At 39.3% G+C, this 72,089-nt stretch overlaps 2 protein-coding genes across 2 annotated transcripts in view; both read right to left on the reverse strand.

Annotated features, from left to right (window-relative positions):
• Nucleotides 1-5,275: 5,275 nt before the first annotated feature.
• nkx1.2la (NK1 transcription factor related 2-like,a) lies at nt 5,276-33,346 on the reverse strand. Its single transcript, XM_058059272.1, has 3 exons — nt 33,301-33,346; nt 9,347-9,549; nt 5,276-5,871 (listed from the first exon to the last, which is right to left on the reverse strand). Exons 2-3 carry the CDS (start codon nt 9,546-9,548, stop codon nt 5,276-5,278), a joined length of 798 nt encoding a protein of 265 aa, XP_057915255.1. The 5' UTR covers nt 9,549; nt 33,301-33,346.
• Nucleotides 33,347-56,445: 23,099 nt separating this feature from the next.
• Nucleotides 56,446-72,089, reverse strand: part of LOC131107968 (protein FAM53B-like) — a 39,879-nt gene continuing 24,235 nt past the window's right edge. The window contains exons 4-5 of the mRNA XM_058058510.1: nt 69,910-70,763; nt 56,446-58,303 (exon numbers count right to left, since the gene is read on the reverse strand). Of these exons, the coding sequence (XP_057914493.1) occupies nt 57,968-58,303; nt 69,910-70,763 (1,190 nt within the window). The 3' untranslated portion in view covers nt 56,446-57,967. The remainder of the gene's footprint in view (nt 58,304-69,909; nt 70,764-72,089) is intronic.

Consider the following 72,089-nt stretch of genomic DNA (forward strand, 5'->3'; position numbering starts at 1 on the left):
AAGGTCTTTGTCTTTCCACAGTATGGCCAACATGTTCTCATTCCCAACAGTGGATCCATTGTCTCCTTCCCCCTTCTGTACGTCATTGATGTCTTCCTCTTACGGCATACTCAAAAGAATAAAAAAAAAACTTTTATTTGACTGGCACAATATTCAGCGGCAAAACAATATAAAAAAAAAGACTCCTAATTGAGCGAGAGCGGGTGCTGACATGATTTAGTCCGACATGGGGGGAAAACGCTTGGATGGCTCCCAAAAACGCTTCTGCTGAAGACGGCTCTGGAAATGGCACGTCTGCGTTTGAAGGATGTCTTGGTTGGATCTCCATTAAGCTCGTCTTTTTGCCTCGCAAATCTTTGAACAAACATACACACACATATACACACACATATACACACACATGTGAGGACATAATCGCTGGCACGGGAAGGAACAGGGAAGCTGATGAAAGCAGATTTTTCCGATGGGAAAGGCTCCGTGGTTTGGGAAGACGGTGTAATGTGACTTTGTCGAAAGGAGTACTTGGAAGGGTCGGGGGGGGGGGGGGATTTAGACATTTTGGAGTACTTCCTCTTGTCCCATTTTGGCATTAGACTTTTTTTTGGCTGCTAACCATCAAAACCTGACATGATAAAGGAATGTTTTGATGACATTATATTATGCAATTAGCTAATTAGCTATAGTCTTCTTTAAAAAAAAATACACAGCACAGAGTTGTGTTAATTACAGTGTCTGCAATTCTCACAAAGACACACACACACTCACACAAACACACACTACCTACAGTGCAGTAATTAGAGGACATTATCCCAGCAGTGAACGGTGAATGGCAGGTTAATGAACTCTGTTGGATCGCAAAAGAAGAAGCAACTGTCTCTCCGCTTATCGACTCTTTGCCTGAGACAGAATGATGTCTCTGTTTTTTTTTTCATCAGCAGCAAGGCGGGCGTGTAAGATACTACTGATGGTTACCCAGGCAACAAGAGGCCCAGGATATTCACCCTCGGTTAATGCAAGTGTAGGGTGCATCGGTTGTTAAAGTGTTTGAATGATGCATGCTGGATAGACTAAAATGGGCATAATGGTCTTAATCTATAGTCAGTGGCGTCATTAGGCCTATTTTAGGGAAAATGAAATGTTCTTAAGATCCCCTAAATAATTTGATATTTTTTATTGATTTTTTTTTTTTTTTTACAAAAAAATATCCCTGACAAATCTCTGACAAAATCTCATTTTAAGGGGATTTTAGGGGGATTGTTAAGTCCCCCTAAATAATTTGATATTTTTTATAGATTTTTTAATATTTTTTTTTTTTTACAAAAAAATCTCTGACAAAATCTTTGGCAATTTTGGGGGTCTCTTAAACTCCCCTAAATAATTTGCTATTTTTTTGTTTTTTTTTTTTACAAAAAAATCTCTGACAAATCTCTGACAAAATCTCTGACATTTTGGGGGGTCTCTTAAACTCCCCTAAATAATTTGATTTTTTTAATTGATTTTTTTTTTACAAAAGAAATCTCTGACAAACTCTCTGACAAACTCTCTGACAAACTCTCTGACAAAATCTCTGACAAAATCTCTGACAAAATCGCTGACAAAATCGCTGACATTTTGGGGGGTTTCTTGAACTCCCCTAAATAATTTGATTTTTTAAATTGATTTTTTTACAAAAGAAATCTCTGACAAAATCTCTGACAAAATCTCTGACAAAATCTCTGACAAAATCTCTGACAAAATCTCTGACAAAATTTTAGGGGGATCTTAAGCACCCCCTAAATAATTTGATATTTTTTATAGATTTTTTTATTTAAAAAAAATCTATTTTTTTATAAAAAAAAATCTCTGACAAAATCTCTGACAAAATCTCTGACATTTTCAGAGATCCGTCATTCTCTTAAGCCCCCCTAAATAATTTGATATAATAATTTTTTATTGATTTATTTTTAATTATTGATTTTTTTTACAAAAAAAATCTCTGACAAATTTCATATAAAAGAGTAAAAGCAGGCTAATAAGTAAGCCAATAAGCAGGCTAATACTAGCCTGTAATAATCAGCAGAAGAATAATGATGATAGTAATAATAATAAGCTAATTAATAATATAATATTAATTATTATATCATTGATCACTGTCCACTGGACAGAATGTCTAAAAGTGGGAAAGTTATATCCCGGTTCTTGTTCATTATTTGGATATTTTGATTTTTTTGGATTTTTTTTAATGTCTACTACATTCATTCATATCCTGTGCATCTCCAGGGGGCTAAGCCCCCCACCCCGTCCTTAGAACCTATAGTGTCGCCCCTGGCAGTGACCTGCAGCCAAAATGCGAATCAAAGATTCTCTATATGACAGGAGCATGACGTATGACATGACTGCTCTGCTCTTATTAAATATAAACTTCAAAAAACAATATCACCAAAGCTTTTTCCAAGTTGTGAATCGGGCTGGTCTGGTCTGACAAGTCTAACTAACTAAGTCTAGCACGGCAAAACCGGTCCAGGCTCGGAGTCAATTTCCTCCTGTCATGGCTTTGACAATCCGAGACCTTGACAATTATTCTTCAATTTTAGATGGCGTTTACTCACTGCTGTCAAAACCGGAGGATGTCCAGTCGCTCCGTGTGTTGTGCTTACGGGCTGTGGGTGGGGGTTATCATTAATAATTGGCGACATGAATTATGTATGCTTGTAAGAGCGCACCGCGGGATTGGACGTCGCTGCCTTATTTCAAGGTTTGGTGGTTATGGCTATTATGCAAAGTCTATTATCATTAATATCTGGCGGGAGGAGTGATTACTTTCATTATAGAGCATGTGCTTGAGCTTGAGCAATTATGCATGTACTCTTAATTTCTTATGCTAGCAACATATTTTGGACAGTTTTTGTTCCCGCACGCGTGACGTGACTGACCTCACAAATGCTCTTCGGGATTATCGGACACTTTCCAGAAAAGTTTGTATAGCTTCCATACTTTGCCTTCATGTTGCATGATATTGCTCCACCACATCCGCTGCTATAGTGAGAAAATTCCATCTATAGCCTCTGTTTACTGAGCTTTTGCAGTCAAAAGGAGGAGGAGGGGGGGCCCAAATTCAGGACTTCCTGGCAGCTGCAAGTTTGTGTGTGGCATCTTCAGCATTTCAGTCCACAGGGAACTGAATCCTTTTTCCGCTGAGGGTCGCAGGTCAGGTAAGAAGGATCGGTGGGATGTGGATAGATGGAGAGGCAATGGGAACACAAATGACACTGATAATGTACCGTGACTGTACACTGGAGGGGGTGGGGTTGGGGGAGGGGGGGGGGGGGTCACGAAACACGAGACCGGGTCTACATGACTGAGACGAGACGAGAGTTTAACAAAAAAATATATATAAATTCTACAAAATTACACTCGTCTGTACTCTGTGTGTATGCTAGCAGCCCCGCCTCCACCCACAAATCTTGTCAGACTTAATAAAAGCACTTTTAAACTGTTTAAATACCAACATCAATGTTTGATTTTGGACAATACACTTCCAATACTTATTGTACAACCTCTAAGACTTATTTTCTATTGTTAAATACATTATCATACAGGACTTTTAAGGTTAAAAAACACTAAAATGCTACTATAGGCACGGGTGACACTGGGTTCTGAGGACTGTGGGGGGGCTGAGCCCCCTGGAAATGCACAGGATATGATTTATTTTTTAAAAATCCAAAAAAACAATAACGAAGAACTCCAGTCGTTTTTTTGTAAAAAAAAAAAAAAAAAAAAAATCAAAATTTTTTTTAATCAAAAAAAAATCTAATTATTTAAGAGTCCCACTAAAATGTCAGAGATTTGTCAGCGATTTGTCAGAGATTTTTTTTGTAAAAAAAATCAATGAAATTGTTTTTTAATCCAAAAAAAAATCAAATTATTTAAGAGTCCCCCTAAAATGTCAGAGATTTTGTCAGCGATTTGTCAGAGATTTTTTTGTAAAAAAAAAGAAAGAATTTTTTTTATCCAAAAAAAAGAATCTAATTATTTAAGAGTCCCACTAAAATGTCAGAGATTTGTCAGCGATTTGTCAGAGATTTTTTTTGTAAAAAAAAATCAATGAAATTTTTTTTAATCCAAAAAAAATATCAAATTATTTAAGAGTCCCCCTAAAATGTCAGAGATTTTGTCAGCGATTTGTCAGAGATTTTTTTTGTAAAAAAAAAAATTCAATACATTTTTTTAAAATCCTAAAATAAATAAAAAATTATTTAAGAGTCCCCCTAAAATGTCAGAGATTTTGTCAGCGGTTTGTCAAAGATTTTTTTGTTTAAAAAAAAAATTCAAATTATTTAGGGGGGCTTAAGAATATTTTAGGGGGGACTCAACCCCCCTAAAATAGGCCTAATGACACCACAGGTCACTGCTTTTGTCATATAGAAGATCTTTGACTCGGGTTTTCTTGGCTGGACTTTCCTGAAAACATCAGAGCACGCCTGTTGTCAAGTATAAACGATCTTTGACTTGCATTTCTGCAATAGAAGATCTTTGACTACATGTGTTACTTTACAAAAATAGCAAAGTGGCACTTCATGCTTTTATTTTTCACTGTGTAGACCTCACTGGAAAATCTTTGGACACCTTTGTTATAGAGGATCTTTGACAAGGTCACTTTTGCAGTCAGATTTCCGTCATATTTTAGATCTTTGTGATATCTTTGTGATATTAGATTTTGAAGATATTGTTATGATGACAGTTACCAAATGGCTATTCTAATACTATAATGTCATAACTATAATTGATTATAATAAGGTCATATGGAGGTTTAGCTTTGTAAAAATATGCCCCAGAACTATTAAGCTGACTTGTTCTGGTTTAGATCCTTATCCGAATATGGAGAAATAGCGAACTCTTGTGGTTGCAGTATGTCATTAAAAAAATAGGCATCATTATCCATTCTGCATTTGACACAAAACTGTAACTTTTTCTTTTTTTTTTTTTAATTAAATAACACTGATATTATTTCTTCATATAAATGAACACCAATGTGAGCTTGCACGAGCAAAAGCCGACCGGTCGCCGCAGTTTTTTTTTTTTTTTTTTACAAATGTAAACATGTGTTGCATATACAGTGTTTCAACAAACAATGACGGACAATTGTAGTGCATCATTTTTTTTTTTACACAGCCACTAGGAAGAGTCATTTGATAGTTTGATCGTATCCATGGCAACAGATAATAACATAAAGTAAACATTTGGCATCAATGCAGCACTTTGAATAGTCAATCTATGTAGTTCTTTTATGTTTCCTTCATAGGTGGGAATTAAAATAAGTAGGCTGGACAAATCCACTGGACATAAAGGGATGCAGGAGCCCCCCAGTGGTGGAAAGTGGTACAGCACCAGCTGTGTGGAAAATCACGTTCCCTGAACTGAGATTTGGGAAAGACTGATGGAAGCCGGCCTGCCCCGAACCGCATGTGCTCTGCCCGGGATTGATCAGTGAGCCGGATGCCGGGGGCAACGTGCTGTCCGCCCCGGGGTTCTGTTTTTTCCACTTGGTCCGCCTGTTCTGGAACCAGATCTTGACCTGCGTTTCGGTCAGACTCAACGACAAGGCCAGGTTGAGCCTCTCGCACACCGAGAGGTACCGGGTGGCACGGAATTTGTTCTCCAGCGCTACTAGCTGTTCGTAGGTGAAGGCGGTTCGGGCGCGGCGGGGTTTGGTGCCGTTGGGGTCTTGACGCCGTCTTTTGTGCGGCGTGGCGTCCTGCGGGGTGACCGTGGACTCCTCTGTTGAGTGGTCCGGCTCACCGGCGACACGGTGGTGGGTGTCAGTCAGGAGGGGGTCAACGATGACTGGGTGGTGATTGGCGGGTGGAGACTGGTCGTCGTCTGTGTCCTCCCCTGGGGGAACAGGAACCCAACATGAGTTTTGGCGTTTTGCATTGCAGATGTCATTTTGTCCGTAGACAAAGAATCTGTGGGCCATAAATGGACCTGGGGCCACATGATGGACACCCGTGACATGGAGAATTAGGCTCAAGGTTCTGTAGGGTGTGGATTTGCTTCCAGCTGGGATAGGCTCCAGTAAACACATAAATAGAACATTGATGGAAGAACATTTATGAAGATTATTTAAAAATTAGAAATATGTGCAAAATTAAAAAATAGTTTTTTCATTCTCGGGACTAGAACTTTTTTCCGACTCATTTTTTCCTTTCATATTTCACCTTTATGCTTCTAAAGTATTTTTTTCTCATATATATTGTGATTTTTTAATGAAAGATTGCCATTTTGTTTATTAATACTGTAATGTTATTCTCAAATATTCAGACAGTTCCCGGAAAAATTACTGCTCTTATATTATTATTCTATTAATTTTATTATTATTAATTATTATTTCTATTTATTAATTTTATTATTCATTAATTCTATTTTTTTTATTTTTATTTTTTAAACAGCCGTAGGACACAAATAATCAAATAATAGTCCGTACTTTGGACACCCCTACACTAGAAACTACAAAAATCTAAATAAATGTAAATTAAGTTTGTACAAAAGTGGGTCACAGAAAAAAAGTTGAATGACCCGATGTTCATGAAAGCACCATGTGTTCTTGTCTATTTGGTTTCAAGTCTCATGTCCATGATGAAGACGTCTGGTTATTTACGCCAATTTATGCTGAGAGTTTTTTTTGACAGTCCCACACTGGATGGATGGAGCTTAGTTTGGAATTGTCATCCTGTCCTGTCTACACCGCCGTCTCATGGTAAAGTATGTTGTATATGTCCAGCAGTGGCGTCATTAGGCTTAGCCCCTCTAAAATGTTTTTAAGCACCCCTAAATAATTTGATATTTTTGATTGATTTTTTAAAAAATGTATTGAATTGGGGGTTTTTTTTACAAAAAAAATCTCTGACAAAATCTCTGACACTTTAGGGGAGCTCTTAAGCCTCCCTAAATAATTTGATATTTTTTTATTGATTGTTTTTTTTATTGCTCTGGCAAATCTCTGACAAAATCTCTGACATTTTATGATATTTTTTTATTGATTGTTTTTTATTTTTTATTGATTTTTTTTTTAATCTCTGACAAATCTCTGACAAAATATCTGACATTTCAGGAGGACTCCTAAGCCCTCCTAAATAATTTTATATTTTTATTGATTTATTTTTATTTTTTATTGATTTTTTTGACAAAAAAAATCTCTGACAAATCTCTGACATTTTAGGGGGGCTCTTAAGACCCCTTAAATAATTTGATATTTTGGGGGGATTTTTTAAAAAATGTATTGATTTTTTTTTTTACAAGAAAAATCTCTGACAAATTTCATATAACAGGGCAAAAGCAAGCTAATAAGCAAGCCAATAAGCAGGCTAATACTAACCTACTACTACTATTGGTAGTAGTAGTAGGTTAGGTTAGTATGTAGGTAGGTTAGTAATAATCAAAAGAAAAATAATGATGATAGGAATAATAATAGACTAATGAATAACATCATAATGATTATTATATCATTGATGACTGTCCACTGGACAGAATGGTTGCAGAGCTTGAGTAGCGGTTTTGCGTTTTTTGTGTGTACTTGTGTACATTTAATGGTGGCCTAAAACTATTGACTATCTCTACTAAATCTGTACAAAAGTAGGAAACTTATATCCCGGTTCTTGTTCGTTGTTTGTTTTTTGGATTTTTTGGGGGATTTTTTTTTTTTTCTACTACATTCATTCATATCCTGTGCATCTCTAGTGATGTCCAGTATGAATGGATGATTGCACAATTTCACTTGTACTTCTCTATAAGTGACGAGTAAAAGTCATTGTGATCTGTTTATCTACAGCAGGGGTGTCTAAAGTGCGGCCCATAGGCCATTTTGCCTTAAGATCGCATATGATATAATAGCATATGTTGACCTACACACAAAATGTACCCAAGTGGAAAAAGTTGGGCCCCCCAACCCCTGATCTACAGTGGGTATCCATGTGTCTATTGTGACGGTTCTGAATGGACACCAAAACGTTCCAATCATGTTTGTGTTCTTTGAGGATTTGCTCTTTTAAATCCGCTTCAGTGATCTTTTCTTACTTATCCTGATAGCCGTAGTGGACTTTTAGTAGCAAAAACTCTCGAGGTCTTGCTAGCATCTTACGGCGGTGGCTGCAGAAAGCCCAGATTCGGGTGCCTTCGGTAGGGGCTTGCTCGCTAATCCTTCAATAATTTATAAACCAGATAGCGACTCAAATGTCATGTTGCGGAAAGAAATCCCACCTAAATCCAACTGCGCCGTCTCAGGCCGTGACGTGCTAATGGATTTCATATTTGCCCGCGGGTCGATAAATGTCATCTATTTAAGAAGTGGGGGGGGGTTGTGGGAGTTTTAATCGAACGATATTTAAGGATCAGACATGGCTGGGGTGTGAGGTTTGTACCTGCAAGGTGCTGCGGGGAGATATGCAGGATGCGGTAATGGGATATCGATCAAAGCGTCCTCAATGGGACGATTTAAACAATTATCTGGGCCTGCCTGCCCCAATGCCAATCACACGCCGGGGCTCTGGGATACAAGCCTTTGTGGCTTCCCCTGAATGGGAACGCAGCCGTGGAAATTAGGGGAAGGTCATACAAAGATGAATCTGATAAAAAGTAAAAAAAAAAAAAAAAAAACCTTTCACTGGATGCTCACTCACTTCCTGGGTAAAGTCTTAACTTGCTATGTTTCCTATTATTTTTTTAATATATTTCTTTTTATAAAATATTTTAATACAATATAATAATATATATTATTTTTTATATATTTTTTTAATAAAATATTTTAATATAATATAATAATATATATATTTTTATATATTTTTAAATAAAATATTTTAATATAATATGATAATATATATATAATTATAATATATAATTTCACTGGATGCTCACTCATTTCCTGGGTAAAGTCTTAACTTGCTATGTTTCTTATTATTTTTTTAATATATTTTTTATAAAATATTTTAATATAATATAATAATATATATTATTTTTATATATTTTTTAATAAAATATTTTAATATAATATAATAATATATATTATTTTTTATATTTTTTTAAATACTATATTTTAAGATAATATATATTATTTTTTTAATATATTTTTTAAATAGTTTTTCCATGTGATATATTTTTGTCCCTGTTTTTTATCAGGATTACCCAAACTTTGAAGGCCCTTTTAATTATTTTTTGTATGCATTTATGTATTTTTTTATATATTTTTTTAATTTCTCAGGTAAATTACGCATGCATTGAAATGCTACAATTCAATGTTTACTTTGCAAATGCATCCAAAATACGCACATTGTGTACAATGTACATAGCGCACGGTGCGTTCTGGGTTCTTTACCTGCTGCTGTGACGTCTCCTTCCGTGTCGCTGTGCGTCTCCCAACTCGTCACCTCCGCGCCCGGGACTCCAAACTTGACAACTTCGCTTCCTTTCTTGTTGCCGCTGTTGAATTTATTCGGATCCAGGATGTCGACGATGGAGAAGGAGATCTTGTGAGTGGACGTCATCATTGTCACTCCACGGTGCTTTGAATCCAGCATGCTTATTAAAAAAAAACAAAAAAAGGAAAGAAAACAAAAGTAAATGTCGTGCGTAATTACGCGCGCGGAGCGAGTCCTGGCAACCGGATCCGAGGTGATGAGTGTGTTTCGTCTGTCTAGTCCTGCAGCGTGGTGTGTTGGCGCTCTTTAAAGCGTCCGAGTCCCCCCCACCAAAGACCCCCCCCCCCCACCCCCACCCCACCATGCACGTGACACAAACACTATTAGTGTTTCACACGACCTCCTAATGGGCCCCGAGTATTGGTCGATAATCACCCATATCATTAAATTCAATAACGCGCGACCTGAAAGTAAATTGGCCACAGATGGCGCTTGGGATGGGATGGAGCCCCATCACCAAATTGAAGAATCTTTTTGGAGACCTTCATTAAGAAGCTTTATTGTATTTTCACCCCTGGAAAGAGTGCTATCAATTACCGGTGGATACACCTGCACTAATATTCACATTTTGCAAATAATATAAAATATTATAAAAATGATCAGTTTTGTCAAGCCTTTGATTAACAAGAACACTGCCCAGGGGCGTTACTAGGTTCTGAGGACAGGGGGGCTTTGCCCCCCCGGAGATGCACAGGATATGAATGAATGTAGTAGACATTAGGAAATCCAAACCGGGATATGATATGATATGATATGATATGATATGATATGATATGATATTACATTACATTACATTACATTACTATTAAATTATATTACATTACATTATATCATATCATATCATATCATATCATATCATATCATATCATATCATATCATATTATATTATATATCATATATTTTCCCACTTTTGTACAGATTTAGTAGAGATACTCTATTGTTTTAATCATCAATTAATAAATTAATAATAGTGGAAAATGAATGGAAAATGAACGCAAACCGAGGCAACATTGTGGTGTTAACCAAAAAACATGCTAACTAGGGCGGATGCTAACCAACTGGAAAATGAACGCAAACCGAGGCAACATTGCGGTGTTGACCAAAAAACATGCTAACCAAGGCGGATGCTAACCAACTGCAAAATGAACGCAAACCGAGGCAACATTGTGATGTTAAACAAGAAACATGCTAACCAACTGGAAAATGAACGCAAACCGAGGCGACATTGTCGTGTTAACCAAGAAACATGCGAACCAGGGCGGATAGAAACATGCTAACCAAGGCGAACGCTAACCAACTGTAAAATGAACGCAAACCGAGGCAACATTACGGTGTTAACCAAGAAACATGCTAACCAGTGCGGATGCTAACCAACTGCAAAATGAATGCAAACCAAGGCAACATTGCGGTCTTAACCAAGAAACATGCTAACCAGAGCAGATGCTAACCAACTGGAAAATGAATGCTAACCGAGGCAACATTGTTTTGTTAACCAGGAAACATGCTAACCAGTGCGGATGCTAACCAACTGCAAAATGAACGCAAACCAAGGCAACATTGCGGTCTTAACCAAGAAACATGCTAACCAGGGTGGATAGAAACATGCCAACCAGGGCGGATGCTAACCAACTGGAAAATGAATGCAAACCAAGGCGACATTGTCGTGTTAACCAAGAAACATACTAACCAGTGCGGATGCTAACCAACTGCAAAATGAACGCAAACCGAGGCAACATTGCGGTGTTAACCAAGAAACATGCTAACCAGGGCGGATGCTAACCAAGGTCCCACTACGTTATACATTGTGTATAATGTAATTTGTCCAAATTGTATTGCTAATATATTAAAAACACTAACTTTAACACTCAACGTCTGCTCTTAGTGACCAATATCAAAGCTGCATTCATAAAGTTTGCAATATTCAGGTATGTTGTTGTGATATGCATATGCAAATATGACATTTAGGAGTAGTTATGCGCCAATATTGTGTTTTTGCAGGGGTATTAAAATGTGTATATTAGAGTAAAAGTCTTTAAAATGTCAGCTTTAGCTCGTCTGTTGAAGAATACTATGAAGTGTTTTTTCACCAACTTACTTTTCAGGCATTCACAGCCAAATTGCAGGCACACAATGAACAGCGCTGATTGTTTTCTCGCCTAAGCTGATAGATATATAAATATATAAATATATATATAAATATATATATATATATATTCACAATCAATGGGCTCCTGAGTCTCTGCCATTAGTATTCAATATAAAGTGACACAGGGGTTGTTTAAAACCCTGATGCCTGATGACGGTTAAATGGTGAAACCAGCGCAGGATCAATATTCCCAGCAGGTGTCCGATGCAGATAAAAAACAGAAAAAAAACCTGATGGCGAAAAAAAAAAAAAACGTCATTTGGGATAGCGGGAGGCCAAAACCAATTACCGCAACGGCAAAGCTTTCTTGAGCTTATGAATGATGTCAATTATTGGAGTTTGTTGCTCCATGATATAGTCGTTGGTATTGTCTTTATTCTTTGGTGGAGTGTTTTCTTCTTCTTCTTTGGTTTTTGCAATGTTATTTTTCATATTTAATAAAGTGTTTAATTACTTTGATTGCAAAAATAATGTCTATTTAGAATTCTTCAAGTGATATTTTTGGAGTCGTTTTTATTGCTGTATTCCTGCTGTCTTTCTCCATCCTTGGAATGCGTTCATTCTGGGGCAGCGGACCTCTTTGCCCCAAGTAGCTTAGGAAAAAACAATGTGAATATGACTTCAAAGTGTTTTATTTTATTTTATTTTTTTGGGGGGGGGGGTACACAAATTTTGCCTAGCAACAAGTAGAGACGTCATGAATGCAGACGGTTCGGTATTGTTTACATACAGTTAATAGCAAAGTAAGATTCCTTATTTAATGTTTTTTTTATGTTATAGCATAGAAAATGGGCTGCACGGTGGTCTAGTGGTTAGCGTGCAGACCTCACAGCTAGGAGACCCGAGTTCAATCCCATCTGTGTGGAGTTTGCATGTTCTCCCTGTGCTCCGGGGATTCCGGTTTCCTGCCACATTCCAAAAACATGCTAGTTGCTAATTGGTGACTCCAAATTGTCCATAGGTATGAATGAGAGTGTGAATGGTTGTTTGTCTATATGTGCCCTGTGATTGGCTGGCCACCAGTCCAGGGTGTACCCCCGCCTGTCGCCCCGAAGACAGCTGGGATAGGCTGAATGGTAAAAATCATTGTAGCTTATATCACATGACCTTAACAATGCATGAAGTCATGACGTTCTCCTCCCTTTCTGTGTGGAAGTGGTAATTTCATTCATTCATTTTCTACCGCTTATCCTCACAAGGGTCCCAGGGGTGCTGGAGCCTATTCCAGCTGTCTTCGGGTGAGAGAGGCGGGGTACACCCTGGACTGGTCACCAACCAATCACAGTTTATGTTGTAGCATCGTTGTTTGGCTAAATATATACAGTATGGCTAAATTTGTCGCAGGGGGTGCTGGAGCCTATCCCAGCTGTCTTTGGGCAAGACAGGCGGGGTACACCCTGGACTGGTGGCCAGCCAATCACAGGGCACATATAGACAAACAACCATTCACACTCTCATTCATACCTATGGACAATTTGGAGTCGCCAATTAACCTAGCATGTTTTTGGAATGTGGGAGGAAACCGGAGTACCCGGAGAAAACCCACGCATGCACGGGGAGAACATGCAAACTCCACACAGAGATGGCCAATGGCGGAATCGAACTCGGGTCTCATTAAGATGATGAAGATTCTTAATATTTTGACACTTTCTTTCTTTATTTCTTTCATTTTCTACCGCTTAAAAGTTTGTTTCTACCTTTTTCCATTCCTGAGTAATCAGCAGTGGAACATAGATAAGTTTCAGGAAAATATCAGTTCCCAACTAAGAAAGAGCATTACTTTCATTTTGACACAATTTTTTTTTTTTTGCTTTTGTGACAACTCCAATATATAAGCAACTATACCACAACAAAAACAACACAAACAAGCATTGTGGAATTGAACCCTGGTCTCCTAGCTGTGGGGTCTGCGCGCCAACCACCACATTCATACCTATGGACAATTTGCAGTCGCTAATTAACCTAGCATGTTTTTGGAATGTGGGAGGAAACCGGAGTACCCGGAGAAAACCCACGCATGCACGGGGAGAACATGCAAACTCCACACAGAGATGGCCGAGGGTGGAATTGAACCCTCAAGAAATGTATTTCTTGAGTGTTATGAACTCCTGTTTCCATGCCGAATATCATTCCATTCCAGTTGGTTGTTTGTGTGGTTTAGGGCATTACCAGTGAAAGATAAACGGGAACATGAATGGTTTTGTGTGTCATGACTTTTTTTTTGCCCCGCATTAGCATACCGTTAGCGTCGGCGTGTGTGAGGTCCACATTGTTGTCTGTACTTCTATCGGCACGATGTTGACACACTGTTTGGGGTCTCATTCTTCCCCTTTGCTGTTTCCTGTGTTAGTTATACGCTACGAGGTGATTGCTGCTCTACATGGAGCTCTCTCAGCGCTAGCCGGTCATAACCCGGCGGACTGGCATGCTTTGGCTCTGTTACATAGTCAAACATTTGTTAAAGCCGCCCCAACGGGGGACCTGCTTGTCCGCATTTGCATGTGTATGCCACTCGCACAGGCACCACTCCGGGCCGTCCATATGAATGGAACCCGCCGCACGCTGGAGGTTTACAACTTCCTAAAAGCCAATAGCCAGACATCTGTTTGTGTGCGCCGACGGGACAAAGAATCAACCCCCGAGGACAAAGACGCCCTCGGGTTGTCTCCAGAGCAGCTGAGCGGGCCGAGTATGTCTGATGTTTAAAGTGCTACAATTGAAGTAAAATTATTTTTATTTTATTTTATTTTATTTTATTTTATTTTATTTTATTTTATTTTATTTTATTTTATTTTATTTTATTTTATTTTATTTTATTTCTTTAGTTAATTTTAGTTAATTTTAGTTAATTTTAGTTAATTTTAGTTAATTTTAGTTTATTTTAGTTTATTTTTAGCTTGGTTTAGTTTGAGGTCTGATGTTTAAAGTGCTCCTGAAATTACTGGAAGTAATTGATGTGTTTTTATTGCAAATGTTGATACGAAATCAGTCAAGAAGCCTCATAAAAAGCCTTAAGAAACATGATTATTTGGTAGGTGGCACAGACTGCTAAACACAAGACTACGCTAAAGTCTTGTCTTTCAGCTCCAAAGTTTTGTGCTACTTTATATAAATAGATTTTTTTTTTAAACTAGTCCAATTGTTTTTTTTTCTCGGTTTTACATGGTTTAATTTCATTTGAACATGCATCAGATTGCAATTGAATGCATCACATAATCAGTTCCCAGTTCCACATGTCCAAAAGGAGTAGGAAGAAGCAAAGCTTATTAAATCCTACCCCTCCATCTTGGTACTTTTACAATCAGTAACTGTTACATTTGTTCACTTCCTGCTTTCCTAATATAATTTAAAACATTTTTTAAATTTGTTGTAATTTATTTTATTATTTATTTATTATTATATATTTCTTATTTTATATTATATATATTTAGTAATTTATTTATTAATGTATTTTTATTTTATTTTATTATTGTATTTATTTAAAAAAAATATTTTGTGATATATACAAGGTATATATATAAGGTGATATGAGCATCCAATGACATAATGGGTACCATAGTAACTGTCAATATAGTGACATATATATATATAGCACATCATGACTGGTCAGTTCCCAGTTCCACATGTCCAAAAGGAGTAGGAAGAAGCAAAGCTTATTAAATCCCACCCCTCCATCTTGGTACTTTTACAATCAGTAACTGTTACATTTGTTCACTTCCTGCATTCCTAATATAGTTAAAAAGATTTTTGGTCACATACCAAAGTACGAGGTGATATAACCATACAACAGGGGTGGGCAAACTACGGCCCGGGGGCCACACCACTACGGCCCACCAAGCCCGGTGCGGGACATGAAGAAAGGTCGAGTAGGGGGCCTCACGTCGCACACGGCGGGGGAGCCGCAGAGACACACTTCCATCCTGGGACAATAAAGTCATCACTTGGCAGGGAGTTCTGCCCCCAAGTCTGCTAAACATCAGATAATTTGTCTAAACGGCCGAGGAGGCATGATGATGAGCTCGGCCGTGTCCATTGTTTTTGTCCTCCATGTCTCCTGAGCTTTGCTGTAAAGTGGAGGCCAAAACAAAGGAGCAGCAAGTGTCTGGTAAGCCCTGAAGGAGTTCCGTTTGAACCCTCAATGTCAGATTCCTTCAAAGTTTGTAGCCGCTGAAGGACCTTTATGTTCAATGTTGTGGTCCACGTTGTCTTGGAATCTCTTTCATGTCCGTTTTTTATTGGCACAGCCAGTGAAACCAGTTTAAAAAGACCTGAAAATCGAACCTTCATCGTTCATCATTTATGCTTGGGGCAACGTTTTCCGATGCGGACTTCGCTTGTTAGCTTCCTTTGTTGCTAAAGAACAACGGCAACTTAAGCGACATGGAGAGTTGTAACTGGAACTGGAAGTAATTGTTTTTATTTTATTTTATTTTATTTTATTTTATTTTATTTTATTTTATTTTATTTTATTTTATTTTATTTTATTTTATTTTATTTTATTTTATTTTATTTTAGCTTGGTTTAGCTTGGTTTAGCTTGGTTTAGTTTGAGGTCTGATGTTTAAAGTGCTCCTAAAATTACTGGAAGTAATTGATGTGTTTTTATTGCAAATGTTGATACGAAATCAGCCAAGAAGCCTCATAAAAAGCCTTAAGAAACATGATTATTTGGTAGGTGGCACAGACTGCTAAACACAAGACGACGCTAAAGTCTTGTCTTTCAGCTCCAAAGTTTTGTGCTACTTTATATAATTTTTTTTCAACTAGTCCAAATGTTTTTTTCTCGGTTTTACATGGTTTAATTTCATTTGAACATGCATCAGATTACAATTGAATGCATCACATAATCAGTTCCCAGTTCCACATGTCCAAAAGGAGTAGGAAGAAGCAAAGCTTATTAAATCCTACCCCTCCATCTGGTACTTTTACAATCAGTAACTGTTACATTTGTTCACTTCCTGCTTTCCTAACATAGTGTAAGTTTTTTTTTTGTCACATACCGAAGTACGAGGTGATATGACCATAAAACAGGGGTGGGCAAACTACGGCCCGGGGGCCACATACGGCCCACCAAGTGTTTGAATCCGGCCCGCTAGAATTCTTTTAACATACAAGCTTCATTTTATTTTATTTTATTTTACTTTATTTTACTTTATTTTATTTTAGTTTAGTTTAGTTTCAATTATTTTATTTTATTTTATTTTATTTTATTTTATTTTATTTTATTTTATTTTATTTTATTTTATTTTATTTTATTTTATTTTATTTTATTTTAGTTTAGTTTAGTTTAGTTTAGTTTAGTTTAGTTTAGTTTAGTTTAGTGGGCGGCACGGTGGTCTAGGGGTTAGCGCACAGACCTCACAGCTAGGAGACCAGGGTTCAATTCCACCGTCGGCCATCTCTGTGTGGAGTTTGCATGTTCTCCCCGTGCATGTGCGGGTTTTCTCCCGGGTACTCCGGTTTCCTCCCACATTCCAAAAAACATGCTAGGTTAATTAGCGACTCCAAATTGTCCATAGGTATGAATGTGAGTGTGAATGGTTGTTTGTCTATATGTACCCTGTGATTGGCTGGCGACCAGTCTAGGCTGTAATCGCCTCTTGCCCAAAGAAAACTGGGATAGGCTCCAGCACCCCCGTGTGACCCTCGTGAGGAAAAGCGGTAGAAAATGAATGAATATTTGTGTACATCTCGTTTACATGAAAGCCGTCGTTATTTTGCCAGATCTCCGTGGCTGTGGGCTGTGCTGCCTCCCGGTTGTGTGTGCTCAATGTGACTCCCTCTGACAACAAGGTCAGTGGCATTGCCCAGTAATTGTCCTAACGGTTTGTGTACCTGTTGGGTGGAGGCGAGTAATGAGAGTTTTTCATTATGTGCGGGACGGGTGAATGCGCCTGGCAGATGCTGACAGGCAGCAGATGTGGAAAGTTGGGCGGTGATTTGTACAAAGGGTCAAACCGCATCGCATGGCCGACGGAGAGGAAGAGAAGTGTGGGGGGGGGGGGGTAAATTTACACCGAGGGACGCTGTCAGTCATGCCTCGCCCCTGTCACAGCAAGGTAAAGGTCAGTTCACGAGCTAATACGGTATGAACACGTCAGATAAGAGGACAAACTTTTTCACCGCATCGTTCTCACGCTGTAAAATAAAATCCAAGTTGACTCAACTTGAAAAAAAAATTGCAATCTCGCTGCCTTAAAATTTGGATTAAATCCAGCAAAATTTTCAGGTAATTTTAACTCACAACTAAGTTTCTCCAACTTAAAAGACTAAGTTCACGTGACTTATTGTTTTGTTTTGGGAACTTTCTTTATTCATTCATTCATTCAGTTTCTAACACTTATCCTCACGAGGGGGGTGCTGGAGCCTATCCCAGCTGTCTTAGAGCGAGAGGCGGGGTACAGCCTGGACTGGTGGCCAGCCAATCACAGGACGACTTGTGGGACTTATACTCCGGAGCGACTTATGTATGTTTTTTTTCTAACTAATTAAACATTTTTGGCCTTGTGCGACTTAAACTCCAGTGCGACTTATGTATGTTTTTTTTCTACCTAATTATGCATTTTTGGCCTTGTACGACTTATACTCCGGAGCGACTTATGTATATTTTTTTCTAACTAATTATGCATTTTTGGACTTGTGCGACTTATACTCCAGTGCGACTTATGTATATTTCTTACATTGTACATTTATTATTATTTATTATTATTATTATTTATTATTTATCTTCTTTTGTCTCTGGTATTATACAACATTTCACTGCTGTGTTATTGCGCAATGAAAATAAAGGAAGTCTATCTACGTATCCATCCATCCATCTATTACTCGTGTAGATTGACTGTAGGGGTGTTATTTCATGTCTCACAGGGCTCTAATACTGTTAAAAAATCATATTTTGCCATTTTCGAGAGATATAATGTTGGGTATCGAACACGTTGCACAAAAGCAGCCTTGTTTGACCGCCACAAGAAAAGGTACGACTCGGAATTGAAATGTTTTTTCTTCTTTTTCTCCTTTCAATCAGCCTTTCTGTAAATCTTGTCAGTCGGTCCCAAGACTTCTAACACAACCCAGATAACCTGTGTTCTTGCTAGCCAACAATGGCATCCTGTAGAATTCCCAATAAGCTCCTCCTGATCCTTTTGGTAACACACGGGGCGCTCCGTGACCTTGCCCCCGGCCACAGTCGTGACCCCTTCATTCCTCTTATCAACCACTACGATCCCCGAGTCCTGATCTGTTATCTGTCACTCCGCAACTCCAATCTTGCCTGAAGATCTTATTATAGGCTAGTTTTTTTGTCTTTCTTGTGTTTTATACTGTAACAAACCCTATTTTTTATTTTATTTGTTTTACTTTTATGTACAAATCAAAATTGTTCCTTATGTGGAGGAAGAAGAACGGAAAAAACGACCCGACTCGGGCCTTCCTTCATCGCACTGTCACTCAACACAAGCATTGATTAGCCATTGTTCTGAGAAGGTCACATCATAATTCATTAACAGTAATTACGCCGGCAGTGCCACCTGCACTCCTCCCTCCCCGAACGCTAAATTACGAGCAAAGCATCGGCGGCTCCCACACGGAACAATGAAGATGTAAAGCCGAGAGAGCTATTAGTTACATTATTTAAATGGGAACGTTTAAACCCGGGGAGCTGTCTTTTATGAAGGGCAATTAGGCACTAACGGTAATTGATAATTCCTGCTAATTACAATTAGGAAATATAAATAGTGGCAATAGTATTTGTCATCATTTCACGGGGAGTGGGGCGCCGCCGCCGCTGCCGCCGCCGCCACGGGATTGGGCTGGGAAGGTGTGATGGAAAGCGAAGGGATTAAGCGTCGTTCATCTCCATCTAGCGCACAAACAGATTGTGTTTGTCCCTTTATATTTCTCCATTGAGCGTTTTTGATCCGTTTTCTTTCTGTCTTCCTGTGCCCTTGCCAGATAGCGCAGAGGGGTTTTAAACCGAGCGGAAGTGGTCCAGGAAGTGGAAGCTTCTATTTAAAACTCTGGAGAGTTTCAAATATACTGTCATGTGGAAAATTCATTCATTCATTTTCTACAGCTTTTTCCTCACGAGGGTCGCGGGGGGTGCTGGAACCTATCCCAGCTGTCTTCGGGCGAGAGGCGGGGTACACCCTGGACTGGTGGCCAGCCAATCACAGGGCACATATAGACAAACAACCATTCACACTCACATTCATACCTATGGACAATTTGGAGTCGCTAATTAACCTAGCATGTTTTTGGAATGTGGGAGGAAACCGGAGTACCCGGAGAAAACCCACGCATGCAGTGAGCTCTGCGCGCTAACCACTAGACCACCGTGCCGCCCCGTCATGTGGAAAATGATGGACTACAAGTGCTTAACATGCTTTGGAAGACTTGGTAGAAAGTCATACAGATCTCCTCGTAGTCAGGGATGTCCAAACCTTTTCCAGCTAGGTCCTCATAGTGGAAAAAGAAAGGATGCAAGGGTTATGATATTTTGAAAATATGCAATGAGTCGAGAAAAACCTGCATTTCATCTTTATGTTATAGGTGAAAAGGATATGTTGCTATTTTTCCCAATTTTTGCAGATTTTATTTTTTATTTTTTCCAAATATCTTAAGTTTATGCTTAAATTGTCACGTTCCGGCTTGTGAGTTTTGCGGTTCGACCCCAGGATGCCGAGATAAGGACCCAAATGCAGGTAAAAATATATTTATTAATGCTATGCAGAGGCGGCACGGTGGTCTAGGGGTTAGGGCACAGACCTCACAGCTAGGAGACCAGGGTTCAATCCCACCCTCGGGTATCTCTGTGTGGAGTTTGCATGTTCTCCCCGTGCATGCGTGCATGTTTTCTCCGGGTACTCCGGTTTCCTCCCACATTCCAAAAACATGCTAGGTTAATCGGCGACTCCAAATTGTCCATAGGTATGAATGTGAGTGTGAATGGTTGTTTGTCTATATGCGACCCTCGTGAGGAAAAGCGGTAGAAAATGAATGAATGAATGCTATGCAGCAGAATGACGCACTAGCAAGTCCAACTCAAACAATGACCGTGAACCAACAAAGAAGGGAACGCGCACCTGAACTAAATAGGCAACACGAGAGGAAACAGGTGCGGGAGATAATTGAAATCAACGGAAAACAGAACAGAGTAACACAGGAAGTGAATTCAAAATAAGGGCATGAACTGGGAACAGAGGGAGACAAGAAGAAACACAAAACTGTCACACGGGCAAGGATGCAGCTTGTGACAAAAAGAAAGGATGCAAGGGTTATGATATTTTGAAAATATGCAATAAGTCAAGAAAAACCTGCATCTTATCTTTTTCTTATAGGTGAAAAGGTTATGTTGATATTTTTTCCCAATTTTTGCAGATTTTATTTATTTTTCTTTTCCAAATTTATCAAGTTTGTCCTTAAATAATCTTGTTAAATCTTCTTTTTTTTTTTTTTTTTAAATATTATGACTTTATTTGCATAATATTTTGACTTTATTCCCCTTACTTTGTTCCCCAACCTAACTTTCCAAAACTTATATCTTTATTAGGTTTATTTTGTTTGTCCTAATATTCATTCATTTATTCATTTTCTACCACTTATCCTCACGAGGGTCGCGGGGGTGCTGGAGCCTATCCCAGCTGTCTTCGGGTGAGAGAGGCGGGGTACACCCTGGACTGGTGGCCAGCCAATCAATCACAGGGCACATATAGACAAACAACCATTCACACTCACATTCATACCTATTGACAATTTCGCTAGCATGTTTTTGGAATGTGGGAGGAAACCGGAGTATCCGGAGAAAACCCACGCATGCACGGGGAGAACATGCAAACTCCACACAGAGATGCCCGAGGGTGGAATTGAACCCTGGTCTCCTAGCTGTGAGGTCTGTGCGCTAACCCCTAGACCACCGTGCCGCCTTCTTAAATCTTATTTTTGGAATATTATGACTTTATTTCCATAATATTTTGACTTTATTCCCCTTACTTTTTTCATGAAGATGGTATTCCTTATGGCCCTATACATATATTGCGGCCCACCAAAATTCCCAGCATGAGTGATGGAAGCACTCGGGGCACGGGGCATAAAGCGCTGGCACCAGGCGCACTGGAAGACCTCTTCTCCGCTTCAAGGACGTCTGCAAGCGGGACATGAAATCGTAAATCTGTGCATTCTCCGTATAAAACCGGGAACGCACAGTCACGGATCGTAGTTCCTGGCGTCATTGCATTGGCACCGGGTCCCTCCTTGCACAACTTGATTACTTGATTTTCCCGAAATTACAACATTATTTGTAGTTTTGTTTGTTTCTCATAATACTGTGACTTTAAAATATACTTTTTGTTTATTATTTCTTTTAATGCTAACCTATTATGCTCATTTTGCATTACAATTATTGTAACTTTCATATTTTGAATTATTCTTCTCACCGTCTTTATAAAATTTCTGGTACTTCGGAATGAGACAGATACAAAGTTGTTCATCGTTCTGTCTCAGTTTATGAACACTAGCACGCATAATAAAAATGATCTGTCTGGAATCTGTCTACAGTGTCCCATTTCTAAAAACCACTATCACATTCTTTCATTCATTCATTTTATACTGCTTATCCTCACGCTGGAGCCTATCCCAGCTGTCTTCGGGCGAGAGAGGCGGGGTACACTCTAGACTGGTGGCCAGCCAATCACAGGGCACATATAGACAAACAACCATTCACACTCACATTCATACCTATGGACAATTTGGAGTCGCTAATTAGCTTAGCATGTTTTTGGAATGTGGGAGGAAACCGGAGTACCCGGAGAAAACCCACGCATGCACGGGGAGAACATGCAAACTCCACACAGAGATGGCCGAGGGTGGAATTGAACTCTGGTTTCCTAGCTGTGAGGTCTGCGCGCTAACCACTCGACCACTGTGCAACTTTGATTTCATCACTACAAGAATTCAAATTATGGCCAATTATGAAGCTCAGTTTACAACGACAACATTGACTGTTTATTTTTTTCTTATTCTTTGTACAGTCGTCGGGAAAAAACAGGCTATAGTCGACCCCCTCTTTTTTTGGGGGGGGCCAGAAGGGACAAAATCGATTGAAGAGCGAGTATAAATTGTGATTTTCTGCACCAATCATTCTGTCACACGGCACCGGCTCTCATTTCAGATAAAATTTTAGGCCCTCACCTCTAATTAGTTGAAGGTCACCTCATTTGACCTTTGAACCAGGTATCTGCGCATGAAAATGCACATTTGCGGTTGACCTTTTTGACATTGGGAGAGCATCCCGCACTGCTGGTATGCAAAGGTAACTGCATGCCATTGATTGCGGTCGTCATGTTCCCCACCAGCAGGCAGGCGGGCAGGTAGGCAGGCGGGCGGTTCTGCATCCATTACAGAACCCCATCCAGGGTCTCGGAAGGGGCAAGAGTCAGATTTAAATATAAATAAGCTGCTGTCTTAGCTGAGCAAACGATGGGGAGGTTCCGAGCGGCCATGTCTTCAGAAAGAGATGCACTGTTGACTCAGATGTAAACGTTTTGGCTTTTATTGCTTTTTTCACTGGGAATTTACATGAATTACGTGGTGTGTGTGTGTGTGTGTGTTCTTATTTGCACCCTTCTGAGGGGCCACATGCTGAAAAATCAAAGGATGTGTGGGGGCCACTTTTACACTTTTTAAACCAACTAAGACCCATAATAAAAATTATCAATGGATTCCCTGGCTGGAATCTGTCTACAGTGTCCCAACTCTAAGAACCACTATCCATTCTTTCAGTCATTCATTTTCTAACACTTATTCTCACGAGGATTGTGGCGGGGGTGCTGGAGCCTATCCCAGCTGTCTTCGGGCGGGAGGCGGGGTACACCCTAGATGGGTCGCTAACCAATTACAAGCTAAGGAGTTATTCATTCATTTTCTACCGCTTTGCTTCATGAGGGTCACGGGGGTGCTGGAGCCTATCCCAGTTGTCTTTGGGCAAGAGGCGGGTACACCCTAGATGGGTCGCTAGCCAATCACAAGCTAAGAATTTATTCAGTCATTCATTTTCTACCGCTTATCCTCACGAGGGTTGCGGCGGTGTGCTGGAGCCTATCCCAGCTGTCTTCGGGTGAGAGGCGGGGTACACCCTAGATGGGTCGCTAGCCAATCACAAGCTAAGAATTTAGTCAGTCATTCATTTTCTACCGCTTATCCTCACTAGGGTTGCGGCGGGGGTGCTGGAGCCTATCCCAGCTGTCTTTGGCCGAGAGGCGGGGTACACCCTGGACTGGTCGTCAGCCAATCACAGGCTAAGAAGTTATTCATTCATTCATTTTTTACCGCTTATCCTCACAAGGGTCTCGGGGGTGCTGGAGCCTATCCCAGCTGTTTTCGGATGAGAGGCAGGGTACACCCTAGATGGGTCGTTAGCCAATCACAGGCTAAGAAGTTATTCATTCATTCATTTTCTACCGCTTAGCTTCATGAGGGTCGCAGGGGTGCTGGAGCCTATCCCAGTTGTCTTTGAGTGAGAGGTGGGGTACACCCTAGACTGGTCGCGAGCCAATCACAGGCTAAGAAGTTATTCATTCATTCATTTTCTACCGCTTATCCTCACAAGGGTCTCGGGGGTGCTGGAGCCTATCCCAGCTGTTTTCGGACAAGAGGCAGGGTACACCCTAGATGGGTCGTTAGCCAATCACAGGCTAAGAAGTTATTCATTCATTCATTTTCTACCGCTTAGCTTCATGAGGGTCGCAGGGGTGCTGGAGCCTATCCCAGTTGTCTTTGGGTGAGAGGCGGGGTACACCCTAGATGGGTCGCTAACCAATCACAAGCTAAGGAGTTATTCATTCATTTTTTTTACCGCTTATCCTCACGAGGGTTGCGGCGGTGTGCTGGAGCCTATCCCAGCTGTCCTCAGGTGAGAGGCGGGGTACACCCTGGACTGGTGGCCAGCCAATCACAGGCTAAGAAGTTATTCATTAATTCATTTTTTCTAATAAATAATAAATAATAAACAATAAATAATAAATAATAAATAATAAATAATAAATAATAAATAATAAATAATAAATAATAAATAATAAATAATAAATAATAAATAATAAATAATAAATAATAAATAATAAATAAATAAAATTAAAACAATCTTTTAACAGTCGTGTGTCCCAAATACCCCTAGGCCGCACCTTGGACACCACTTCTCTAAATTGTCCATAAATATGATGGTGCGTATGAATGATTGTTCATGTCCTATGATTGATTTAAGTCGGCTGGGGTAGGTTCAAGCCCACCTGCGAGCCGTATGGGGTATGAAATTAAATGTAACGTTTTAACGTCTACTCCTACTTTGCATTTTCTTCTTTTTCACGTTGACCGCAAACACTTCCTGTCCCTCCCGTGGTGGTCTTCAAATTGAGCCCTTGCATTGTGACCCCCCCTCCCTTACCCCCCCATCCCTGGGAAGGGTGAGGCCTCCCCTTCAGTGTGGGGCGGCTGCTGGTAATTGCTACAGTGAGATGTGGACCAGTGGAGCTGCTCTAATCAATAAAGTCTTCATCAGCTATTTCCCATGATGATTCTCCCTCATTTCTTCCTTAATTGTTCTTTTTGATCAAACAAGGTCTGTGCCGGGAGCGTATGCGTCCGTGCCGAGGGTCCTTCCCATCTCCATGGACCTGCACATTGCTAATGGTGGGCCGGGAACTGTGACCTTCCATGGGAAGAGGGATTACTGTTGATCCGGGCTCAGATTCCCGAGAGAAGCTTCCTCAAGCATCCACAAGTCAGAGGTGGACCAAAGTGGCACAAACGTTATATATTTACAATAACATAACTTTATTTGGTTGTTTAGTTCATAGGTGGCTTTGGGTTTGTCCAAAATGTGTCACGGGGGCCATTTGTGGCTTTGGCAGGTTTTTTTTTTTTTTGGTCTGCATCATTTTTTTTATTTAAAAAATATATGTTAACCAAAAATACTAAAAAAAATAAAATAAATCCCAATAAAAGTAATAAAAAATAAAAAAAATCAGCAGTAAATTTCCAAATAATAATAAGTTTAATAAATTATTAATAAAGTTAAATATTAAGAGAAAAAAGTTATAATCTAACAAGAAAAAGTTATACTTATTTACTTATTGTGTGGTAATCCTAAAAGGAAAAATAATAATAAGTTTAAATATTTTTAAAAATATTACGTCATAAGGATAAGTGGTATCGAAAATGAATGAATGAATGAATATTATGAGAAACAAAACAACACATAAAGTTGTGATTTTTTTTTAAAAAATAGGTTGTGTAAAAAATTGCAATATTACAAGAATAAAGTGAAAATATTATGGGAATAAAGTCATAATTAAATGAAGAAAATTAACAAGAATAAAGAGGAAATAGTTGGAAAATGTAAAAAAAAAAAAAAGCAACAGCAGAAATGGAAAAAAATGCGCAAAGTTGAAATATTAAAAACATATTAAGTCATAAGGTTAAGTGGTATAGAAAATGAATGAATAAATGAATATTACAAAAAACAAAACAATACAAAAGTTGTGATTTTTTTATAAATAGGTTGTGGAAAAAGATGTAATATTACGAGAATAAAGTGAAAATATTATGCGAATAAAGTCATAATCAAATGAAGAAAATTTACAAGAATAAAGAGGAAATAGTTGGAAAATGTAAAAAAAAAAAAGCAACAGCAGAAATAGATTTAAAAAATGTGCAAAGTTGAAATATTAAAAAATATTAAGTCATAAGGTTAAGTGGCATAGAAAATGAACGAATAAATGAATATTACAAAAAACAAAACAACACAAAAGTTTTTAAAAATAGGTTGTGGAAAAAGATGTAATATTACGAGAATAAAGTGAAAATATTATGGGAATAAAGTCATAATCAAATGAAGAAAATTTACAAGAATAAAGAGGAAATAGTTGGAAAATGTAAAAAAAAAAGCAACAGCAAAAATGGAAAAAAATTGTTGAAATATTGTAATTTCAGTAGTTTAGAGTTGAAATATTAAAAACAAATGCTACTTTTCAAGTTGGAATATTATGATAAACAAAACAAAATAAAGGAAAATTCAGTTCTGCATGACAGTACTTTCTATTATTATTTTCCACCAACTAACTATATTTGCTTCTCTAATGTTATGCCCACCTATGTCGCTCATGCTTCACAGTTGCCCTGTGCCACCCTGTGACCTTCATCCCTCGACCGTTTTTTTTTTTTTTTGGGGGGGGGGGGGCATGACTGCCACAGAATCGGAAATGATTGCGGTATAATTGTGTTCCTTTAGCGCTTATTGGCCTTCTGTGCCAGTAAAACGGTGTGGGACCGTCGCTTTCCCCAGGGGAGGGGGGTCGCCGCCTTTCACAGGGAACAAACCCCCCCCCATCCCCGCCTCCCCGACCAATCCTGCCTCCCCCCAATACTCGGCTGTCTGGCTCTGCAGGCATCACCGTCCATGTGGAGAGTCCATTAAAAGGGGGTGTGAAGAATCTACTGCTGAATTATAACTATTTTTCATACTTTCCATGATTTTATAGTCAATTTATTAGGCACACCTGCACAATACGACAGCAGGTGTCAAAGATCATGCCTCCCACATTCCAAAAACATGCTAGGTTAATTAGCCACTCCAAATTGTCCATAGGTATGAATGTGAGTGTGAATGGTTGTTTGTCTATATGTGCCCTGTGATTGGCTGGCCACCAGTCCAGGGTGTACCCTGCCTCTCTCGCACAAAGAAAGCTGGGATAGGCTCCAGCATGCCCGCTACCCTCTTGAGGATAAGTGGAAGAAAATGAATTAATGAATGAATATTATGACAAACAAAATAAACCTAATAAAGATATAAGTTTTGGAAAATTAGGTTGGGGAAAAGTAAAGGGAATTAAGTCAAAATATTATGGAAATAAAGTCATAATATTCCAAAAAGAACATTTAACAAGATTATTTAAGGACAAACTTGATATATTTGGAAAAGAAAAATAAAAAAAATTCCAAAAATTGGAAAAATAAAACATAAATAAAACTAAAATAAAACAATCACCCTGCCTTTTGCCCAAAAAGACAGCTGGGATAGGCTCCAGCATCCCCTGCGACCCTCGTGAGGAAAAGCGGTAGAAAATGAATGAATGAATGAATAAATAAAATTTCCAAAAATTGGAAAAATAAAACATAAATAAAACTAAAATAAAACAATCACCCCGTCTTTTGCCCGAAGACAATTGGGATAGGCTCCAGCACCCCCGCGACCCTTGTGATGAAAAAGAGGTAGAAAATGAATGAATGAATGAATTTAAGGACAAACTTGATATATTTGGAAAAGAAAAATACATAAAAATTCAAAAAAATTGGGAAAATAAAACATAAATAAAACTAAAATAAAACAATCACAATCGCCTTTTGCCCGAAGACACTTGGGATAGACTCCAGGACCCCTGCCGCGATCCTTGTGAGGATAAACGGTAGAAAATGAATGAATGAATATCAGGAAATAAAGTCACTTTTCTTCTTTTTGTACATTTTTCAAGTAAAATTAAAATTTAAAAAATAAAATAAATAAAAAATAGTTAAAAAAAAAAAAGGAAAAAAAATTTTTTTTGCAAAAAAAAATGAAGTCAGTTATAAATTGTGTTAAATTGTCTAAAAACAGCTCCATCCAAAAAAAAAAAAACGAAAAAAAATCATGTGTAAGTAGAATAAGTACATATTCATGACCCAAATAATAACAAGTAATGGCACCTTTATCAGAATTCCATACCAAGTTGTCATTGTGTGGCTGAGCTTGTGGCTGAGTTTTCTTTGTTTTTTTTTTGCTGACATACCGCTTATGAAAGCATCTTTAAAAGCATTTTTCCCATCATAAGTCAAAGTGTTTGATAGCTAGCTATACTTTATGAGTCCCCTGACGACAATTAGGGAAATTAAGTATTGAATCACTGGAGGAAAAAAGTCTAATTTGGCCCATTCGAGTGAACAAAGTCAGAAGGTTAACCTTGCATGAAGTCTGCCATCGCAATGAATTGCAATGCTGATGAATAAGCCCCTCCCACTTTGGCTCTTTGTGTTGTGGATTATGATTTTATGATTTATAGCAGCTTTAGCGTTGTTGACTCGCCTGGGCTTTTATAGACAAAATGAGATGTGAGTTGTCTTACAGCCGGGCCACTCATCTCCTGGGTAAACGACAATAGATTGTGCGAGGGGGGGGTCGTTTATCGACACATCCCATTACTGAGGTCTTCGCCTTTTACGGCTATTTCCATAAATTCTGCCCCCCCCCCGGGACAATCTTCTCTCTGAGGGCCTGATGGGGAGATCACATTGGGGCTGCCGTTTGACGCTTCACCAACTCAGAGGGGGGGGGGGGGGGGCGGCCTGGGTGATGGAGTCCGTCCCTCCAAGACGAGGCTGCCGAGTGTTGGATGAGTTTACAGATGATGAGAGTCTTAGTTCAGGTCAAATGTGTATTTACAGCTCAATGACTCCACTCTATTGGGGGGGACGGGGGGGGGGGGGTTGGGGGGGGGGGGGGGGGGGGGGGGTCCATGTGCCGGGCTGACAGTTTAGAAAGCAAACAGGGCCGCCAGCAGGGAGGCGGAGGTTAACTGATCAGACCTCGGGGACACAGGGAGGAATCACAGAGGGGGGGGGGGCATTCTTCTCCCATCAGCACCATGAATACGTTACAAGCCAGCACTAAGTTACTAGTCAATTATAAGCCAAAGCTTTGATTTTATTGTATTCATATTATATATCATTCATTCATTTATTCATTTTCTACTGTTTATCCTCACAAGGGTCGTGGGGGTGCTGGAGCCTATCCCAGCTGTCTTCGGGCGAGAGGCGGGGTACACCCTGGACCGATCACCAACCAATCACAGTTTATGTTGTAGCATCATTGTTTGACTAAATATATACAGTATGGCTAAATTCGTTGCAGGGGTGCTGGAGCCTATCCCAGCTGTCTTCGGGCAAGAGGCGAGGTACACCCTGGACCGATCACCAACCAATCACAGTTCATGTTGTGGCATTGTTGTTTGGATGAATATATACAGTATGGCTAAATTTGTTGCGGGGGTGCTGGAGCCTATCCCAGCTGTCTTCAAGCGAGAGGCGGTATACACCCTGGACTGGTCACCAATCAATCACAGTTTATGTTGAAGCATCTTTGTTTGGCTAAATATATACAGTATGGCTAAATTCGTTGCAGGGGTGCTGGAGCCTATCCCAGCTGTCTTCGGGCGAGAGGCGGGGTACACCCTGGACCGATCACCAACCAATCATAGTTTATGTTGTAGCATCGTTGTTTGGCTAAATATATACAATATGGCTAAATTTGTTGCGGGGGTGCTGGAGCCTATCCCAGCTGTCTTCAGGCGAGAGCCAGGGTACACGCTGGACCGATCACCAACGAATCACAGTTTATGTTGTAGCATCGTTGTTTGGCTAAATATATACAGTATGGCTAAATTTGTTGCGGGGGTGCTGGAGCCTATCCCAGCTGTCTTCAGGCGAGAGCCAGGGTACACACTGGACCGATCACCAACCAATCACAGTTTATGTTGTAGCATCATTGCTTGGCTAAATACATACAGTATGGCTAAATTTGTAGTGGGGGTGCTGGAGCCTATCCCAGCTGTCTTCGGGCGAGAGGCGGGGTACACCCTGCACCGGTCATCAACCAATCACAGTTTATGTTGTAGCATCATTGCTTGGCTAAATACATACAGTATGGCTAAATTTGTAGTGGGGGTGCTGGAGCCTATCCCAGCTGTCTTCGGGCGAGAGGCGGGGTACACCCTGCACCGGTCATCAACCAAACACAGTTTATGTTGTCGCATCATTGCTTGGCTAAATATATACAGTATGGCTAAATTCGTTGCGGGGGTGCTGGAGCCTATCCCAGCTGTCTTCAGGCGAGAGCCAGGGTACACACTGGACCGATCACCAACCAATCACAGTTTATGTTGTAGCATCTTTGTTTAGCTAAATATATACAGTGTGTCTAAACTTGCCGCGGGCGTGCTGGAGCCTATCCCAGCTGTCTTTGGGCGAAAGGCGAGGTACACCCTGGCCAGCCAATCACAGCTTATGCTGTAGCATACCTCTGTGGCTAAATTGTTCATAATTTAGAATTCATACAGCAACAAATCCTATTAAAATGCACATTTACACTGACGCCACTCACCTGAATAGAGTGCAAGGCATCATTTTTACAGAAGAGGGCGCTGTAAACTCAAATTTCTAGGCACTAGTGACGTTTCTGTTGGTTTTTAATCAAAAACATTACTTAAGACATCACAGATGATAAATAATTACAATTTCAGCAAGTCATGTTGTTTCTATTATGTAGCATGTCAATGCCTATCAATAAAAGTGATAAAGGGACACAGGGGTCCTTTAAATAATTAAGAAAAGACACCCAATGCTTAAAAGGCTTAAAATTATAGAATACTCAGCTGAACTTCAAAGTAAAAAGGGGAAATGTCTCCATCTTCCGGCTTTATGTGGTACTGCACCTTATTTCAGTCACTGTTTTTTTTTCTTCTCTCTGGTGGAGTCAATTGATTCAACGCACGTGAGAGACAATGAGAGAGAGAGAGAGAGAGAGAGAGAGAGAGAGAGTGAGAGAGAGAGAGAGAGAGAGAGAGAGAAAGAGAGAAAGAGATAATTACCAAGGCCTGTTTGCAGTTGACATGTCTAACACACACACACACACACCTGTGTTTGTTAAACATTAGCAGCACCATTGTGGGTCATTTCACTGATTGAAGGGTGATTGGCAGCTCTTCTGTTGATTGATTGTCTCATAATTTCTCGACACGTTGAGGAATGGAAAAATATTTTGGTTATACTAGTGTTACGTGTCAAATCACACTTTGCTCAGATTAGGATTGGGAATGTTATCACGGAACAAAGAAGACTGGCGGTGGACTTCCTGGAACCAAAAGCATACCGTCGTACCTTTTACTTTTTATTCTGCCTCAATTGCTTTCTATTGTGCTCAGCGCCTGACAAACTTGCTTTGCAGAATCATATCAGTGCCTGCTTTGTGCCTTTTTACAGCAGGGCTGCTCAAGCGTCGACCCGAGGGCCGAATCCAGTACGGAAGTGACCTCAGACTGTCCTGCGGGCTCAGTTTGCGAGTCACATTTTTCAACTAAAATTTCTCTCATATCTTATTTGTAATATCAAGACAATGTACTTTGAATTTAGGGTAGTGCAAAAATGAAAAGAAGTTAGTCGTTTGTTGTTTACTGCATTTAAAAGCTTTTAGACCCGACTCTGAAAAGTGAATTTCTACCAAATAGGATTCTAGTTCTTCTAAAAGACTACTAAAAAATGTCTCACTACCAGAGCGTTGTTGCCACTTATAAGCGTTTCAAATAACTAAATATACCACGACTTCATAACTAATCTGCAGCGCAGTGAGAGTGTTGCAGAGTGACAAGAAAGGGGCTGAAATAACCACATAAGTAACGACGATTGGCTCAGGTTTTAGTAAAATTGCGTCTTCAGCCAATCAGAGAACTTCAGTGGGCGGAAGTTTAGAGCACATAAGCAATAAGGATTGGCTAAGGTTTAGTACGATTGCGTTTTCGGCCAATCAGAGAAGTTAGGTGGGCGGGAGTTTAGAGCACATAAGCAATGCGGATTGGCTACACTTTAGTAAGATTGCGTCTTCTGCCAATCAGAGAACTTAAGTGGGCGGGAGTTTAGAGCACATAAGCAATGCGGATTGGCTCAGGTTTTAGTAAAATTGTGTCTTCAGCCAATCAGAGAACTTAAATGGGCGGGTGTTTAGAGCACATAAGCAATGAGAATTAGCTAAACTTTAGTAAGATTGCGTTTTCAGCCAATCAGAGAACTTAAATGGGCGGGAGTTTAGAGCACATAAGCAATGAGAATTAGCTAAACTTTAGTAAGATTGCGTCTTCAGCCAATCAGAGAACTTGAGTGGGCGGGTGTCTAAGCACATAAGCAATGAGGATTGGCTAAGGTTTAGTACGATTGCGTCTTCAGCCAATCAAAGAACTTGGGTGGGCGGGTGTTTAGAGCACGTCCAAACAGCGTTTGCCAAACGGAAGTACAGACACTACTTTAACCTCGTCGATGTCAAAGGTAAAATATACTTTATGTCCCCGAAAAAAAACTTTGTCCACGTCTTGTGTGAGCAACTTAAACCCACAGAAACACCTGTTGACTGCAAGAAATGCAAACCTCTGTAATGGTACCCGTTTTTGCTGTGTGTGTGTGTGTTTGGGGGGCGGGGGGCAATAGTTACTTTTACTGGTAACTAGTTACTTTTGTAGTGGTGTAACTTGGTTAGTAACACAATTACTTTTTTGAAAAGTAACTAGTAACTATAACTAATAATTTTTTTAAAGTAACGTGTCCAACACCGAGCGCCTTTGTGCCTTTTTGGGCCTCCAATCAGAAACTATCAAATCATGAAACTCCCCCGCTGGCTATTTTGTTTCTGTTAAAGGCGTGACGTCGGTGCCAATCCGGCATCAAACACTCTTATCGTCACATCGAGGTGCCGTCCTCTGAGTTCTCATAACATCCCTCAGAGCACGTCCATGAGCGCCCCTTTTACCCCTCTCATTGCAACCCAGGCCAGGGGGACTGCAGACCTTGACTCCTGCAAGCCAACCCCCGGGGGCCACCCAAAGTGAGAAAGGCAGACACTCCAGCCGCCCCCGCATCTACTCACCATTGACCCACCAAGACCACAACAGGAACCACATTCTTTCCTTTGTGGCCCGTCTTTCATCCTTGGCCGCCGGCGGGCCACTAGAAATAACCTGCGAGGAACATTGTGTGGTTGCTTTTGTTCAAGCCGTGCCACATCGTGCTGATAAGCTAAACACAACGTCCCTCTTGAGTCCAGATGGGACCGCTTTGTTTGTAGTACCTAAAGTACGTCCTCTTCATCGCGTCACCATGCTAAGAATAGGACCGGCCAGGTACAGCATACGGCAATGTGGAATAAATAGCGAAATCCCTGATGTAGGCTCACACGAGCTCCGTGTGGTGCAGCTCCGGCGGACATACTGCACAACGAAAAGGGTCTAAACATTGTAAAAAAAAAAATATTTAAATGCCGCAGACGCCGCAACACTCAAGATTGGTTAATATCGATACAAGAAACTGATGATTTGTATGTTATTTATCAACAGTGGCGTCATTAGGCCTATTTTAGGGGGGCTTCAGTCCCCCTAAAATGTTCTTAAGCCCCCCTAAATAATTTTATTTTTTATTTTTATTTTTTTACAAAAAAATTCTCTGAAAAAAAATCTGAAAAAGTGTATGGCTGTGTTCGAAACCGCATACTTACTACTATATACTTCCATGCCCATACTATCCACACTCTATACTGCATAGGCAATCCATCAGACAGGATGCAAAGCGGGGCTTCAGCACCCCCTAAAATGTTCTTAAGTCCCCCTAAATAATTTGATATTTTTTATAGATTTTTTTTTTTTTTGCAAAAAAAATCTCTGAAAAAAAATCTGAAAAAGTGTATGGCTATGTTCGAAACCGCATACTTACTACTACATAGTACTTCCATGCCCATACTATCCACACTCTATACTGCATACCCAATCCATAAAATGTTCTTAAGCCCCCTAAATAATTGGATATTTTTAAAAAATATTTTTTTAATTGATTTTTTTTTACAAAAAAATCTCTGACAAATTTCATATAATATCTATAACAAAATATCTGACATTTTAGTGGGGCCTCTTAAGTCCCCATAAATAATTTGATATTTTGGGGGGATTTAAAAAAAAATGTTATTGATTTTTTTTTTTTTACAAAAAAATTCTGACAAATTTCATATTATATCTATAACAAAATATCTGACATTTTAGGGGGCCTCTTAAGTCCCCCTAAATAATTTGATATTTTGGGGGGATTTTTAAAAAATCGGTGGTAATTATTTTTTTTTTTAACAAAAAAAATCTCTGACAAATTTCATATAATAGGGCAAAAGCAGGCTAATAAGCAAGCCAATAAGCAGGCTAATACTAGCCTACTACTACTACTACTACTTTCCTGGATGCTCGAGTGGCACCTTGCATCAAGTCGGCCTGCATCAGGACCAGAGTAGCGATGGATTCAGTGTGACCCCGAATTTAGTGTCCTTCATTCGTTCCAGAATGTCTGACTCTAACTGAAACGGACGTTATAAATGATAGTTGATGATGTATATTTAATGCACTGTGTTTGAGCATGGCTGAAGATGCGAAGACGGATAGGTACCAAAGTAAATTGGAAGTGGTTTGGTTTTTTTGATAGAGCAATTGTGCAGCAAGAGACCATAATATGCAAAATTTGCAACGCAAATTTTTACGGTTTATGAAGTTGTCACTCATGTAGACACAGAGGCATACAGCAGCCAGACTAAAGTGAGACAGGATCTGACAGGACAAGACAGTACAAGGTGTGGTGTGTTTATCTTTTTCGTTAGGCTTCCTTCATTACACACGCACTTCCTCAAATGCCGATAACCCCTTTTGGAATTGCGGTAAACGCCGTAGTCTTTTTCTGCTCTCGTGTTCATGAGAACGCACGTCTTTCGGGAAGTGTAAAAAGTCTAGATTGCAGAGTAACACGTGAGCTCGTGTGGCAGGATACGGAATATCAGGTGATACTGAGAGCTGATTAGAATATTTTGCCTGTATGCGGATAACAAATTATCGCCTCCCGTTTAATAGCCAATAAGCGCTGAGCACCCCAATATTCTCCTTTTCAAAGACCCAAACCACAAAACAACAAAAACATCTGTCAGTATCGTACAAGAAAAAGGAAGAGTGACATTTGTTTTCACCCTGGTTTAATTCACACCCTTGCTTTCCACGTCATGCGTGCTTTTTCCCGTCTGACAGCTTGTGTTGGACTCGCCCCCAACAATCCTCCAAGTCAAATAAAGGTGCTGGGAGGCGGAGGCCCAAAGGGGAAAAGATAAGTCATGTGTGAAAACAAGCCCGGTCAGGAAATCTGGAATTGATCCAGTCCAGGAATCAATGATAAAGTGACTGTGATTTACTCCTTTTTTTCGACCAAAAGCATGCTTAAATCAGCATTTTTCTGTTGGATTGACAATTTTAACGTATCACTATACCTTTGTAGTTAGATTAGTCAGCAGTATTGTGCAAAACAACATATTTTGCTACTGATTTGAATGCAGAATTGTAATAATTTCATTATGTTTTACTTTTCACAGTTAAAGTCCACTTGCATCAAAACAATTTGGAGTGGTGACTCACCATATACGACAGATGGAAGCATGGTGGGACGGTTACTGCCACCTACAGGACTGGAGTAGCATTGCATGCTATGTCATGGTTTTTCTTGAAAGCCTTGGTGGAGGTCTAGTTTTGTAATTGATTCATGGCAACAAATGAACCGTACTAACCGTACCAAGACCTACCATGATAATGCTAAATGTTTGTATATGTTTACCATGAAAATAGCAAAAAATGATAGTGTGCCAAAACATTACCATGCTATGTCAACATGCTAACACCTAGCATGATAGCGCTAAGCGTTTATATATGCGTTTCCTCATGAACATACAAAAGATGCTTGTATGCAAAAGTTCACATGCTAACATTAGCATGCTAACACCTCGCATGATAGGGCTAAGTGATTATGAGTTTACCCATGAACGCACAACAGATGCTAGTATGCAAAAGTTAACATGCTACCGTTAGCATGCTAACACCAAGCATGATAGGGCTAAGTGATTTATATATGTGTTTACCATGAATGCACAAAAGACGCTAATATGCAAAAGTTAACATGCTAACATTAGCATGCTAACACATAGCAAGTTAGGGCTAAGTGTTTATATGTGCGTCTAACCATGAAAATAGCAAGAAATGCTAGTATGCTAATGTTAGCATGCTAACACCTAGCATGACAGCGCTAAGCATTTATATATGCGTTTACCCTTGAACACACAAAAGATGCTAGTATACAAAAGTTAACATGCTAACAGTGGCATGCCAACACCTAGCATGATAGGGCTAGATGTTTATATGAGTCTAACCATGAAAATAGCAAGAAATGCTAGTATGCTAATGTTAGCACGCTAATACCTAGCATGACAGCGCTAAGCATTTATATATGCGTTTACCCTTGAACACACAAAAGATGCTAGTATACAAAAGTTAACATGCTAACATTGGCATGCCACACCTAGCATGATACGGCTAGTTGTTTATATATGAGTCTAACCATGAAAATAGCAAGAAATGCTAGTATGCTAATGTTAGCATGCTAACACCTAGCATGATAGCGCTCAACATTTATATATGCGTTTACCCATCAACACACAAAAGATGCTATTATGCAAAAGTTAACATGCTAACATTAGCATGCTAGGTGTCAGCATGCTAATGTCACATGAGTGACAACTAGGTATTTATATACGAGTCTAACCATGAAAGTAGCAAGAAATTCTAGTATGCTAACGTTAGCATGATAGCAATGCTAACATTTTAATGTTTAACCTCATCTGGCTCCTCTCAATGCGAAGGAGTCGCGGTTCTACTCCGAGTCTCTTCGGGAGAGACAAGCCACCCTGCGGAGAAAACTCATTATGGCCGCTTGTACCCGTTGTGATCTTGTCCTTTCGGTTTTTGTTCAAGATGTTTGTTTTTGCTAGCAGTGCCTTTGCATCCACCGGTGCTCAATGCTCAGTCTCAGGATAGAACAAAGACAACAGGCCTCCCTTCCTTTCCAAGCATCTTCACCTCGCGTCCTGAAACATGAGCGTGAATTGGAGGAAGCCTTTCCATAAATATTTTCATACGGATAAATGGCACATTTACACACATCACAAAGCAGATCACACGTGTTTATGAGTTCATCTGTCTAAACAACCAAAAAAAAGTCAGCATGTTGTTTTGGAACCACCATGGAGGCTTTTGTTGGGCTTTTAAGTTGGCCATGTGGCTGCACTTTATAGCGGCGAGACTTCTGGCGGTGGCTGTAGGGGGGGGGGTTGAGAATCAGCGCGGCCATATGACAAAGATTTAAAAGCTCTTTGTGGTCGGTCTTGGCAGCGACAAACACCACTACGGCCTCGGTGGTATGCAGCAGATGAATGACGAGAAAATGCGTAATAGCACCGCACTAACAAGAAAAACATCATCAGGATGAAGTTCTTCATGCGAGAACTTGTTGTAATTGTAGCGTATTATAAGAAATACGCCGTAAATATACTTGAAAGTAATTCAGTATGAGGGGGGAAAACATGTCTGAGTTAAAAGTGTATTTTATGTGAATTAATTACATCATATTTGGAGTTCGGATGCTACGACAAAGGGTTTTATGATGCTAATTTCAAAATACTGATCATACAAGAGTGGATGATCAGGTTGTCGGAATAATAAAGTTTTTTCCAAATTGTCTTTTTTAGACTTCATTAACTGAATTTGATAATTTTTTGGGATTAGGACACACTTTTGAGACTTTTGAATCATAATTCTAAGACTAAATTCCCATATATTATCTTGTTAGAATCTAACCATGAAAATAGCAAGAAATGCTAGTATGCTAATGTTAGCATGCTAACACCTAGCATGATAGCGCTACGCGTTTATATGTTTTTACCCATGAACACGCAAAAGATGCTAGTATACAAAAGTTAACATGCTAACACTGGCATGCTAACACCTAGCATAATAAAGCTATGTGTTTATATATGAGTTTAATCATGAAAATAGCAAGAAATGTTAGTATGCTAATGTTAGCATGCTAACACCTAGCATGACAGCGTTAAGGATTTATATATGCGTTTACCCATGAACACACAAAAGATGCTATTGTGCAAAAGTTAACATGCTAACATTGGCATGCTAACACCTAGCATAATAAAGCTAGGTGTTTATATGAGTTTAACCATGAAAATAGCAAGAAATGTTAGTATGCTAATGTTAGCATGCTAACACCTAGCATGACAGTGCTAAGCATTTATATATGCGTTTGCCCATGAACACACAAAAGATGCTATTATGCAAAAGTTAACATGCTAACATTGGCATGCTAACACATAGCAAGATCAGGCTAAGTGTTTATATATGAGTCTAACCATGAAAATAGCAAGAAATGCTAGTATGCTAATGTTAGCATTCTAACACTCATTCTAACATTGGCATGCTAACACATTGCATGATAGGGCGAAGTGTTTATATATGAGTCTAACCACGAAAATAGCAAGAAATGCTAGTAATGTTAGCATGCTAACACCTAGCATGATAGCGCTACGCGTTTATACATGTTTTTACCCATGAACACACAAAAGGAGCTGATGGGAACAAGGGGCGAGAGAGGCAGAGAAAAAAAAGAGGTAAGCGACTGAGTAATGCTCGTAAAGGTCCTTCCTTCACCTCTCCTGACACCCAATCAATCCCTCGCTGACGTCCCGCTCCCTGCGCAGGTCCACCCATTAACAAGGCCTGTTCACATGGTAACATTTTATGTTATAACAAGGCCTTTCTTTGTTTACACATACGTTTACACATCCGTGATAGCCTAGAATTCAAATCCATTGGTTTGCATGTGCACTGCATGCTCCTCCCGTCGGCCTCCATGTTTGTTTGTTTGTTTACATTTGCGGCGGATAGAAATCACAGTCAGGAAGATGCAGTCAAACAACTCTTCCTCCTTTCCTTCCACGCGCTTGTAACACAGGCGGTCGGGCCTGGGTCTGTGTTGGTGGGGGTGGTGGGGGGGTGGGGGTTCCCTGGAGAGCAACCCCACCATAATAGCCGGGTGGAGTGGGCTGGCGAGCACACATGGGGGGAGAGAGGGAAAAATGAACAGCGAGCTGTGGGGCTTTCCAAAACGACATTGCACTCAATAGAAACCTGTGGAAAAACAGCTCAAACGTGCAATGATGGTCGAAGAATGCTTTTTGTGGCCGATGATGTTGGCTGGCTGAAGTGTTTAGCAGCCAGCCTAGTAAATGTGCACGTTTGTGGAACTCCATCCATTTTTGATTCATCTCCGGTCTTTATTTCATGACTTCTTCAATTCCTCTTTTGTGATGGCATTTGTATGTGTTGGATACACAACTTTATTCGTTGTGGTTGTGGGGTCTACATGATTGTTTATGACAGGCGGGGTCCAAGATGTGGCCCGGGGATGCTTTTTTATTGGCCAGCGGTATAGCCAAAAAAAAAAAAAATGTAACAAGAAAACTACAAAAAACAACAGCAAAAATGAAAAAATCAGCAGTAATTTAGCAGTCAAAATATTAAGAGAAAGAAGTTAATATATTCCGAGAATATTAGGTAATTTTATGAGGAAAAATAACACCATTTAGTTAGTTAGTAAAAGGTGCAAAATTATAAATGTTATAATTTTAAGAGAATAAAAACACAAAATAAACAGAAGAAATGGAAAAAAATGTCCGTAATATTGCAAAAATTCTAATGACAACACATTTTTATGAGAATAAAATCATTATAAGAGGGAAAAAAAAATTATTTTAGTAATTTAGTAATTTTTGGAAAATTTATGTTGGGAAAAAGTTGTGATATTATGGGGAAAAAAAGTCAAAATATTGTCGGAATAAAGTCATAATTATGAGAAGAAAGATTGAACAGAAAGACAAATAACTGGAAAATGTATTTTAAAAAAATGGCTGGAAAATGTATTTTTTAAAAAATAAATAAATATAAATATATATATATATATATATATATATATATATATATATGTATAATTTTTTTTGAAATTTTTAAACTTTCTTCTTTATTCTTTATAAATATTCTTCTCATAATCATGACTTTATTCTTGATATTTTCACGTTATTCTTGTAACACTACAAGGTTTTTTTCATAATATTTGGACATGAACATTTTTAATATTTCAACTTTATGCTCCTGAATATTCCACTATTTTTGTATCATTTTTATGTTAATATTTTGACTTTATTCTTGTAAAATTGCTACATATTTCTCCATTGTTAAATTATATTGTTAGAATGTGCAGCAGGCCAATACAAGACATGACATCGGGGATCATGCTTCACAATGAAAGAGTACATGTTGGAATTTTCTGTATCTTTCCTTCAATGAACCGATACAGTAGGAATGCTGCTGGAATGTGAGGGACGTACTCACGTTTGTGAGATACTCCATTCAGCACCATCCATCATCGGCTGCACTAAACGGGCCTCTGAGTGTGTGTCAGAAGTCCGAAATCTCAGACAGGCGTGAAGTGCATCAACAACTCAAAAGGGCCCGGTACCGTTTGATGGCCGGAGGGCACACATGCAAACATGGAGGGCACACAAACACTTTGTGTCTTTGTGTTTCTGTCAGACACGCAAACCTGCAGGGACCGGAGTCCAAGGCATACACAGGTGCTGTCTTTGCTTACCTTACAGCGCTCTATTGTCCCTCCCTGTGTCTTTTTCTCATGCCACCGTGCACTCCGGCGCGGGTTTCCCCTTTACACAATAGCCAACCTGCGCTGGTGTTTGACATTGAAGCGTCGGATTTAAAAAGCCAACGAAAACATTAGAAGGCAGACACAACAGGGGAAGCCTGCAGACGGATGAACAAATGTACACTCAGCCTCCATCCTCAGTGTCACCTTGCCCCCTTTTCTTTCCATACAGGAGGATTTGCTTTTAAATGTCACGCCACGTTCAAGGCCCGGCTGGGAAAAAGCAAAAGGAGCCCGACACATGATAGCGAGGCGGTTTTATCAATGCTTTTTCTAAGCGCTTTAATTGTCCTACTTCCCAGCCAGTTCAAACACAACTATCTGGGCCTCCCCTTTCACTGAGATCAACACACCGAAGCCGGAACACCGCTTCACACGGATTAGAACTGCATCACAGATTAGTAGTCCATCGGTACTCCATCGGTGGGAACTTTGGGTAGGATTCAAAGGCATTTGATTAAAGGCAAATACAGTCTTCGTCCAATTACTACCTTTGTCATAGACAGGTATGACGTACACTACCGCTCAAAAGTTTGGGATCACTTAAAAATGTATTTGTTTACCAAAGAAAAACACATTTTTATCCATTTCCCAAACAATTAAAATGAATCAGATGATTTTAAAAGAAGGATTTACATTTTTACATAGAGGCCTACTATCAACAACTGTCAATCTCCTGGTATGGCTGCTAATCCAAGTTCATCATTTTATAAGGCTAATAGATTATTAGAAAAGCCATCTAAAAACTAAAACTAAAATCTCTTACCATGCTGTTAACTACTCCCTTCAGAGAGCAGCACAAACTGGGTCTAACAAGGAAACAAAAACGCTGCACAACTGTGCAAGAAGACAAATATCTGAGAGTGTGTAGTTTAAGACAAAGACGCCTTACAGGTCGTCACCTGGCAGCTTTGTTTACCAAAGAAAAACACATTTTCATGCATTTCACAATTTTTTTTCCATTTCACAAACAATTAAAATGAATCAGATGATTTTCAAAGAAGGACACAAGTACATTTTTGCATAGAGGCCTACTATCAACAACTGTCAGTCCTCTGCATCAATCTCCTGGTATGGCTGCTAATCCAAGTTCATCATTTTATAAGGCTAATAGATGATTGGAAAAGCCATCTAAAAAACTAAAATCTCTTACCATGCTGTTAACTACTCCCTTCAGAGAGCAGCACAAACTGGGTCTAACAAGGACACAAAAACGCTGCACAACTGTGCAAGAAGACAAATATCTGAGAGTGTGTAGTTTAAGACAAAGACGCCTCACAGGTCGTCACCTGGCAGCTTTGTTTACCAAAGAAAAACACATTTTCATGCATTTCACAATTTTTTTTCCATTTCACAAACATTTGTATCCATTTCCCAAACAATTAAAATGAATGAGATGATTTTCAAAGAAGGATGTACATTTTTGCATAGAGGCCTACTATCAACAACTGTCAGTCCTCTGCATCAATCTCCTGGTATGGCTGCTAATCCAAGTTCATCATTTTATAAGGCTAATAGATTATTAGAAAAACCATCTAAAAATTTAAAAACTAAAACTAAAATCTCTTACCATGCTGTTAACTACTCCCTTCAGAGAGCAGCACAAACTGGGTCTAACAAGGACACAAAAACGATGCACAACTGTGCAAGAAGACAAAAATCTGCACTAAATATGTACTAAATAGTAGCCGTCAAACACCAGTGTCAGTATCAACAGTGAAGCGGCGACTTCAGGATGCTGGACTTCATAGCAGGACTGCCGAGAAAAAGCCATATCTCAGACTGGACCAAAAAAAAACATTTCCAAGAGATCCCAAACTTTTGAGCGGTAGTGTATGCTGTTCAAATTTCCGTGAGCGAGTCACGAATGTAACATGAAAGCGCCAAGCGTTTCTCATTCACATGAATGGGTTAGCTTTTCCCCGCCTCTTGGATCAATTGTCAATGAGTGCTCATAATGCCAAAAGCAACACACTGTCTGTGCCTCCTTTTTTCTAGTTGATGCCTCCAACCTGCTCTTTTCAAATTCCCTTTTTTGTAGCTGAGAGATAATATAGACTTGCTATTTTATTCAACATAAAGTTCAACATCTTCTAGGTCTTTTAGCCGTGCCGTTAATAAAAAAAAATGATTATAAATGTATATATAAATGTGACGCATGAGCCTGTAGATTAGCCAAGCTATGGTGAAATTGCTTTTGTAGCAGTTAACTTGAAAATCTTTATCTGGTACCTCTTTGGGGGGCAGGAAACCAGCCAATGTGACTTTTAACAACATCTACTCTTATATTCATTTTTAAGCAGAATTAAAAAGACACTTTGAAGCTTTTAAAGAGTAAAAAGAAATGCGCTATGAGCTTGCAAAGTGCACCCAGCTGAGCAATGTCACCGATAGTACCAGGACATCCTCGTTTTGTTTACAAGCGCAAGTCACGAGTTTATCCGGGGGATTTAATTTGGGCACAATTAGCATTTTCATGTTCATTTGTTATCTTGCCAGCAGCTAATGTCCGCGCTGATAGCATCTGCCACTGCTGCCTTCGCGTCTGACCATGTTTACAGATGTGTGACTGGGGCCGGGCGCCATTCCTGTGCACGCCCACAGGCTGACAACTGTTTGCTCCGCAGTTTGGAATCCGCAGGCAGTACAACTGTAGTAGTTACGCGACAGAAGCATGAGGTTCTGACTGTATAATAAATGAATTATTAATGCACTCGGTAGCAGAAAATCAAAGGCTATCAATTTATTTTTTATTAATGAATGAATTGGACTGCAAAGACGGAAGATTTAATACCCACACTCACCATCAGAGACATTTACAACAAAGTATCAGAACACCAATGAAAGGTAATTACCTCCATTTTTTCAAGTCATCAGACAAGTCAAGTCCCAGAGGTCAAGGGAAGCAGAGTATAGAGCGGGTGGAACCACCTGGCATGGCCCCCGTAGGGTGCACTGTAGTCGGATAGACTCTAGGAGAACCCTGGTGTGCCGCTCCGGAGGTCGCTCACTGAAAATCTCATGTTTTTTCAAGTCATCAGACAAAAGTCAAGTCCCAGAGGTCAAGGGAAACAGAGTAGAGAGCGGGTGGAACCACCTGGCATGGCCCCGGTAGGGTGCACTGTGGTCGTATACACTAAACAAGCACCCTGGTATGCTGCTCCGAAGGCCACTCACTGAAAATGTCAAGTTTTTTTCAAGTCATCGGACAAGTCAAGTCCCAGAGGTCAAGAGAAACAGAGTAGAGAGCGGGTGGAACCACCTGGCATGGCCCCGGTAGGGTGCATTGTGGTTGGATACACTCTAGGCGAACCGTAGTGTGCCTCTCCGGAGGTCGCGCACTGAAAATCTCATGTTTTTTCAAGTCATCAGACAAGTCAAGTCCCAGAGGTCAAGGGAAGCAGAGTAGAGAGCGGGTGGAACCACCTGGCATGGCCCCGGTAGGGTGCACTGTGGTTGGATACACTAAACAAGCACCCTGGTGTGCCTCTCCGGAGGCCGCTCACTGAAATTTTCAATTTTTTTCAAGTCATCAGACAAGTCAAGTCCCAGAGTTCATGGGAAACAGAGTAGAGAGTGGGTGGAGCCACCTGGCATGGCCCCGGTAGGGTGCACTGTGGTCGTATACACTAAACAAGCACCCTGGTATGCTGCTCCGAAGGCCGCTCACTGAAAATGTCAAGTTTTTTTCAAGTCATCGGACAAGTCAAGTTCCATAGGTCATGGGAAACAGAGTAGAGAGCCAGTGGAACCACCTGGCATGGCCCCGGTAGGGTGCACTGTGGTCGGATACACTAAACAAGCACCCTGGTATGTCGCTCCGGAGGCTGCTCAAAAGTTTTTTCAAGTCATCAGACAAGTCAAGTCCCAGAGGTCATGGAAAATATGGCCACCTGGCATGGCCCCAGTCTAGGCGAACCCTGGTGTGCCGCTCCGGAGGTCGCTCACTGAAAATCTAAAGTATTTTCAAGTCATCAGACAAAAGTCTGAGTCAAGTCCAGAGTCACTGATGTCAAACTCCAAGTCGAGTTGCCTTGTCTTTGATGATATCATCCAGACCGGTCTAAAGTCATCAAAATTGTGACTCAAGTCCACATCATTTGACTCAAGTTACGTGAACGACTACATAAAAATTGGGAAAATGCGAATCAGGCATCATACCCTCCCCATCCTGTTGTCCTCCATCATCTCCTTTAGGGTTCTAGGCAGTGTTCTAGCTCTCAACCTAGACTAAGCTTGAAGACAGACACTCCACTGACAAGGTGCTGATTAGGTGTTTTTTTAGAGTGAGTGACAGGAAGCTACAGAGGTCATGAGTGAAATGTAAGATGGGAAACACGAGCGGCAACTCATGTGCCTACCGGGTTTCACGGCCACGTGCAAATGTGGGCTGAAAACCGAAGCATCTGGCGGCCCACATAGAAAATACATATGACATGTTCAATGGCATGTGGGAAAGAACAATGTTCAGGTTTCTCACTCTCTTTATCTATGCTTTACTGCGTGTTTTCTACCTTCTTATTAGGTTATTAATGATTGGTGCGTTTACTTCCCTCAACAGTGATCCGGTCTTACTCAGACTCAGACCGTGAACAGGCAACCAGGTCAAAGGGACGTAAGGAGACAGCTGCGTGGGTTCTCAGTATGCCGAGGTTCTTCATCATGACGGCCGACGCCGGTGAGTAATCTCTGATTTCACATTGATTACATCTCAAGAGTCCTGACTCGGCCCGGTTGGCTTTGGTCTCACTGATTTGGTCAGTCGTTTTCCAGAAAGAGTCATATAGTGAAAAAGTTATACGTGTACTTCGAGACAAAACTGCATCTCAGCTTTGTGACTAAAAAAGTGTATGGCTGTGTTTGAAACCGCATACTTACTACTACATACTTCCATGCCCATACTATCCACACTCCATACTGCATACCCAGTCCATCAGACAGTATGCAAAGCGTTTACACTACCGTGTACTACATGATCACTCACAAAAAACAATGGCAATACAAATTTTGTTTGTACACACACACACACACACAATGTCAATGGGATTTTCTTGGTTAAATAAAAGGTTGAATAAAAATATTCCACAGAGAATAAAACAAAAATAAAACAAAAATACAATTTTTTTCTGGTGTTTCAGCCTAATTCTGTGTTGCTGGAAACAAAAAACGATGGCAATACAACTTTTGTTTGTACACTTACACAATCTCAAGGGGATTTTCCTGGTTAAATAAAAGGCTAAAAAATATATATATATATTCCACAGAGAATAAAACAAAAATAAAACAAAAATAAAAACATTTTTCTGATGTTTCAGCCTAATTTGGTGTTGCTGGAAACAAAAAAAACACGGCAATACAACTTGGTTTGTATACACATACACAATATCAATGGGATTTTCCTGGTTAAATAAAAGGTTGAATAAAAATAAAAATATTCCACAGAGAATAAAAAAAAAATAAAACAAAAATACAATTTTTTTCTGGTGTTTCAGCCTAATTCTGTGTTGCTGGAAACAAAAACAATGGCAGTGCAACTTTTGTTTGTATACACACACACGATCTTAATGGGATGTTCCTGGTTAAATAAAAGGTTGAATAAAAATAAAAATATTCCACAGAAAATAAAAACAAAAATAAAACAAAAATACTATATTTTTTCTGGTGTTTCAGCCTAATTCAGTGTTGCTGGAAACAAAAAACAATGGTAATACAACTTTTATTTGTACACTTACACAATCTTAATGTGATTTTCCTGGTTAAATAAAAGGCTGAATAAAAATAAAAATATTCCACAGACAATAGAACAATTTTTTTTTCTGGTGTTTCAGCCTAATTCTGTGTTGCTGGAAATAAAAAACGATGGCAATACAACTTTGTTTGTATACACACATGATCTCAATGGGATTTTCCTGGTTAAAAAAAGGGTGAATCAAAATAAAAATATTCCAGAGAGAATAAAACAAAACAAAAAAATATATAATTTTTTTTCTGGTGTTTCAGCCTAATTCTGTGTTGTTGGAAACAAAAAGCAATGGCAATACAACTTTTGTTTGTACACACACACAATCTTAATTGGATTTTCCTGGCTAAATAAAAAGTTGAATAAAAATATTCCACAGAGAATAAAAAAAAAAAAAAAAAAAAACATTTTTCTGGTGTTTCAGCCTAATTCTGTGTTGCTCAACTGCCAGTCAGAGGGTCTACACTTTTGGGCAAAACAAAACAAAACGATTCCTTTAGTCCGTCATCATCAATTCTTGGAATTAACCGCATAAACACGGGTTCCGGTACAGCTGGTGTTTTGTTAGCGACTCGGATGCGAGGGGCGTCACCACCAGCACAGACAGGCAGCGCTAGCTAGCTAGTCGACCCAGATCTCTCTGAAGTGATGGATGAACCCGAAGCAGAAACGAGACCTCTATTTCGGTCCCGCATTGTGTGTCACTCACTAGCGGCGTATGTGTGTGTTTGTTTCCTTTCCACACGTGTCTGTCCACTGTGGAACTCACTTTCATAACACACACAGAAACACACACACACACACACACACAGACTGGGAAATGTTTGGAAGGCATGGCAACCCATTTCCAAAATGGAATAAAAGCTTGGCAGCAGATGCGCCGTGGACTAGTCTGTGGGCCTGTGGCGCTCCTTTTTCCTGTAATTGGAGAGCACTTTGTGGGACTGGCAGTATCGGGCCTTTTGCTAAAAAAAAAAAAAAAAAACACTCAATTTGAATGAGAAGCGCAGCACGTCAACAGCAAACAAGCTAGCCATCTGCTCCTCATAAACCTGATTTACAACACGGAAGGGATTATCTTGCGTACATTAACAGCATGTTGCGTTCAGGTGAAGCCCCGTCAGCTGCCCGCTGTTGGAAGAAGCACTTGCTGTAACTGACAACTTTTGATACGCGCTCTGGGAACGCCGGCATGCAGAAAATGTTAATTTGTGGAAATCAAGACTGTTGTTTATTTCTATTGCATAATTAGTAGGGCGGCTTAAACCTACACGACTGGCTTATGTCAGGAACCGAAAATGTCCGACGGCGTTGTTGTGCGTGAAATGCAAACATTTTGAAATGTGGGTAACATTTTCCAAAGGGCAAAAATACATTTTTTTTTACTCCGAATCCCATTTAAATATCAACCCATACATACTTTTTTTGTGTGTTTATGTTGCCTTTTATGCCTTACTTCCTGACGTTGGACTCTTATTTTATAATCATTTCATTTTTCTTTAATCGCTCACACCTGTCCCCAGGTTGATCACTCCCAGATTGCATTCAGGTGTGTTGTCATTTGTTTGTGGAAGCATTGTCATATCAGGGCTTGTTGTGATGGATCCCTGTCACCACACAGCAGTTATTCAAAGTCAAAGTCAACTTTATTGTGAAATATGCTATACATGCATGCTTGAGATACAGCATATATGAATTTACAGTCCTCTCGGCGCAGCAAATAAATAAAATTACATTAACTAAACTAAATAAAGACTACTTCAGTACTACAATTAACGATGGAAACAGTATAAACAGACATGAGGTATGGAACAGTAGTGTAAAATAGCATGGGTAAAGTGAAATGAACAGACATTAGTTATTATTATTATTATTATTATTATTATTATTATATTAATGAAAATAGACATTTTACCTATTTATTATTATTATTATTTATTATTTTCATTATTATTATTATTATTAATGAAAATAGACATTTTACCTATTTATTATTATTATTATTATTATTATTATTTATTTTCATTATTATTATTATTAATGAAAATAGACATTTTACCTGTACCTGGTTCTGCTCTCTGCATCCTCGGGGTACAGCTACAATGCATAAGCCAAGACGCAACAAACCTACACAACGGAGTACACTACACAAAGTCGCACACGATCAAAAAATGCATAATTAGGTATAAAAAACATACATAAGTCGCACTGGAGTATAAGTTGCATTTTTTGCGGGTAATTTATTTTAATTACTTGACCAAAACAGACATTACGTCCTCTTGGAAGGCAAGTTTTAACAATAAAAGAATAGAGAACAGGCTGAATAGGTGTAAGATATGCTAACACAATGCTTATTCAGCTACACAAAAAATAAACATGAACACAAAAGGTGTCCAGTGTTTATGGAACATAAACACTTTTTTCATTTATAAGTCGCTCTGGAGTATAAGTCGCAGGAACAGCCTATGAAAAAAAGTGCCACTTATAGTCCGGAAAATACGGTATATTGAAAGAGAAAACAGCCCCCATCTCAGGCAAAATGATCGGACAAATTTGTAGGTTAAATAAAAGGCAAATAAAGTAAAGAAACAAAAAAGTATTTTTATTTTTCTATTTTTCCAGTAGCTCCGAAGTTGCTAACCCATAACAAGATGGTATTTGGAGCTGGTAAACGGGATCATGTCTACCAAGAATGAAGTGCTCACCAGTCCAATTCATGGCAGAAACTGAAAAAGAAACCAAAAACAATGGCATTATATGAAAAATTCTTTACTGTATTTGCCTTTTATTTAACCTACAAATGTGTCAGATCATTTTGCCTATAGTTGCATATCATTTTTGACATATAATGTAAACAAAATGGTCAATAAAGAATAAATATTTTGACTCGTGGGCCGCAAGTTAACAAAATTGTCCGGGTGGGGGTGCCAGAAAATATATTTAACATACACATTTTATGCTTATAATTTTTCTTGAATTATTTGGAGCACTTTAAACATCAGACCACGTCAAAATATGTCATTTAATTTTACGTTTTTTTTGTTGTTTTTTTACTTAATAAGACACCCGACTTGCAAGTTATGTTGCCAGTTTGTATGTTAAAAGTTGAAATACTTACAAAGCAACCGGCGGCGCAGTTTGCCCACCCCTGGTATAGTTTAATGACATCGCCAACGACAGGCCTGGCATGACTATTAGTATTTTTGCAGGTTAGTGGAATTGAAACTCCAAAGATGCATGGTGACAACTCAATTGTTGTCGTCCACTCCTCCAAATTCGAGAGTTTCCACTCTCGGCTGTTCGACAATCGAACAAAATCAGTCATTAGGACCCGTTTTTAAGGATGTAAATCAAACTCCGAGGCGGAGTCAGCCAGACGGGAGGGAACCGTGGCATTCACGGGGAACCGTGGTGACAAAGTGTTGGGTTGCACTCTGTCAACTTAGAGTGGAGAATAGTCAATCAGTGACATGCAACACTGCCGGCCACCTGTCTGACGACGCCGAGTGTCCAAGCACCGACACGGGTGTCGCTAAGCGGGACAACCCAGCTGTCCCAGACACAGACTTAGAGCTCTGAATGTTTCTGTGTCTTGAGAAGCTTGATTTTATACAATTCACGTGTTTTTATGCCAGGAAATGACACACACGCTGCTTTTTTATTGCATTTCCTTCGATAGCGTAGTCAACAATGCGTGGCTTTTAATGACAACATTTATGTTATGATGCAAATTAGGTATTTAGTTGATTGGATGATTGAATTATCTTTTAAATTGAAGTTCACAACCTCCTTGAAGCAAAATGGCCATAGAAATACTCATTTTAAAAATACCATTTTTGACTGATCTTTCAAGGCACACAGATTATTATGTACTACAGCTTTGTAAACATGGAACATACCAAGGGAAAGATTAGACCTGACTTTCATGACAAAAAAAAAAATTCTACCTTTTTCCGTTCTTTAGTAATCAGCAGTAGAACACAGGTAACTTTCGGGAAAATATCAGTTCCCAACTACAAAAGAGAGAAAACCAGCTGAGAAAGCTCAAATAACTAAACAGGTATACCACAACATAAAAAAAAGTACAGTGGATTTTTTTTTTACTGGAAATGTATGCCATTAATGCCTTGGTTTGCATGCATTTTTTGGTTAGTGTACAATAAGGCGCGTTTTGTCATGCTACACTGCATGAGTCCAATTGTGTTCTGGTTTTTTTATCCTGCTAAAAATTCTTGGATTTTTGTTAGCATTGCTACATATGTTATTTAAGTACAGCGAAACCTCATTTAGTGGATTTCATGCCATTAATGCCTTGGTTTTCATTCATTTTTTGGTTAGTGTACAATATGGTACGTTTTGTCATGCTAAGTCCAATTGTCCAATTGTGTTCTTGCATTTTTATCCTGCTAAAAAGCCTTGAGTTTTTTGTTAGCATTGCTACGTATGTGATTTAAGTACAGTGAAACCTCAGTTAGTGGATTTTTTGCTGAAAATTCAAGCCATTCATGCCTTGGTTTGCATTCGTTTTTTGGTTAGTGTACAATATTCGTATTTTTTTTTATCCTGCTAAAAAGCCTTGAGTTTTTTGTTAGCATTGCTACGTATGTGATTTAAGTACAGTGGAACCTCATTTAGTGGATTTCATGCCATTAATGCCTCGGTTTGCATTCATTTTTTGGTTAGTGTACAATATGGTGCGTTTTGTCATGCTAAGTCCAATTGTGTTCTTGCGTTTTTATCCTGCTCAAAAGCCTCAAGTTTTTTTGTTAGCATTGCTACGTATGTGATTTAAGTACAGTGAAACCTCGGTTAGCGGATTTTTTGCTGAAAATTCATGCCATTAATGCCTCGGTTTACATTCATTTTTTTGGTTAGTGTACAATATGGCGTGTTTTGTCATGCTATACTGCATGAGTCCAATTGTGTTCTTGTTTTTTTTCATCCTGCTAAAAAGCCTTGAGTTTTTCGTTAGCATTGCAACGTATGTGATTTAAGTACAGTGAAACCTCGGTTAGTGGATTTTTTACTGAAAATTTATGCCCTTAATGCCTCGGTTTGCATTCATTTTTTGGTTAGTGGACAATATGGCACGTCATGAGTCCAATTGTGTTTTTGTTTTTTTTAATCCTGCTAAAAAGCCTTGAGTTTTTTGTTAGCATTTTGTTAGTATGTGGTTTAAGTACAGTGAAACCTTGGTTATCGTATTTTTTGCTGAAAATTCATGCCATTAATGCCTCGGTTTACATTCTTTTTTTTGGTTAGTGTACAATATGGCGCAGTTATATAATTTTACAGTTATAGTTCCTATTTAAAGTTACTTCAACCTTCATTAAAAATGTGATTGTTCCCAAAGATACGATTTGGCAGCGAGATCAACCACCGCCTTCCAGTATTTAAAAACTGCCACACTTGATGGGTTTTCTGCTTCTGCCGGTGGTTCTCACTCAGCTGGACACAAACGCCATGCAGCGCCTTAAAAGGCAAACAAAAAAGAAAAACGACGTCACTCTTTTGACCTCGTCTGAAGTCCCCCGAAGGAAAGTTGAAGCGCTTTTTTTCGCTGACAAAGTAAAACACGAGTTTGCTTTGAAAACACAGACAATGTTTTCTCACATGTAATCGAGGCCGTGCAGGGTGCTGTTGATTTGTGTAACGCAGTCTTTCCTGTCCGACGCCCCCCCCCCTCCTCGCACCGCCGTCTACTACAATGCCGCCTATTTATAGTAGTTTTGCCTCAGATATTAGCGCTCTCCCTGCCTTCGCTTGTCATTTCCTGCCACACGGGAAACGTGTGTGTGTTTATTTGCGTGCGTGTGGTTCACTGACCTTTGGGATAAACCGGCGACTGCACCGCCGCTGTATTTTCTTTCCTGGCCTTCCACTTTAATAAGACTATAGAGATGGGGTCTCAAACTCAATTTACTTGGGGGGGCCACTGGAGCTCGAGTCTGGGTGACACTGGGCCGCATCAGGTTTTCCAAAAAAAAAAAAATCATGCCATTTATGCCTCGGTTTGCATTCATTTTTTGGTTAGTGTACAATATGGCACGTCATGAGTCCAATTGTGTTTTTGTTTTTTGTTTTTATCCTTCTAAAAAGCCTTGAGTTTTTTTGTCAGCATTGCTACGTATGTGATTTAAGTACAGTGAAACCATTAATGCCTTGGTTTACATTCATTTTTTTGGTTAGTGTACAATATGGCACGTCATGAGTCCAATTGTGTTTTTGTTTTTTGTTTTTTATCCTTCTAAAAAGCCTTGAGTTTTTTGTTAGCATTGCTACGTATGTGATTTAAGTACAGTGAAACCATTAATGCCTTGGTTTACATTCATTTTTTTGGTTAGTGTACAATACGGCGCAGTTATATAATTTTACAGTTATAGTTCATATTTAAAGTTACTTTAACCTTCATTAAAAATGTGATTGTTCCCAAAGATACGATTTGGCAGCGAGATCAACCACCGCCTTCCAGTATTTAAAAACTGGCCGCTGTATTTTCTTTCCTGGCCTTCCACTTTAATAAGACTATAGGGCTGGGGTCTCAAACTCAATTTACTTGGGGGGGCCACTGGAGCTCGAGTCTGGGTGACACTGGGCCGCATCAGGTTTTCCAAAAAAAAAAAAATCATGCCATTTATGCCTCGGTTTGCATTCATTTTTTGGTTAGTGGACAATATGGCACGTCATGAGTCCAATTGTGTTTTTGTTTTTTTTTTTATCCTTCTAAAAAGCCTTCAGTTTTTTGTTTGCATTGCTAACAAAAGTGTACAATATGGCACGTTTTGTCATGCTACACTGCATGAGTCCAATTGTGTTCTAAATGTTTTATCCTGCTAAAAAGCCTTCAGTTTTTGTTAGCATTGCTACGTATGTGATTTAAGTACAGTGAAACCTCGGTTAGTGGAATTTTTTGCTGAAAATTCATGTCATTAATGCCTTGGTTTGCATTCATTTTTTGGTTAGTGTACAATATTCTTATTTTTTTATCATGCTAAAAAACCTTGAGTTTTTTGTTAGCATTGCTACGTATGTGATTTAAGTACAGTGAAACCATTAATGCCTTGGTTTACATTCATTTTTTTGGTTAGTGTACAATACGGCGCAGTTATATAATTTTACAGTTATAGTTCATATTTAAAGTTACTTCAACCTTCATTAAAAATGTGATTGTTTCCAAAGATACGATTTGGCAGCGAGATCAACCACCGCCTTCCAGTATTTAAAAACTGGCCGTTGTATTTTCTTTCCTGGCCTTCCACTTTAATAAGACTATAGGGCTGGGGTCTCAAATTCAATTTACTTGGGGGCCAAAAAAAAAAAAAAATTATTAAAAACAAAAATTTTTTTTAAAACTTCGCTTTGGTTCCAATTTTCTACAAGAAAAGCTCTGATAAAACATTCCACTGTTCTCAAATATCTTACTTTTTATTTTTCTACACAAAATAAGATGAAAAATAAATAAACAAATCAAGAATAAAGAAAATCAATCAATCAGTAATAAATAAATATAATAATAATAATAATAATAATAATAAAACGGCAAATAATAAAAACTCAAGAAACCACATATAGTTGGTGGGTAGACAATTATTTTTTTCAGATTAAAATGAACAAAGCATTATTAGAGCCCTGTAGACATGACAAAACACGACTATAGTCACATTTATACTTTTTATTTACAACATATTGCGCAACTGCAGGGTCTTGAGACACATGCTAACTCGCAAACTAGAGAGCTAGCGACCTAAACGGTAGCCTTCAAGTTATTTCCTTTCAACTTAAATAGCCAAAAACTTACCACTTCCACACGGATAGGGAGGATAACTATTAACAGTTATTTAACCTTTCACATGAACATTAATCAACGTAACGTAATCATTTTTTTCTGGGTACATGATACCATACAGCATCCATATCAAACATTAAACTTTCATATCAAGGCGGGGGCCTCAAACTAGTGTCCTGCGGGCCACATTTGGGCCGTGTGTTTGAGACCCCTGCTGTAGAGCCTACAGACGGGGGTCCAACTTTGATTGGCCCATTATCCTTCATTAGACGGCAAATTTATTCAAAATTATTTAAATTATTTGTGTAATTTACTGTTTATGCTGTACATTGTTGTTCATATTTGATGTAATCTATTTATTCTCCACATTATTATTATTATTATTATTTTTACTATAGAGCTAGCGACCTAAACGGTAGCCTTCAAGTTATTTCCTTTAAACTTAAATAGCCCAAAACTTACCACTTCCACATGGACATGGAGGATAACTATGAACAGTTATTTAACCTTTAACATGAACATTAATCAAACGTATTTGGCCCGCGGGCCACGTGTTTGAGACCCCTGCTATAGGGTGTCTGAATTTCACAGCAGTTAGCATCGCTAACAATTTTCCATGCCCGGTATGTTGACGGTATGTTGTTCGCGTAAGGAAACACAACACGTCAGAGTTCACGTTCCTTCAAGGCCGCCGTCGAAGGAAAGGCCGCCACTGACGGGAGCATCCTGTTTTGGGACATAAACACACCGTTCTGTGGCTGGGGCTTTTTCCTCCCCCGTGTCGGAAAAACAATCTGTCCTATCGTAGTCTGGATGGCTATGGAGCAAAAAGCCTCCCTCGGCGCCTTTTGATAAGAACGATACCAGCCTTTAATGCAACTTAAAAAGAGGCCCGATTGACTCGGACAAGATGGTGGCTTCTTGGAGAGACATTAGAGACATGTGATAAGAAATGAATCAAGAATGGTTCTAGAATGTGATGGAGCGAGTCCATGTGGGTCGGTTTTCTGTGCTTCTGTTGGGCCAATGTGAATGCAATCAGAATACGGATACAAGCGACCGATATGTTCTCCCCGTGCATGTGTGGGTTTTTTACGGGTACTCCGGTTTCCTCCCACATTCCAAAAACATGCTAGGTTAATTAGCGACTCCAAATTGTCCATAGGTATGAATGTGAGTGTGAATGGTTGTTTGTCTATATGTGCCCTGTGATTGGCTGGCCACCAGTCCAGGGTGTACACTGCCTCTCGCTTGAAGACAGCTGGGATAGGCTCCAGCACCCCCGCGACCCTCGTGAGGATAAGCGGTAGAAAATGAATGAATGAATGAATGAACAATAAATGACATGTAGTACTCAGTAATGTTAGCATGAGTCATTCCTAATGCTAATGTGTAAGTTTTCATGTAATGCGAGTGAAAAGCTGACTATAGGGGTGTTAGTATTTGTCTAGAGGGCTCTATTAGTGTTAAAAAAAAGTATTGTAGATAACTTTTTTATGCTTTCTATGCTATACTCCGGTTCCCTCCCACATTCCAAAAACATGCTAGGTTAATTAGCATGACTCCAAATTGTCCATAGGTATGAATGTGAGTGTGAGTGTAAACTCCATTTAACCTTAAAATGCATGTTTTTGACTATGGGATGAAGTGGATTAAATGTGGATTTACTCAGAGAAAACCAATTTAAGCACATAGAAAACATGTCATCTCCATGCAGATGTCCGACTACTCCAACAAATGTTTTTTTTTTTTTTTTTTTAACATTTTTGTTCCAGAACTGCAAATACCGAAGGACACAACCACAAGTGTGTACACAGCCGATGTTTCTTCATTTAATGGAGGAAATGAAACAAGACACGAGGTCGGGAATGGGGGTTTATTTTCATGTCCGTTCGTAAGAAGAAATCCCTCGCGCTCTCGCTCCACAAACAGCTCCATTACAAAAAAAAAAGTCACTTAGAAAAATAAACATTATCATGTCGAAACTAATAATTTCAGAGAGTCTGTGTTTTTAATTCAAATATACAAATGCATATGAAGAACCTAGAAAAAAAAAAAGAGGGCGGCTGCATGTGAGGAGAATTTGCCTATGCTTACATGGACAGCAATAATCCAGCCGTTTAGCTTATGTCGATTATGGAATATTTTTTTCATATTCTCATGGTGTGCTTACTAATTCTCCATAAATGTCACAATAGGTACAACCCTCACATTTCAGCAGATTCAGTGATTTTGTCAAGGGATAATACTATAGAAAGTATATACAATACTACTAGTGGTGGTAGGGTCATAGTCTGGGGCTGCATGAGTGCTGCCAATACCAGGGAGTTGCGGTTTGTTGAGGGAAAATTCAAAAAAATTTGACATATTTTAAAAGCATATATTCCATATTACATTGCATCTGGGCAATGTATTCATTGGGGTGCTGCAATGACGTCAGCTTCCCTCTGGTTTTCGTGCTCCTCTGGTGGACGGAGACAGTATTGCGGCGCTGTACACTGTTTTCTATGCTGCTTGTCTTCCAATAGCTCAAATATACTCAAATATACTTTATGCCTGATATTGGCCCAATATCAATATTTAAATATGGATGCTAATTAAATGCTAATTAAATGCTAATTAAAATGCGACTTTCAACATTACCCGTATCAAGCCTTTATTTCTAGCGAAGTCCACAGCATCATTGGGCCACAGGGCAGTTTCCCGACGTAAGGACCCTAAACACACCACCAGGCTTTGCTAAGGAAGCTCCTCCGGACTTGAACCCGACTGAATATTCTTTTATACAAGGTTATTATTATTATTATTATTTTTATTTAGTGTTGTCCCTTGAGAAGATATAATGCAACGTCTGCGGAAATGTGAGGGATACGCGCACCGTATATCGAACTATATCGACATTGTTGAGAAGTACTGTCTGTGCTAGGACTACGATGGCGTCCAGGTTAAGGCCGTTGGGTTGAACGCCGCACCACCGATGTCCGTGTGAACCCAGACAACGTCTTTAAAGCTTATCGAGTCTACATTCAGCAAAGTCAGAGAATAAGGTCAACGGTCGCTTTTTGACAGCGTACTTCCTGTGCCCACCTTGAGCAATAATAAAAAAAAAAAAGACAACAAGCTAAGGTGACTCTGGACAGGCTGACCACTTCGGAAGACGGCGGGGAATATTTTTTTTTTTAAGACTAACCCTCATGTTTACACTCCTGAGCAAATCCCGATAAAAAGAACTAAAGTTTGTTGATTCAGATAGTCAGAATGTTCAAGGCACGTACTTGATCCTTTGGAAGTTGCTTTCATTGTCTTTCCAACGTCTTTCCCTTTCAAATTCTTCTCTTCCGTGTCCAATCCGGATATAGTCTTTCGGAATCTCCACAAACATGTTCAATTTCTTTCAATCTGCTCAAGATCCAGCTCTCCTCCGAGCTGGAAAATGTCCCTCGTGGCGCTGCAGTCGCCCTTCCAGAGGGCGACTTTGCCCTTCACGGGGGACCCGGGTGGCGAGCCCACGCTACAAGCCGAGTCGCTGTCCAGTTCCTCATCGGAAGAATCCTCCTCGTCGACCATTGCGTCCTGTCGGGGTCCGCGTCCCAGCTCGGAGACGGCGGTGAATTCCGAGTCCAGTCGGCCGGTGGGCGGGTTCGATACGGGCAGGCTTGATTGGCAGCTGTCAAAGATTGAAAAGCCGGGGCAACTCAAGCTCTGGAAAGTCTGAAGTTGCTGTAAAAGATAGACAAGAGACAACAAGGAAAATTGTCAAAGATCTTCTATATGGCACGAGGGTTCTGCTGTTTTTAATTCAGAAATCAGAAATATTCTGCTTTTCTTAGGAGGTGACTGCAAAAACGGTCGTCAAAGATCCTCTATTTAACAGAAATGATCAGCTGTTTTAACAAAACTAAGTCACATGATCTTAACAGTGCATGATGTCATGAAGTTCTCCTCCCATTCTGTGTGGAAGTGGTAAGTTTTTGGCTTAAGTTTCGGAGAAGTAACCCAAATTTTCTGGACTATAAGTCACACTTTTTTTCATAGGTTGGCTGTTCCTGCGACTTATACTCCAGAGCGACTTATAAATGAAAAAAAGTGGACACCTTTTGTGTTCATGTTTATTTTTTGTGTAGCTGAATAAGCATTGTGTTAGCATATCTTACACCTATTCAGCCTGTTCTCTATTCTTTTATTGTTAGAACTTGCCTTCCAAGAGGACGTAATGTCTGTTTTGGTCAAGTAGTTCAAATAAATTACCCGCAAAAAATGCCACTTATACTCCAGTGCGACTTATGTATGTTTTTTTTCTACCTAATTATGCATTTTTGGCCTTGTGCGACTTATACTCCGGAGCAACATATGTATGTTTTTTTCCACCTAATTATGCATTTTTGGCCTTGTGCGACTTATGTATGTTTTTTTTACCTAATTATGCAGTTTTGGCCTTGTGTGACTTATACTCCGGAGCAACTTATGTATGTTTTTTCTACCTAATTTTGCATTTTTGGCCTTGTGCGACTTATACTTCGGAGCGACTTATGTATGTTTTTTTCTGCCTAATTATGTATTTTTGGCCTTGTGCGACTTATGTATGTTTTTTTCTACCTAATTATGCATTTTTGGCCTTGTGCGACTTACACTCCGGAGCGACTTATATATGTTTTTTTTTCTACCTAATTATGCATTTTTGGCCTTGTACGACTTATGTATGTTTTTTTAACCTAATTATGCATTTTTGGCCTTGTGCGACTTATACTCCAGTGCACTTATGTATGTTTTTTTTCTACCTAATTATGCAATTTTGGCCTTGTGCAACTCATACTCCGGAGCGACATAGTTCAGAAAATACGGTTATTAGGTAGAAAAAAACATACATAAGTCGCACTGGAGTATAAGTCACATTTTTTGCGGGTAATTTATTTGAACTACTTCACTAAAACAGACATTACGTCCTCTTGGAAGGCAAGTTCTAACAATAAAAGAATAGTCCAATACGTCCGAGAGGATGTAATGTCTGTTTTGGTCAAGTAGTAGTTTGTAAAATAGTTTGAGCGACTTATGTATGTTTTTTTGTACCTAATTATGCATTTTTGACCTTGAGCGACTTATAGTCCAGAAAATACGGTATTAGCGTCTCCCAAGTTTGGAATTGGACATCCCCGGGCGGTACTACTCGGATCGTCAGTCAGTATTCTGGTGTGAGAAAAAGCAGAGGTACTAGACGTACGTTTATTCAAGGGGTAGTATTTCATCTTGAGGTTTTCCTGTAATTGTCAGCTTTTGGTGCTATTAGATTTCTCTTGAAGCTGCCGAAAAGCTGCTCGCCTCTTGTATTTCATCGAGATACTCATCGCACATGCAGGCACCACGTGCAACGAGACGTCATAAAGTACAAAACAAAACCGTGTGAAGTCGCAAAAAACGCAAACTTGTATCTTGTTTCTGGTTTTGTCACGGAGGACGATCTGCATGCACCGCTACCGACCCGGGAGCTCGTCTTTCGGAGCCAAAAAAGAAGCCTCCAAACTCCTCCTGTGACAAAAAGCAGGCAACCCATGAACTGTGGTGCGATTCTGTGCAGTGCCGCGAAGGGGTTAATGATCTCGAGAGTTGGCCCAGCAGCAGATGTTGGAGGCATGGAGGTGAATAGAGATGAGGTTTTTGCACTAAAAAGCTTTCCTTTCATGACGGACATCTTTGCTAGCATGCGTCTTTAGCGGACTGGGAGCGCTTCAGGTGATCATGAGCGTAGATTGAGGCCTTCACTGGCTGTCACGGGAACGGAAAAGGGGATTTCTACACTGTGTTCAGTCCCCCCCCCCCTGGTATTACTTGACTACTAATTATCACAGCAGAGGAGAAGGAGGAGACCAAAGGACAGAAGGACAGAAAGGTTCCCGAGTGGGGGAGGTGGAGAGCTCCTTGGTCACAATGTGCTTTCCATAAAACCCACTGGGACTGCCGGGGATTTGGGTGGGTCTGCTGGAAGTTTGAGAGCGAGTGAAAAAAGGGGGGTTAGATTTCTACCCAGCTTTTCATACCCCCCCCAACTCCAACACACATACCCACCCAACCATAAACGCACAAAAAAACCATACACCACACATGTGCAGGCAATCATTGCATCACGTTGCACACTGTAAACCGACTCGAGTCATTTACACACCAAACTAGTAAACTCTAGTTTATGATAAGCAGACGTCTTGATTAGGATTAATGTGGATCGATCTTGTAAAGCACAACGCCCGAAGTCATCATAACGTAAATCCTCCTCCCGTAATGATAACTGCCACTTTGCACAATAAATTAAAAAAAAAACAGTACGATTAGCAATAAGCAATAAAGTCCCGACCCACCATATGCACGCACACAAAGCCGACGTGTCATGTAATAAAGTCATCCCTCCTCCAGTTATGAACAATAACCGTCAATTTGCACAGCAGAAATGCGAAGAAACACAAGAAATAATCCACAAAGTCCAATCCACATCCAAAATGTCAGAATCCATGCGGCGTATACTGTAAATGCAGTCGCTCCTCCCTCCAGTTATTAATGATAACGGCCACCTTGCATGAAATAATTCAATAAAAAAGACTTGATGTAATCCACAATGTCAGAATCCATGCGTCATATACTGTAAATGCAGTCGCTCCTCCCTCCAGTTATTAATGATAATGGCCATCTTGCATGAAATAATTCAATAGAAAGACTTGATGTAATCCACAATGTCAGAATCTATGCGTCATATACTGTAAATGCAGTCCCTCCTCCCTCCAGTTATTAATGATAATGGCCATCTTGCATGAAATAATTCAATAGAAAGACTTGATGTAATCCACAATGTCAGAATCTATGCGTCATATACTGTAAATGCAGTCGCTCCTCCCTCCAGTTATTAATGACAATGGTCACCTTGCATGAAATAATTCAATAGAAAGACTCGATGTAATCCACAAAGTCCAATCCTCATCCACAATGTCAGAATCTATGCGGCGTATACTGTAAATGCAGTCGCTCCTCCCTCCAGTTATTAATGATAACGGCCACGTTGCATGAAATAATACAATAGAAAGATTTTATATAATCCACAAAGTCAAAGCCCACACTACAGGGAACATGTACGCCCATAATGCATGCCCATAAAACAATACACTTCATTCTCCACTAGTTATTAATGATAACTGCCACCTTGCATGAAATAATTTAATAGAAAGACTTGATATAATCCACAAAGTCAAAGCTCACACTACAGGGAACATGTACGCCCATAACGCATGCCCATACAAACAATACACTTCATTCTCCACCAGTTATCAATGATAACCGCCACCTTGCACAATAGAAATAATTGGAAGGATTAGAAATAAATCACAAAGTCAAAGACCACACTAGGCTTTCTCACACACAGGTCATACAAATAATGTGTTTAAAATAAAGTATACAAACATGTACCAATACTAGTTTAAATGAGGGGGGCAGTCTTTAAAAGTTTTCCCATATTACATTGCATCTGGGCAATGTATTCGTTGGGGCGCTGCAATGACGTCAGCTTCCCTCTGGGCTTCGTGCTCCTCTGGTGGACGGAGACAGCATTGCGGCGCTGTCCACTGTTTTCTATGCTGCTTGTCCTCCAATAGCTCCTGTCATATATACTGTCTGATATTGTCCCAATATCAATATTTAAATCTGGACGACTCCTAATTAAAATGCGACTTTCAACATCACACGTATCAAGCCTTTATTTCTAGCGACGTCCACAGCAACGTCACACCACAGCATGAACATACAACGAGGCTTTTTCAAGCACCGTGACCCGCATGCCACGAGATGCAAATGAGCGCTGGCTTATGTCTGACATGTCGCTTCGAGTGCGTGCCGTCATTCTTTGGTCAGAATGGCGTATGTACACACAGTGGAGCGCTTTGTGGGAGAGCTGGATAGCAGGACAATGACAGGCAATGAGCGAATGCAAATGAAGGCTAAATGGTTTACGGTACAGCGGGAGACCAGCGATTCACCATTCAATAGTTTTCAATGCAACATCTACTGTCGTTTCAACACGTACGCTACCGCTCAAAAGTTTGGGATCACTTGCAGATTTCTTTGTTTACCAAAGAAAAACACATTTTCATGCATTTCACAAACATTTTTTTTTCCATTTCCCAAACAATTAAAATGAATAAGATGATTTTCAAAGAAGGATGTACATTTTTGCATAGAGGCCTACTATCAACAACTGTCAGTCCTCTGCATCAATCTCCTGGTATGGCTGCTAATCCAAGTTCATCATTTTATAAGGCTAATAGATGATTAGAAAAGCCATCTAAAAATCTAAAAACTAAAACTAAAATCTCTTACCATGCTGTTAACTACTCCCTTCAGAGAGCGGCACAAACTGGGTCTAACAAGGACACAAAAACGCCTCACGGGTCGTCACCTGGCAGCTGCACTAAATAGTAGCCGTCAAACACCAGTGTCAGTATCAACAGTGAAGCGGCGACTTCGGGATGCTGGACTTCATAGCAGGACTGCCAAGAAAAAGCCATATCTACTAGCAGTAGTGTATATTTCAAGAAATTTCAAGAAATTTTTTGTATATATTTTTTTATATTTGAACTTTCTTTGTAAATAATCGTCATAAATTTTCTTTTCGGATATTATGACTTCATTCCTACAATATTATAACTTCCACAAATTGCTTAATTACTTAATGTTTTAAAATATTTTTACATTTTCCAACTAGTTCAACTTTCTTGTGGTACATTTTCTTCTCGTAATTATCAATTTATTCCCATAATAGTTTTACTTTATTCTCCTAAAGTTATGACTTTGTTATGACAATATTATGATATTATTATGTCAGTATCAACAGTGAAGCGGCAACTTCAGGATGAAATTTCCAAGTGATCCCAAACTTTGGAGCGGTAGTGTATATTTCAAGAAATTTCAAGAAAATTTTTGTATATATTTGTTTATATTTCAACTTTCTTTGAAAATAATCGTCAGAAATTTTCTTTTCGGATATTATGACTTAATTTCTACAATATTGTAACTTCCACAAATTGTAACTTTATGTTGTGTTTTTTTATATTATGATATTAATAAAAAACTTTAATATTTATATTTAAATATTTTTTATATTTAATATTTAATATATCTCATATCTCGTATTTCAACTCTGTCACTAATTTATTCTCGTATAATGAGAACTTTTTCTTCATATTTTGACTAAATGTTTTGAAATATTTTTAAAATTTTCCAACTAGTTTAACTTTCTTGTGGTACATTTTCTTCTCGTAATTATCAATTTATTCCCATAATAGTTTTACTTTATTCTCCTAAAGTTATGACTTTGTTATGACAATATTATGATATTATTATGTCAGTATCAACAGTGAAGCGGCAACTTCAGGATGAAATTTCCAAGTGATCCCAAACTTTGGAGCGGTAGTGAATATTTCAAGAAATTTCAAGAAAATTTTTGTATATATTTTTTTATATTTAAACTTTCTTTGTAAATAATCGTCATTAATTTTCTTTTCGGATATTATGACTTAATTTCTACAATATTATAACTTCCACAAATTGCAACTTTATGTTGTGATTTTTTTAAATATTATGATATTAATAAAAACATTAATATTTATATTTAAATATTTTTTATATTTAATATTTAATAATTCTCATATCTCGTATTTCAACTCTGTCACTAATTTATTCTCGTATAATGAGAACTTTTTCTTCATATTTTGACTAAATGTTTTGAAATATTTTAAAATTTTCCAACTAGTTCAACTTTCTTGTGGTACAATTATCAATTTATTCCCATAATCGTTTTACTTTATTCTCCTAAAGTTATGACTTTGTTATGACAATATTATGAGTGTCAGTGAAGCGACGACTTCAGGATGCTGGACTTCATAGCAGGACTGCCGAGAAAAATCCATATCTCAGACTGGACCAAAAAATTCCCAAGTGATCCCAAACTTTTGAGCGGTAGTGTACGTAATCCTAGGATTATTAGGGTATAAGAAGAAACAGGTTTTACTACGTTGAATCGATGAATGTCTTCAAATGAGGTCAAAGCAGATATTCAAGTAAACAACATTCTGTGACTAAATGCTCCAAGGAAAACCCACAAGCAGTCCTCGGACTATAAAACAAAGGAGGGCAAGACATGCAAACAAGCAAGCAAGCAAGCCAGGAAGGAATCTTTAACTCATTCCTGACAGGCAGACTACACAGTCGCACACCTCCGCCATCAATCATTGGTCTTCACTGTACCGAGGACGCGATGCAACTAAGAGTCGAAAAAAACACAGACGATCTGTCATGTTAAAGAGATAACACGCTTTACGCCGCGACGACGATGACAAGTCGCGGCTCGTCGTCAAAAGCACGTGGTGGGACGGTGCGCCGGGTGCGCCGAGACGTTTTTTCCCACGCGCCCCGCCGACGCTTGACGCTCAGCTATGATCGCCATGTCTGTCATCCCAGGAATGGAGAGCGAGGGCGAGCGGAGGGTGACGGTATTAATAGAGAGAGGAAATAACAAGCTATGCTAACCTTTACATGAACACAACCAAAGCCAAAGACAACCTGCAGTTTTTCATTCAGGTCTGCGGTCTTAAATCATTCTGGAATGATGGTCCTTTCAGTCATTCTCAGCTTTCCACGGCCTCGACAGGGGGAGGAAAAAACACAATAGCGAGCCAAGGTGCAAGGGATACAAATAACACCGTGGACGGGGGAGTGAGCTCGAGCGATTATTCGAGGAATGCGACGGACGAGCTATCACTGGCAAGCATGATATACGGTATCTTGCCCAAGGGACTACACCCCCAGAAATGAAACTCGGATATGCTTCAGTGGTTCTCAACTGGTGGTTCTCTTGCAGATTATAGTAAAATAGATCATTTATAAGGCCATGTCTGACTTATTTTGAAGTCAAATTGAACAATAGTTTCATCATCATCTTCCTCCCTGCTATGTATTCATTGCACAGTTGGAAGTGACATTATTTGTATGCATGCCGTTATCATGTTATTCCTCATTTCCTTGATAAAATGCTTTAATAAATTCTTTTAATTAAGTTTAAATAATTAAACTCATGTTTAAAAAAAAATGACATGTGACTTAGAAAAATCCAATACATTTGCATGGTTTCACTGAAATTAAAGTGGAAAAACATCTAAATAAAACAAAAAAACAAAATAAAAATTGCCATAAACTGTTAAAAAAATTAAAAAAAAAGAATAAACATGACTTGAATAAAATTGTATAAATTTATTAAAATAAATGAAATTAAAAGTGTAAAAAAACGTGACTGAAATAAGTGTTAAAATGAATGAAATAAACATTAAAAATGACTTCAATAAAAGTGTAAAAAAAAAATTAACATGACTGAAATAAGTGTTAAAATGAATGAAATAAACATTAAAAATGACTTCAATAAAAGTAAAAAAAAAATAAACATGACTGAAATAACTGTTAAAATGAATAAAATAAACTTTAAAAATTACTTCAATAAAAGTGTAAAAAAATAAACATGACTGAGTTGAGACCATTTGAGAATTCCTTCCTCAACTAGTGGGTCGGGACCCGAAAGTGGATCACATTGGAAACATTCATTCACTTTCTACCGCTTATCCTCACGAGGGTCGCGGAGGGTGCTGGAGCCTATCCCAGCTGTCTTCATGCTAGAGGCGGGGTCCACCCTGGAACTGGTGACCAGCCAATCACAGGGCACATATAGACAAACAACCATTCACACTCACATTCATACCTATGGACAATTTGGAGTAATAAGCAGCATAGAAGATGGATCGGAGCAGGAGGGGATAGAAAAGAATTTAAAAAAATTCATTCATTCATTTTCTACCACTTATCGTCACGAGGGTCGCGGGGGTGCTGGAGCCTATCTTCGGGCAAGGGGCACCCGAGTGACTGGTTGCCGAAATGTGAGTGGTGTACTCACTTTTACAGCTCTTCCACAATCACCTTGACTGTAGCGATACACCCAAATGCATCACCGGTACGATACTGGGCACGTGCAATAAAGTATCAAACACAAACACCGGAATAGAACCGACATCTCTGTCTGCTAATCCCCTAGAAATCTATGGAAGAATGGCCTAGTAGCGTGTGACGCAGAGGAGCATTCCTGCGAGCAGAGGTAACGTCAAACTGACGACTGGATGTGTTGACGTGCGCCCGTTTCCCCCGCCTAGCAGCTGGCATGATTATTAGAGGAAACACTGCTGGATCAGCCGTGTTGATCCATCTCCTGCTGGCTAGCATGGTCCTGAGGGCGACACAAATCTTTGGGAAAGGAAAAGGGACGTTGACGGAATTAGCTGATGCTATTTTCTATTCGGAGACCAGGAAATGGACAATACTGGATATCAGGAGTACAATGAAAGTACCAAACTGTTGTACAGTTTGTATCTTACTGGCTGTTCACTGTATAGTCATTTGGTCCGTGGTATACACTACCGCTCAAAAGTTTGGGATCACTTGCAAAATTTTTTGTTTACCACAGAAAAACACATTTTCATGCATTTCACAAACAATTAAAATGAATCAGATGATTTTCAAAGAAGGATCTACATTTTTGCATAGAGGCCTACTATCAACAACTGCATCAAAACCCATTAAAAAATCTAAAAACTAAAACTAAAATCTCTTACCATGCTGTTAACTACTCCCTTCAGAGGGCAGCACAAACTGGGTCTAACAAGGACACAAAAACGATGCACAACTGTGCAAGAAGACAAATATCTGAGAGTGTGTAGTTTAAGACAAAGACACCTCACAGGTCGTCACCTGGCAGCTAAAACTAAAATTTTAGTTTTAGTTTCATGCATTTCACAAACAATTGGTACTGGCTGCTAATCCAAGTTCATCATTTTATAAGGCTAATAGATGATTAGAAAAGCCATCTAAAAATCTAAAAACTAAAACTAAAATCTCTTATCGTGCTGTTAAAATGAATCAGATGATTTTCTACATTTTTGCATAGAGGCCTACTATCAACAACTGTCAGTCCTCTAAAACTAAAATCTCTTACCATGCTGTTAACTACTCTGTTCAGAGAGCAGCACAAACCGGGTCTAACAAGGACACAAAAACGATGCACAACTGTGCTAGAAGACAAATATCTGAGAGTGTGTAGTTTAAGACAAAGACGCCCCCCAGGTCGTCACCTGGCAGCTATCTCAAGGCTAATAGATTATTAGAAAATCCATCTAAAAATCTAAAAACTAAAACTAAAATCTCTTACCATGCTGTTAACTACTCCCTTCAGAGAGCAGCACAAACTGGGTCTAACAAGTACACAAAAACGCTGCACAAATGTGCAAGAGGACAAATATCTGCACTGAATATGTACTAAATAGTAGCCGTCAAACACCAGTGTCAGTATCAACAGTGAAGCGGCGACTTCAGGATGCTGGACTTCATAGCAGGACTGCCAAAAAAAAGCCAGATCTCAGACTGGCCCAAAAAATTTCCAAATGATCCCAAACTTTTGAGCGGTAATGTATGTAGCTTGTTAAAGATAAGTATCTCTCTAGCCATTAGACATTAAAGCAACGTTGACTACATACTATTAAAGTACTCCTTGAGCTCTATTTGTGTATTTAGAGCTCATTTAAAATCTTTGGCTGTTCCACTGATTGCCAAGGATTAACTTAACATATGTTGTTTCTTTGTACAATCAACCTGTTTTTTTCTCACCGCGGCTTCATGATAAAATCCAGATCGGTGCAGGAAATGACAAAGAGGGCGGGAATCGCACTCGATAAGCTCGACGTTTTTTTGGATTGGCCGTTTACCCAACGTCATTTCAGTCAATGAAAAGTAAAACCCAAGCCTGGCTTTTATCGAGTGTGGCGTTAGGCAGCATGACTGAACATGAGGCATGTTTCTTGAGCAAGCACCACTCCCCTCCGCTCGGTTCTCTAGATTTTGCTCGGACAACCGGATTGACACCGGATTCTCCACATGACAGGAACGGAGCCAGAGGCTACAGAGAGAAGGTTTTAAAAGGATCGTGATTTTTAATCATGTTCTAAGAGTAATATGTGTCCCTCAAGCCTGGTTCTGAGCACCTGAAACGAGGTCCTCCATGCAGGCGTAATGTGTGTATATGTGTGTAGTTCATGTAGTGTGTGTGTAGCAAAGTAGGTTAGCATGATGTTGCTACCTCACTTAGCAATGCCTTAGTGCCCTTAATGACATCTTGTGTCCATGACCATGTAACCAAGGCAACCAATCGTCCTCTACAATGTAGACCCTTCGTTATTTATTATTTATTCTTTTAATTCTTCTATTTATTCTTTATTTATTCTTCTAATTTCTATATTTTCATACTGTCTTGCACTGAAAATGGAGCTGCTGAAATGTCATTCTACTATATGTAAAATGACAATAAAGGGCATTCTGATTCTGATTCTATTGTTGTACACTACCAGCAGAAACTGGGTCTAACAAGGACACAAAAACGCTGCACCACTGTGCAAGGAGACAAATATCTAAAAATATCTAAAAACTAAAATCTCTTACCATGCTGTTAACTACTTCCTTTAGAGAGCAGCACAAACTGGGATATTGTAGTGACGACATATCATCCAAAGTATAAAATACTTACACTACCGCTCAAAAGTTTAGGATCACTTGCAAATTTCTTTGTTTTCCAAATAAAAACAAATTTTCATGCATTTCACAAACAATTTTTTCCATTTCACAAACATTTTTATCCATTTCCCAAACAATTAAAATGAATCAGATGATTTTCAAAGAAGGATGTACATTTTTGCATAGAGGCCTACTATCAACAACTGTCAGTCCTCTGCATCAATCTCCTGGTATGGCTGCTAATCCAAGTTCATCATTTTATAAGGCTAATAGATTATTAGAAAAGCCATCTAAAAATCTAAAAACTAAAACTAAAATATCTTACCATGCTGTTAACTACTCCCTTTAGAGAGCAGCACAAACTGGGTCTAACAAGGACACAAAAACGCTGTCAAACACCAGTGTCAGTATCAACAGTGAAGCGGCGACTTCAGGATGCTGGACTTCATAGCAGGACTGCCAAGAAAAAGCCATATCTCAGACTGGACCAAAAAAATTCCAAGTGATCCCAAACTTTACACCGGACAAATGCGGAGTTAGTCGTTAAAAAGTGGAGAAAGTGCACAAGACCGCTCGGGGCAATTCCATTGTTGTTACATCTACTTTGACCTAAGTGTTAAAAATAGCTTCAGCGTCAGAACTCCACCAAAGTTTGCACGTAGGCGTTTGCCCGTGCATGTTCCACAATTCCAACTCACCTGAGTCATCTTGGCCAAGTCCAAGGAGGGCCGCTGCTCCTGGGCGTCCTCCGGTCTCCTCCGCTTCATTCCGATCTTCTTGTCATTCAGCACACAAGGCTGAGACCTGCTCCGGGAGAGGCACCCCTTCCCATCGCTTCTCTGGACGGACCGCCGCCCCAGTTCTGGGGTGGAGTCCGGAGAGCTGGACTCTGAAGCTTCTTCCCTCTGGAGTTCGGGAAGGCTGATCCTCTCGTGGGAGAGGGAGAGGGGTCTGAGGAGGTGGGAGGACTGCGGTGGGTGCGAAGGTGGAGAAATGGGGGACACCGGGGAGGCAGTGAAGTGAGGGTGGACAGGCAGTCGCTGGCTGAAGAAAGGCAGGTCCAAAGGTCCGTCCGTGGGGTTGCTGGTGCGTGAAGGAAAAGTGAAGCTGGAGCTACGCTGCATGATGGGGAACTGGCCGCCGGAGAACCCTCCGCCACCAGCACGGACGCTCCCGCCGCTGTGGCACCTCCGTTTCTCCACCGCCGTCCACACTCGAGAGCCCTGAGGCCGCCACGAAGAGCGAAAGCCGCCAAATTCGTCTGAGAAGGACAAAGAGCGACACTGCCGCTTGCTGGGGGGCGCCGCGGGGGCTTGGCTGGCGGCGGCGGCGGTAGTGGTGTAGTGTGAAGTGGCAGAAGAGGTGGTGGTGTGGGCTTTGGTCATGGTGGCATCACCCAGGTTGAGATCTCTTATCAGGCTGGTGATGGCGGTGGCGGGGCCCGGTTCCTTGGCCCAGGGGCGGCTGCCCGGCTCGGGCATCACATCCCATAGGCTCTCCAGGCTGGTGCCCGACTGGAAGCTTCGACCCGGGTTCAGCCATCTGTCTGCCTCTGCAAAAAATGATCAGTGTGTAAAACGTTGCTCAAACGGTTCGTGTTCAAGGTCATTTTTTACGAAATGCTGTGTTGGCGTTTTGAAGAGAAACAATCCTGTTTCCATGACGACGTCCAACCGGTCATACGGGCTCCTATGGCTGCTCTTACAGCTAAAAAAAATTGTCCGCTTTGAGCTAGGCTGTAGACAGCAAAGTATTTGATACTCAACAGCGCCTCTGCTGGTTGCAACCAAAAGTGTTACAATAAATTAAATTTATTTTAAATTATTAAAATAAATGAAAATAAAAATGGCTTAAAAATGTAAAAAAAAATAAACATGACTGAAATAAGTGTTAAAATGAATAAAATAAACATTAAAAATGACTTCAATAAAAGTGTAAAAAAAAATAAACATGACTGAAATAAGTGTTAAAAATGAATAAAATAAACACTAAAAATGACTTCAATAAAAGTGTAAAAAAATAAACATGACTGAAATAACTTACAATTAATAAAATAAACATTAAAAATGACTTCAATAAAAATGTAAAAAAAAATAAACATGACTGAAATAAGTGTTAAAATTAATAAAATAAACATTAAAAATGACTTCAATAAAACTGTAAAAAAATAAACATGACTGACATGAGTGTTAAAATTAATAAAATAAACATTAAAAATGACTTCAATAAAAGTGTAAAAAAATAAACATGACTGAAATAAGTGTTAAAATTAATAAAATAAACATTAAAAATGACTTCAATAAAATTGTAAAAAAAAACATGACTGAAATAAGTGTTAAAATTAATAAAATAAACATTAAAAAATGACTTCAATAAAAATATAAAAAATAAACATGATTGAAATAAGTGTTAAAAATGAATAAAATAAACATTAAAAATGACTTCAATAAAATTGTAAAAAAAAATAAACATGGCTGAAATAAGTGTTAAAATGAATAAAATAAACATTAAAAATGACTTCAATAAAAATATAAAAAAATAACCATGATTGAAATAAGTATTAAAATGAATAAAATAAACATTAAAAATGACTTCAATAAAGACTCCGCTTTGAGATCCATTTTCAAATGTTAGGCTTGTCCAAGCTTATAATTAACAGCAGGCCATCTTAAATTCAATATTCCAGCAGACTAAAATATAGGAAAATCGCTAATTAATAGCAACGTGCATGTACTTAACAAATCTTCATAACCCCCAAAAATGTTGAATCTAATTGTTTCTCTGAAACAATTTGCAAGAATCCGATCCCGGAAACTAAATCTATAAAAACGAGCGAGTATTCAAACACGGTATTCATCGAGCATTTCAAGACACGGTT

This window comes from Doryrhamphus excisus, chromosome 20 (assembly GCF_030265055.1).
Source record: "Doryrhamphus excisus isolate RoL2022-K1 chromosome 20, RoL_Dexc_1.0, whole genome shotgun sequence".
In the NCBI taxonomy this organism is placed as follows: domain Eukaryota; kingdom Metazoa; phylum Chordata; class Actinopteri; order Syngnathiformes; family Syngnathidae; genus Doryrhamphus; species Doryrhamphus excisus.

Excerpts from the sequence above, each read along its gene's own strand:
- nkx1.2la (XM_058059272.1), bottom strand. The coding sequence starts at position 9,548 with ATGCTGGATTCAAAGCACCGTGGAGTGACAATGATGACGTCCACTCAC. Across the intron at positions 5,872-9,346 it reads AGGAGACGTCACAGCAGCAG|GGGAGGACACAGACGACGAC; the intron begins GTAAAGAACCCA and ends CTGTTCCCCCAG.